The sequence below is a fragment of the Emydura macquarii genome, unplaced genomic scaffold, assembly GCF_026122565.2.
Source record: "Emydura macquarii macquarii isolate MOO-44397 ecotype Brisbane River unplaced genomic scaffold, CSIRO-AGI_Emac_v2 contig_3603, whole genome shotgun sequence".
In the NCBI taxonomy this organism is placed as follows: Eukaryota; Metazoa; Chordata; order Testudines; family Chelidae; genus Emydura; species Emydura macquarii.
In genome coordinates, this window is record NW_027133740.1 from 10925731 (window position 1) to 10997819 (window position 72089).

Genomic DNA, 72089 nt, shown 5'->3' on the forward strand with positions numbered 1-72089 from the left:
CTGAGTTCATAAAAAAAATATGGGTGAAGAATACCACATTACATAAAGAAATAATCATCTCTTTCTAGCCCTTAGAAGAAATGGCTGTGGTCCCTGGCTAGAGGGTTTAAATAATACATATATAAATAATAATAAAATCCAGTTTATTTCTATTATTGTGGTAAGGCTAGAGGCCACACCTGAGATTGAATCAGGAATTGTCGCTATGTGTTTGTTCAGAACGTGTTACCAAAGAGAGTACACATTGAATATAACCATTAGAGCCATCATCAGCATACAAGTGGGAAGATTAGTGGGAGAAATGGGGAAAAAAAGTTTTGGAAAATTTATTTTCTTACTAGTGCTTTTACATGTGGTGAGTCCAGCTTTATAAGATGCACTGTCAACTCTGATTTCAGCCATTAACATTGTTTTTATTTTATGTCTGTGACACAGCATATTGTAGAAGCAGTTTTTATTTTTTCCCCTAATGGCAGAAGGCTAATTGATCTAATTGTCTAAATTTGATTATTCCTAGAAACCATCATGATCTGTGGGGAATATATAAACTGATTCAAATAGTTTAAAAAAAAAAACGTTTTCATCCTGTGAGGATGGAAGTTCCTCTCAGGATATATTGGCTGGATATAATTGTTTGTTTGTTTTCTACCTCTCTCTGCAAGTGTCAGAGAAAAATTACAAAACAATTACCATAAGCCCTGTAGTAATTTTGTTTTAATTCTGAAAAACCAAGCAGCAGAGGAGGCAAAGACTGATGAAGGCAGCAAACAAGGCACAGCTATGATTGGACTTTATAGAACAAACACTTTCTACCTCACAACAGGAAATGTTGAGGATCTGCACTTTTGCAATATGTTTGTTTCCTCTCCTGCCCTCTGTATGATGTCTGACATGCTCAAGTATGCATGTGTGATCATGTTTTCTCCTAGTTAGAGATGAGCCTGAGAAGTTTGGTTTGGAACTTCCTCAATAATTGGAGGAAACTCCATAGCTGGGATTTTGGTTCAGGACCTTCTGGCCTCCAGAATAACTCTTGCCACAAACTACTCACATCTGTACAATGTGAAGGTCAGATCCTGAGGTCCTGACATCAATGAGAGTCAGATGCAGTAAGCACTAATTAAAGCTGTGCAATTACCTCAAAACTTGGCCTTTTGTGATCATTTCACCCTCTACTGGTGGCAGCCTAAATAAGCTATAAGTCCTAAAAATTCTATGCAGGCAAGAATGTTTTATAGTTTACTAGCAGTATTGTACCTCAATAGCTGACAAATTGAAGGAAAAAAATCTCATGAAAATAATATTTTCAAGCTTCTAAGAGGGTTTTAAAATGAAAGCAGATTAACTACAGTAAATAGCACTTGGCAGTGTCCATTCCATCTGTTTTTGCTATATGCCTGAATGTTTTACAGCCTCAATCTTACTTTGTATGTATGGGTTTGTTTTTAATGTATTTAGCAAATGTGCACCAATAAAAAGATATATTTTCATTACACAAACTTCAGAGATGACAAATTTTCAAGAAGCCTTAATGTCATCACCTTTCCTGGCAAGGCAGAGAGAAACACGTGTTTTTAAACCCTTGTGATTCATACTGTATAAATCAGTGCCAGAGAGAAAAACAGTGACAGCTCCTGCAGAATGCACCGCTTCTCCTTCCTTGCTAATGAGACTGACTGATAACTTCTCTATGTTCTAAGTAACTAAACCACACTAATCTGAGCCTGGGTCTTTCAGTTATATTTTTGGATGTAGCTGACTGGCAAATAAATTTGATTTCAAATATTTTAGATCAGATTATTTGATAGCAAAGTAGAGCATGAATGTTAATGATCTGTGCCTTTATGTACACAGAGGATGAAAACTCATTCAATCCCAAGGAAAAGTGTCAGCTTTAATAAAGTAATGTCATGCTATATCTCCCCCATAGCTGACCTATCCTGACATGAAAAATTATAATAGTAGAAATAAAGAACTTTGCAGTTATTTATAACTTGAGACTGTGCTATTAGATTTCCAACTGGGTGGGGAGGAGGGACAGACTATTAAAATATATAAAGCAGCTGTAGGGAAGAATCTATTGATGGGGGAATCTTTTCAAATAATATAACCTAATTGCTATTATTGACTTGAAATTTCTTCCTAGTAGCTGTGTACCAAACTATTCAAATTACATTTGTGTGGTGAGAAATACTGGCATTTCTAATAGCATAAGCATCGGGAATTAACGAACATGACCTTATTTGAAAAAACAAAACAAAACAATAAAATAAATAAATAAAAGGCCAAACCCTGTGGCCTAGCAGTAATTCAACACACTGTCAAACAGGGACTGTGAGCTTATGTCTCACTCAGCCCTCTACCCTGTAGGCCAGAGGGGGTTGGCAATGTCACAGAGTCTCTGCAAATACTTGGTAAAGTGAAGCAGGGATGAGAAAGGGAGAATCAGGGTTACAGTAATGTCTTGTGGTTACTGAGGATTGCTGTCCAAACATATTATTGTTTCCGATGTATAGACATGCTGTAACTAGTCATTTTCTTGAGTTAACCTGTGTATTCAGTTTATTTCTGTGATGCTTCCTGAGGTTACCCAGGTTTGCGAGGCACCTTACAACCCAGGGTAAGGAGTGAAGAAGCCTTTTCTGTGCTTGGCGGGTATCAGTTCCCTAACGCTTCTGACTACAGGCAACACAAACACTCCCCTCCCAGCCTGCACAGGCTCTGCCTCCCCTCTGCAGGTTAGTGACAGGCACCCTGCAACTTCCTAGCCCACTGAGTATCCCCATAAATGTCCCCCTGTTCCACTGGAGATGCACACTGTTTGCAGATACACTGTTCCCAAAGGGACAATAAGTCGTAGCTTACCAGTTTCACCTTAGGATCACCACTCCACGTAAAATCACAGCACTTAGATAAGTTTATTTGACAAAGATTCGAGTAATAGCAAGTAAGTAGGAATATTAGAAATTAATTGGTTGCACCTACAATAAAATCATAATGTGCCTTCTTGAGCCTAGACCTAACTAACAAGACACTGTCCTGTATCATTAAGATTAGCTCACCCAAAAGTCTTTCTCCTAGTGCTTAATGGCCAGGCTGGCTGTGACCCTCCATTCATATGACAGGCATGCTGGCAGCTTGTCCCCTACGCGAAGGATACTTTTTGTCTCCTTCCATTCTTTGATCTTAGATCATAAATAGAATATGCCCTGCTGTGTGTTCCTTCCTGTAGAGTCTGTGATCTCTTGTTGACTTTGCAATCTTGATTAGCTGGTTGCTCTGTATGCCAGTGGACTTGCATTGTAAGACATACAATAGACAATAATCAGCCAGGGAGATAAGTCTCTAATACCTCTTGCCTCATCAGAACCTGTTTATCTCCTTCTGGTGATGTCTCTTTACCTTAAGAACATAGTTTTCAGTACAGATACATCACTTTTTAAATAATATTTTTACATATATTTTGCAATGCTTATGACCACTAATGGACTACAGGCTCTCAATAAAGACCTTACTTATCATCCTTTGGCTAACTATGACATAGATATCAGACCCAGGAGATCCCTGTAAACTCCGATGCATCCCTTATGTCCTCCACCAGTTAGCACCAAGGGGTTTCTGAGTCACAATTTCCCCTTTCTTACAGTGTAGGCATAGCCTAACAGGCTGGTATTTTTTAACACTATAGCCTTCTTTCTTGACTTCAGGATTATGGCTTTTTGGGCATATAGTAAAATGTTCTTAAACAGTTACCAATTATCCATCATATTTTTGCTGTTTAAACTCTTTCTCCCATCTGATTTGGTTCATAATTGGTTTCAGCTTTGTAAAATTGACTCTTTTAAAAAGCACCACGTATATATATATATTGCTGAATGGGACTTTATCCTGTTTTTGTGTAAAAAATGTACTTAAGTCATGGTCACTTACACCTAAGGAATCATTCATTTTTAGTTCTCCGATCAATTACCTCTTTATCTGTCAATATAAAAAGATCTAATATAGAATTCACCCATGTTGGCTGCAACACTTTTTGGGTTATGAAATTGTCATTTATAATATTTTGATATTCCAAGGACCTTTTGATACTGGCAGCATGGGACTTCCAGCATATGTCACTCAGATTCAAGTTTCCCATGGCAACAGGTTTTTTTCTCTCCTATGCATTATAGGCAGGTATATAAGGAGCTGGTTTTCCAATGTGATTTGGTGGTCTGAAGCAGACACCAAGTGGTACCCCATTTTGTGGTCTTTTGGAAGATCATTTGCTTCCAAATTGTCAGCGACCTAAACACACAGTGCCATTTTAACAGAGTTTTATTCCCTCTCCCATTTTGCCCTCTCAGTCCTTCCTAAATAGATTACAACTAGTGATTCTAACATTCTAGTGATGTAAATCTTCCCATCAAGTTTCAGTAATACCATCTAGGTTGAATTTATTCTAATAAATGAGTAATTCCAATTTCAATTCCTATTATTATTATTAAGACTCCTAGCACTGGTGTATTGGCTATTAAAAACATTCTTCTCTTCACTTCTATTGGTGCCTGGATTAATTTTGTTCATGGCATCTTGATTTTTGTGCTGAATGAGTGCTCATTTGTTCCCTTTTTTCACCATCCCCTTTTGTTAGTGGTTTAATATGTTCCTATCTCGTTTTGCTAGCCTGTACTATAGAAGATTGGATAAACTCCAGCTCAGACCCAACTGTACAGATCACTCTCCCCTTAGGTGCTGGCCCACTGTTCCACAAAAATAAAGCTCTGTAACATGTGCAGACCTTACAACTTAATTTCTCCTGTGCCACTGACATATTGGGTAGTCCAGTTCCTCCACTGATTACAGTAGCTCATTAGTTGCAGTATTTCTTCTCAGTGTTGCCAAACACATTCAATATCGTCCATCTTTGTCATGTGCCATTTCTTCCTTCTCTTGAATACCCATTTATATTCCTGCTTAGCATCTTTCCCATCTTCTATATAGTGTACATGTCCCAAACACCTGAACCTTCTTTCTTTGAGGGTATTTTCTAACCTGTCCTGCTCTGTCAGCTCCCTTGCTCTCGCATTTGTTATTTTGTTTTTCCATTAAATGTGTAGTATCTTCATCAGTCATCTGTGATGTGAGCTTCCAAATCTCTATTTATTATCAACTCATCAGCCAAGTATCTGTACAGCAACACACTTAGTACAACCACAGAGCATAATCTGACCTTTAGTTTGGTATAGAGACCTATGTTTGACCAGATGCTGCTCATCCTTGCAAAAGTGGTGTTTGTTTTTCCTAACCTCATATGAATATTTTTTTTTAATCACAGCCACTTTCAAATGTCATCACACTTTCCCGATAGCAGAACTCTTCTACTTGATTTCTTTTTCATTCAGGTCCACCTTTGCATCTGTTGTCCAGTTTCCTACTTTCATAATCTTGGTTTTCTCTGCATTTCCTTTCAATCCAATTTTTGCTGCTTCCTGTTCTACCTCTGATGTAAGGGCAATCATTCCATTCCATATCAGGCAGATGGTAAAGCAATGTCATCAGCAAAGTCAAGGTCATGCATCTCACCTCCACTCCATTGTTTTTACACCATTCATGATGCCTTTTGTTGCCTACTTCATTACCCAGCCTATTACTAATACAAAGAGGACTGGCGATAAACACACCCTTGTCTAATGCCAGTCACAATATCTAACTACACACCCAGGCCTGTATCTGATCTTACAGTGCATCTACTTCCATTATATAACCTCCTTATTATGTTGGATCAGCTTCTCTGGTAGCCCATAGCTTCTGGCAATATTCCACAGGGTTTCTCTATGGACACTATTGAACACTCTCTTAAAGTCAATAAAGTTGATTGAAGTGATTATCTGTTCACAACAAACCCAGCCTGTTTTTCTCTTTGTATTTCATCCACTGCCTTCTTCATTCTATTCAGCCCAACAGTAGTCATTTCTTTGCCGGGGATTGACAGCAATACAATACCTCTCCAGTTTGTGCACTGAGTAAGATCACTTTTTTTAGGCAATGCCATGATGATGCCATCTTTCTAGTTTTGTGGCTCTTGTTATTTCACCCATATTTTGTTAGAAAGTTTTGTTAGCTGCTCAGTCAGAATTCTCCCTCCCACTTGTAGTACCTCTGCTTGAATTCTGTCAACCCCAGGAGCCTTCTACCCTGGTTGAGGCCTTTAATGGCTGCTTTAATTCAATTGGTGTTATTGGTCCCACTTCTATTTCTAACTTAGCATTGACATGTCTCTCAAACTTGTGTGTGAACAGCAGCTCAGGACAGTTTAATATGGTATGGACATGTCCTTTCCATCATTTGGCTTGATCTTCATGCATATTCAACATCTCTTCATCAGAGTCCCTGACTGGCATCACCTGTTATGGTCTGGTTGTTCCTGAGAGGTCTTTCACTATTCTATAGAGCTTCTTAACGTATCCCCTTTGTGCTGCTGTTTTTCTGCTTCTGCAGCCTTCTCCCGAACCCAGGCATTTCTATATAGCCTCAATCTCTATTTGTCTTTTTCTCTGTATATTGCTACCACCTCTAAGAGTTTTGCCTTGTCTTGCACTATTCCTTTTTTTAAACTTCAGAGCTTTCTGCTTATCAGTGCTTTCTATATTACAAATATAATCTCTGCACCTTTCTTCTGCACTTTTTGGAGGTTTACTACTCCCTTTGTTGTGTCGACTACGTCTTCTTCCAGTTTGACTGTTTTCCAGACTTTCACCAGCCTGGTCCTGTAAAACACGGAAGTGGTTGCAATCTGATCTGTGTGTCTGTCTTTGGCTCCTTTATTACTATTACTCTTTTTGTCCATCTGCATGATCTTAAGTTGAATGTGGCCACTAAAATATAATGATCTGAGCAAACATCTGCTCCTCTGCTGACTCTGACATCTTAGTGAAGATGGCCATCTCTTAGATACACATACATGGTTTCTTTGGTTGACAGTCACATTGTCTGGTGATCTCCATGTGAACTTGAGAATCCTCTTGTGCTGGAAGAGAGTGCCTCCTATCTTTAGGCTGATTTGAACCCCTGGGGCACAGAGCCATTCACCATTATTGGTTTGGATGCTTTAACAGTAGCAGGGTTGTACCATGTGTAGAGAAAGTTCAAAGCTTCAAACTCCTCCCACTACTAGCTAGAAAGTACCTAAGATTCCAAGATAGCTCCTTAGCTAGATTCATTGTGTGGACAAATCTCCTGAAAAAAAGAGTCCAATATTTCACCTCTGCTTAGTGGGGGAGGTACAAATAGGGAAAACAACCACAAATTTATAAATACTTTGGGTTTGTTATATAAAGTCAAATCGAACTGTTCCAGCCCACCCCACTTTGCGCAGAAATTTTCTTTTCAAATAGTACAAGTTTGCTACTGTCCCTATAATCACTTTATATACTGTTTTGGCTGTTTGTACTTTAGAAATTTAAGCCATAAACCATTATATTGCTAGCTTCAAGTGTGTAAATACATGGTCTAAAAAAATAACTTCACTGACATCAAGCTTCAAGGTCATAAAACAACAATAAAAAACCTGTGTTGATTTCACATGAGCTACAAGCTTCATGAAGAGAAAAAAATGATCCTGTACCATAGAGAATTATTTGAATGTACAATAACTGCTTCCAAGAACATTAGTTCTAAATACTTCTACAGTTGTGCCTACTGACTGCTTCTGACTCAATACTTCAATTATAGAAACAATGTAAGAATAATGTCTTGGGTATGTTCTGATGTACGCTATTATGCTCTAATGGGTGCCATTAATGTTAGCTTATGTGGAGAGATGAATAATCATGGAAACAGATGAATATCCTTAACCCACACTAAACCGGTTACAAAGCAATTGTTGTTTGAGTCTAGCAAGGAGAATAGATTAGTTCATATACCTTTGCACCTTTCCTGATTTGGTTCAAACCAAGTTCAAAGAAATGCAATTGGAGTTGCATCTGGTTCTGTAGCTAGAGCGATATAAGCTTCAAAGCACTAATGGCTTTAATCCACTGCAAAGAATGTTTCTGTTCTATTTCTAAAGTGCTATAGATGTTCAGCAGCTTATTGTGTACAAGAATCTGAAAATGTGCTGTGCACTCTACAAAACCAATATCATATATACAAATGACAGCTATAAGAGTCATGGGTACATATCCCCATGGATTCTAGGCCACTGGGATCACGGGGCATTCAGCATTGGCAATGGTCGTTATGTTGCAAGATTAAAACCACTGTCAGCTCCACATACCCCCTCCCAAATTGACACTGGTGCTGATGATGTAAAATAAAATGATGCTTCATTAGATTTGGTTACTGAGGTTAAAAAAGGGTTGGTATTTGAGGTGCATGCAGATTCAATACATGCAAACTCAGGGACAAGAATCCAGCCCTAAATCTATATTGTCTTAGTTTCTTCCCATTAACACTCAAATTTACTTTATCCTCCTCCTAATTGATGCCGTACAAATGTATTTTCTTTGGATAAGCTCACTATGTCATTTTCTATGACAATTGAAGAGAGAACGTGAGTGAGATGATGTATCTTTTATTGGACCATCTTCTACTGGCGAAAGCACTCTTCTGAAGGGCTCTCTGTAACTTGAAAGCTTGTTTCTTTCACCAATAAAAGTTGGTCTAATAAAAGATATTACCTCATTCACCTTGTCTCTCTAATATCCTGGGACCAACATGACTAAAACATTGCAAACAACCATGTATGATAACTGAAGTCCAGTGTCCAATAAACAGCCACCACAAAATTATGGGTTCTGAAATCTGGAGAGTTAGATTAGAAAACTAATTTTAAGCCATTTCTTCATTCATTTTCAATATTTAAACAGTGTAACAACCAAACAAGGGGTATTCATATGTTTTACAGAAAAGAAACTCTCTCAGGTTTTAGTATTGATGCCTACTTTACTTAAAATCCAATGACCTAAAGGTTTTAGACAGGGAAATTACTGGAGCAAATATGTACCCACATGAGGCTGTGTTAAATCCTGAGTTCAGCGGATCCAAAATTATCATAAGTATATTTACTTTTCACTAGGACTGCATGAACCCATTAGGATTTGGTTTGCAGGGCTTGGAAACAAATCATCCCTTACTGATTCAATTTGGAGGCTCAAATTTCTGAACTCATAAAGGAAGCTGAAGGGGGCACCTAGACTTCTGGAAGTTTAGAATTGAGGCCAGACACCTTTGTGGGGCACATCTGTATGAAAGTTCAGGGGGTGTTGAGAATGCAGCCAAGTTTAAGAAGTGATCAAGAATAAAATAAGAAGTCGTAGCGGTTGTTATATGTCCCCCTAATCTTTCCGCATTGACTATGCCCCTTAGAGGCATTGTGACCTAGTTGATTGAGTATTTAAAACTCTGGCTCCAATCCTGGCTCTGCTACTGATTCACTTTGTGAACTTGGCTGTTTTTGTTTCCCCAGCTGTTAAATAGGAATAGTAGTTCTTCCTGTATCTACTTACCCCCTCAGGATTGTTGAGAGGATTGATTATTGTTTATGGAGCCCTCAGGAAATATCAAGCTGTTGTTAGGTATTATAATGTGTTAAGCAAGGCTTCAGTTTTAGAGAATAACTTGGTTATGGTTCTTTTTTAAAGTATTGTAATAATATAGGGTGTTGTAATATAATTTGAATTTCTTTTTGGAAAATTCAAATGTTCACTGACAAATTAATAGCCAGTGTAGGCAGCGAAGGAGATGAAGTGGGATCAGGTTGCTCCATCTATCAGATTTACCTGGAAAGCATGAAGAATTTTGACATGGCTGTAGTCTGCATTTCTCAGCATGAAATAACAGCTGTTAGGGGGTTGGTTGAACAGCTGAACAAGAAGTAACCCTCTAATATATGGGGGAAGGAGGGCAGAAAGAGGGTTTCTATGCAGTAGGAGTGAATCTTTGCAACAGTCCTTTGCAGCATTCTGAATTTCTGCGTTTCAGTCATTTGAAGTGCAACATAAATCAACATTTAACTGGTTGCAGGGGACCTTTTATGTTGACAGTATTGTACTTCTGTGCAGAAAGTGAGCAAGTGAAAATACATAAATGTTATTCCTTTCTTAAAAACAAACACACACACACACACAGAGTCATTTACAGTGCAGAAAACAGTTTTCTTTTTACTCAAATCTCTTGCACTGTGAATGGTATTTAATTTAAACTCACTCCAGCACTCTTGCTATTTAACCTTTCTCAGAGTAGATTCCCACTTCATTCATGCTCCCCAAAAGTGGTTCAAATTTCAAGATGAGAGTGGTGAGGTTGGGTGAGAGCATGTCCTGCTGATTTTAAAGGCTAATTTCACCAACAAAATGTAAGATTTAGGGCCACATAGCATCATCAGCCTCAAAACAAAATTTTGCATTATTCTGCACATGGGTGGAAATGACACTGTGTGCAAGTGTAAATGTATCTCACACATGTACCTGACTGGAGGACTGGGACCACATTTCAGAATTAGAAACAGCATATTCCAATGTACATTCAGTTCTATTGTGTCCTATAGTAGCCTTATTCCATTGTGATAGACAGTCTGTCAACATTTCAGTTGTAAATCTCTGTTTACAAGGGTGTATAATTTAGCTTTAAAAGGTCTCACTGGACAGAAGTGAGGCATACAAGGAATAAGCCAAGGATAAATGGAATTTATTTTTTATTTGTTTTGGGGAAAATGTTATTTTTTTACAATGGTATCTGAGTTAAAAAGAGTGCAGAGAGAAGTAGAAATGATTCGTCATCAGTAAGACAATGTCTATGCCTCTAGAGCTCAAAAGCCAGGAATTTTCTTCAAAATTTTCAAAATTAGAAGCCTAACTGCTGCTAAATTCTAATGTAGGCCTCAGTTTAAGAGGATAATTAAAGTCAATGGGATTTAAGCATATGCTTTCCAGAAATGAGACCCTGAACTATAAGGTCAATTTTCAAATGAGCTAAGCAGAAAGCACTCTTACTGAGTTCATTGAAAGCTGCTGGAGTGCTTCTGTGCAAAAATCAAAAACAAAAATACACAATCCACTATTTAGGAACTGAAATTAGCATTTTCAGCCTAATTTCATTTGCCTATTTTTAAAAATATTTGTCTTGTTTTTAAAGAGAATTTTAAGATGATCTTTCCCCACTTACTATACTCACTGCAGTGAGTCAGACACATTTCTAGACACTCAGAAATTACCCACATTCCCCCATTTTATTGGATTGTGCTCCACACAGTTATTTCTCTTTTTCCCCAGATACTGTCAACATTAATTCAACTTTGCAGTTCCTTTCCACAGCTGTATCAGAGAATACAAAACATTTATTTACTTTTAAGAATTTATACTGCACCAGGACATCTAGGCTCATCCTGAATAGAACTAGACAAACAAGGTAAGACAAGAATGTTTTAGATTAGGCCACGAGTTATCTGAAAGAATGAGACTATTTAGACTTATTGGGACAGATCTTCCTCTCACATGCATCATCCTGCATAATTCCTCTTAATTCAATGGTGGGTAAAAGCAATGTAAGGATAATTACATTATCTCTTAGACACTTATTCGCTTGCACAAATACGGATCATTCATGCAAAAAAAGGTACATGCAAAGTATGTGTATACACAAAATGGAAACCTACTCAAAATTTAACTCAGAATTTTTTTTAAAAGTGATATTGGCATATAACCACTACAGATTTAATTATTTTAAAAAAGAGTCAGAAGAGTTTATTCTGACTGTTCTTTATACAGATTTTTAAATATCCATGATCTCATATTTTAATTATTTGGATTCTTATTAAAGGTCCACATTTCCTATAAAATCTTGAGCTATTTCAAAAATATATTCTAACGTTTATCTTGCTGCTGGAAGTAACAGAATGCGTGCAACTAAAAAATTATAACAGTTTAAAAAAAACCTTAAATTTATCCCCGATAGAGATCTGAAGGAAACCTGCTGTCACCTACAGAACAGCCTGTTTTGTAATGAAAAAGGCAAAGAAAACAATTTAAAACAATTTTAAAAAGTCTCTACTAAGGACTTGTTTCTTTTTCAACATCTTCACATTGTGTTAATCTCCCTACAATATCAGCAAAAGACAGAGATTTAAATGCATAGACATTGATACTATAGAGGTGAGGTGAACAAAAATAATATAATTGACAAAGTTAACCTCTTTTTCTCCTCACACAATGTCCACCAACAGATCTTTATTTTTATCATTCTTCTAATTATCGTCTGTGGATTGTCTGTGAATGGTGCTTTGAGAGTATTTGATATGTGGTATTCAAGCTCTGCTGGTTGGCTGATTCTATAAATTGCTTCTTATTGGAGGCTTGATCCTACCATGTGCTGAGCACTTTCGCCCAATCCAATAAAAAACTTAAGTATATGCTTATACAGTGCTTCTCTAAGGCCATGTCTACACTACACATTAAGGTTATGATTCCTGTGTTCATGTACACATTTACGCTAGCTTCCATTGAGCTAGCATGACTATAAATAGCAGTGCAGCCACGGTACCATTGACAGCAGCAGCAAAGGCATGGTAAACCATGCCAAGTACCTACGAACTGAAATTGCTGGGTATGCTCTGTGTAGCTCAAAAGCTTGTCTTAGTTGACTAACTATTGTTGGTGAAAGAAAGATATTACCTCAGCTACCTTGTCTCTCTAAAGTCTCAAGGTCACTTTATTATTTACCTTGCAACAAAGATGCTAGTCCATGTAGTGGGCCTCTTTGAACAGAAGGAAACAGATAACATTAATAATAATTAGCTTAAAATCCATCTCTAATGTATGTTTGCAAGGACTCAGCTAAAGAGACAAATGGGTAACTCTTAGGTTATGCACATTCACAGCCTACATTATTTGTATTGCATGCACAGTTGCGTCTGTATTGACCTGTAAAGTATTAAAAAATTTACATGGAAAGCATGCTAAATCTGAGTATCATAACCTAAGAGATTAGTGAACAAGTGTGTGTTTATACACCTACTTATTGTGTCTCATGGTGGGCAAGCAAAAGGAGGGTAGTTGGGGGGTCTGACATCACTGCAAAAATGATTTGCACAGCATTCACTGAAGGAGAAAGATACTAATTTTCAATGTTCTTTCTGCTATTTAACATTTTAATTTTGTTTGGTACTGATTTAATGTTTTCATTAAAGGACTACAGTGATTTTATTATTTGTTCACAGAGGGTTGTAAATTGGAAAAAAATATTTGTCTAGAGCATGTATATGTATTTTACCTAGGATAAAATTTTCTTTGTTAAATATATCACTTAACTCCATTTTCACATGCATACCTGAAAACTTATCTCAAATGAGCACAGCAGGTGTACTTATTCCAAAAGGATAAAACATTATATAGAGAGCTGGTTGAGAATGTCTAGACAAAGTTTTTTTGTGGTGGTGTTAGAAAATGCCTATTCATGGAAGCCAACTATTCCTGGAAAAGGGTTGGTTTTGATCTATGTCCCATTTTAAAAAATTTGTTTTTTTTTAATTTTGAATTTGTGGAAATCACTCATGTCAACAATTTGGAAATGAAAAAAGTTCCATTTTTCATTCCAATATGTGATAGCAAAACAAAATGTTTCAAAATTATCTAAAGGAAATATTTTGATCAAATTTATAAAAAACTTTTCCAATTCTTCATTTGTGAACACTTTTGAGATTTAGACTTTTTGTCTCAATTCATGATGGGAAAAATTAATAATCTTTGAATCTTTGAATTCTCAAGGGATGAGAAAACCAATTTTCCACCCAGTTTTACATACAGTGGCAGACATTAAAACATCAACTTGTACCCAAAGTAAACACATCATGGGGTCAGAAACTGCAGTCTTTTTCTCTGTTTAGGATGGGTGTCTGAGGTCCACATAGTAAATTAGTAAGTGGTGACCACCCTACAATGGCGGTTAAAACATTTACACTGGAAAAAATACAATTTTTTAAAATTGTATATTAAAAGTATTTTTCCCTGTGAAAATCCTGAGATCTGCATGCAGACAATTCCATTTACACATGGCTTACCTTAAAGCTGGCTCCTGAAATGAGAATGTTAGGGCCTTCACCCTCAGTTCTTGGTTCTCTTGGTTCCAGAGTCCAGCAGCAGGCAATACTATGGCTTTATTGGGGTAATCACGCAAGAATCCCAATTCTTCACACCAGTAATTTTTCTTCTTCCCACCTTACTTCCTATTTGACCTCAGTTTCTATCGTGCATCTTAACCAATCATTTTCTTAAAAATATTACAAGATAATTCCTTAACCAATCCTAACATAACTCTCTAACCAATCATACCCCAATTACTTAACTGATTACAATTAGCTATGGGAAAGACAGAAACAATCAAAAGAATTAGACAAATTATCAGAACAGCAAAACAATATGAAGTGTAGATTCTAGAAGTGTTTAAAAACCAGACAGATTGCTATCAAACAAAGTTTTCTTTAAACATTCTAGGATCCTTCCTTTGTCTGGAGATGTTAGACTGGATTGCATTCTTAACAATCTGGTATTGCTTTATTTTAATGTAATTTGTTTGGAATGTGTGGATATGACCACACGCTTCCCAGTTTATGGCTGCCTCTGCTGCTTAGTCGAAGAACATGGCCTCAGACTGTCACAGTAAGAGAAGGCCCATAGACAGATGGCCTATAATTTTGATTCTTTGTTTCTATACCCCTATAACTTGCTAAGTGATAAGAATATTCTTAAACAATCATAGGTCTTTACAGGCAGGTCTAAATATCTATGCTACAGAACTCAAGTTGTTTTTGCTATATTCTAACAGAGAACTGGGGGGGGGGGGGGGGGGGGGGGTGTGTGGAATTCCCACATCAGAGTCCTGCTGACCTTAACAGGTCTTCAAGAAACTGTTTTTGGTTAGAAATCCAATATTAAGTCTGAATGGATAATATACTGCGTCTAGTGTATGCACAGAACATTTTAGCAAAAAAAGTCTTGGGTGGGCATATTTTAAGTGAAAAAGTGTTTTTTCCTTGTAGCTTCATCCAAAGCCCATTGAAGTGGAAGGTCATCTTTCCACTGGCTTTCATGGACTTCAGATTATGCCTTTAATGCTTAACTTCTCATTATTTTGAATTTAATTGGCATATTTCAGATTCAAAATCCCACTCTCTCAAAACATGGGGATGTTTAGATTCAGAAAGGAATGTGGAGTACTAAAAAATGCAAGCCAATTTAAATCCAAAAGGTGTAAAAGGGCAATATACTAAGCAGAATAGCTCACTCAAATCTGAGATGCAATATCTGTGTGAGTTAAAAAAAATTAGCTGAGCCCTACTTGTTCAACTGGAGACTATGATGGTCAACAAAACAAAGTAAATGGGGAAGTAACTGCAAAGTTCAGGTAGCAGTGTACGTTGCAAATAATTTACTTTGCTAATGGCTATAAACTGCTACAGATCCTTTATAAGTAGCATTCCACAACTGATAATAACAGGTGCTGAAGGTAACACTGACAGTTCATTTGTCTGTAATCAGGAAAGAAATACTGCTCCATATGTTGCCATTATTTAATATTAAATGTTTATGGCTTTAAAATGTCATATTTTAAAGTATAAAAATAAAATTTTAGTGCACACTTTTAATAGTGTTAAAATATAATTATCTTCATTCTCCAGGGCTCAGTATCCTCTAATAATGTACTGCAGCCATTCTACAATTACCATAACCTGACTTTACATATGACTGTTTGCAGATCAATGGAAAATAAGAGATATACAGAACTGCTCAAGTGATGAATTATCCATAGTGGATTCAAGATAATAGCAACTATGAATTATTCATGTTAGTCCTGTGCAGCTGACTCCCACTAAATATCCATTCAAAACATAGACTGGGTAATAGTAACTAATTATTCAACACAACAGGATTGCCAAAATGGCTTAACAAAAGATACTGACTATTTAACCCTAGCAAGATAACTAAACTGAATCTGGGTTTGAGTTTACTAGATGTAGCATCGCAGCACTATCACATTTAGACTATCTTAGAAATACACAATGTGTACTCCAGGTATTCATTCTTGGAGCTTAGATGATAGGAAAGGTCTGTTCTCATGTGCAAGCAACTCAAGAACTCTGCACTCCAGAAGTTCGTTCCCAGAACAGTAGTTAGAAGGTATCATCTGCTGCTCCCGACAGCCATTGCTCTCCCACTACCCTCACTCCAGGATCTGTGCACTGCACTGGAATGATGCGGTAATGTTGTGAAACTTAGGTCATGCTGTTGAGATGATCTTGTGTTTTGCATTTCAGTTTTCTGAATTTTGTAGCTAAAACAAACCCCACATTTCTTCATTTTCATCTGTTCCTGGTTAATATACTTCTTAAACATTACATTGTGTATGGCCTTCACACTGTATATTTTCAACTCATGACAGGATATATTGCGAGCTTTAATACAGTGCCCAAAGGACTGGACTGCTCCATGTGGGTCCCTCTGTTTCCCTGAACACAGTAGGTTTCAGGATCAAGATTGGCAGGGGAGTGGGGAAGCATCAACTGTCCAAGTATTTCAGCACTGAGACTACAGTTTTAGCTATGGGGCAGCTTGCACTTTTGTTTCATTGCCTGGAGGAAGTGAGAGAATTTCTTCCCCTTAGATCATAGTACATCTCCTTACTCATACAAATAGAATTTGTAGGCTCAAGACTTAGTGCCCCCATTTAGATCCCTTGTAAATTCACTACATTTTGTAAGAAGTCAATTTATCATTTTTTGTATGTTATCCTTTTATAATTCACATCATTTCCTACTTATTAGTGAAACAAAGGACTCCCAAATCCTGAAAGAAAAGAGCTTCTCTGTTTTACTTTTATGTTGATTGCATTTTAGCTATAGTTGGAAGTGGATAAGATATCATCAGTTTCCAAATATAAGTGGAATCTAGATGGGCATTGCCCTTCTCCCCCAAACATCTAGATGTAAAGTTAGCATGGTTAGTAATTAAAGAACAAATAAGTAAAAAAGGCTGCCGCTCTCCTCACCACCTGAGTTGCTGGGCTGGTACAAAGCCAAGATTCAGGTTGGTTGGCAATGAACCATAATGGATGGTTTTAGTTCCTCTCTCTCTTTTATTGCCTGTGGACAGACTTAATATAACCACCTGAATTCAAAAGTTTACTACCAATGAAGGTGAAACAAATGTTTCTGCCCAGCATTCTTAGTCCACAGACTACATTTATACATTGAAGTAGTCTTGTCAGTCCTACTGACCTCAAGGGATCTACTCACATTCATAAAATGACCTATATGCAGAAATGATTGCAGGCTCAGACCATAGTGAAGATTGGACCCCTGCCTTAAAACAAGCCTTGTAGCTTTATATTTTTCATTTTTGGAGGAATAGATAGGAGTCACAGAAGTCAAAATTGTGTTTGTACAGAGCCCAGAACAAGCAGGCCTTAATCCTGATTGGGACCTATTGGCTTTACTGCAATAATAATAGTTAATATAGTAATAATTCATGTTATGGCTCATTTTAATACATAGTACTCTGTATCATCCCTTGGTACCCTCTTTAACTCCCAGTTATATGAGTGGTATTCTTATTAGCGTTCTTACCAAATAGGAAAGACTAGAATGGGGTCATAAGTATTTAAAACCCTTGAGACTGGTTAGGCTCCAAGGTTTAGAGGAAATGCTGGGAAGGAGAAAATTTTTCTGGCTAGATCAGGACTCTTAAGAACCCAATTTCATCGCATTATGTCTCCACACTGCATGACACTCCCCCCTGCTCTTTCCCCCCCCACACACACCATGGCTTGCCTACCCCATATGCTGGATCCCAGTCTATTCCTCTGACTAAGAACCGATAGTAGAGAGGTGGAGCACAGCCAGAATGGAAAATGGGTGGGGAAGAACAAGTGTGCATCAAGAATGTCTGTGCAGGGAGGTGGGTCTGGCAGTAAAGGAAAGTTAGTCAGGGAACACTGTTGACTGATGGAGAAGACGTTATCTCTTTGGTACTCAGAGCTAGAATAGAGAAGTGGAAGGGCACTGAGTTCTCAGGAGGTAGGCTTGTGCTGGAGAGGGGCTCGGGATAGAGTGCTGAAGTTGCATACTATTGTGCAAACCCGCAAGGCTGTAGAACTTTACAGAGCTGCAATCCACTGGGCTCAGAAATATGCTTTTTGCCTTTTTTTTTTTTTTTTTTTTTTTTTGTGAAATGGTCAGTGCTGTTCTGATCTCAGAAAGTATTAGAATTTTAACGATGTACCTTTATCTGAACAAGATCCAGAATTTCAACAAATTGAAAGATTTTTTGCTAAAAAAAAAAAAGGGGGGGGGGAGGGACTGTTTTTCAGATGGAACAAAGTCACAAAATTTTGGTTTATTTTCATGAAATCTTCACTCCTTTTAAAACAAAATTTGAAAATCTTATTATGTGACAATTGAATTTCATTGCAAATATTTCACCTTTCTAAGTGATGTAAGGACTAAGCAAACTGAGTGAGTTATGGACTCTTTAGGTCTGTGATGGATAATGACAATTCAAGTTATTTTAAGTGGGTGAGGTACTCTTTCTTTGTGGACAAGGGTGACTGAACCATAGTTAGTTCATTCTGTACGTGTGAATGATTCTTTCCATAAAATCTCAGCTGTGAGCACATTCTTGTTTATAATACTACTAATACAATAATAAAACTAACAACAGTAGGACAAATTTCAAGCCTGACAGCTGCAAAAGTGTGGAAAGTGAAAAAAATCCATCTTGGAATTTGCCCTGCAACAGTGAATCTCTACATTACCACAAGATAAGCCAATGTCTGCAAAGCATAATTGTGCCAAATTAATCCTTTGTGAAATATGTTACCCAAAGAATACTCTTCCACATAAAGGGAATATGACGATCTTGATCTCTGCTGTATAATCCTAATTAAAATGTCAATCCTGAAGTTATCTGGGTAGTTGTTACTTTCTTACACAAACCAGTAAGTCTAGGGTAAGATACTGAAATGCCTAAATTAAAAGTGTAACACAAAACTAAAAATGACCTGATCCTTCTGCATCTCTTGCTTCCCTAGCTTTACAGAATATTATTATTGATACAAATCAATTCTAGTAGCCCAAAATTACATAATCATTTTGTAAAACAAAACTATGGCAATTTATTCATCGTAATTGAATGCCTCAGAACCAAAGGCACATTTTGTAGACTTGTCCTACAGAATAGTAAATTACTTTCCTGGAAACACTACAAAGACCTGAATTAATTACCATTGAGATGCACATTAGTGGATTAGTATGAACTTTCATTCTGCTTTCTCAGTTAATTGACTTTCAAACTGACTATGACCTTATTTTAATTTGCATGTTAGAAACCTGTGCATTGTTAAAATGTAAATCTACCACTTTAATATCATATTGAGATCAATGACATCATAGCAATATGGATAATGATGGTGTGTATGATCTATATATATCAAGCAATGATTCACAAAGCTACTGATAACTTATACAACACAAACAATCCCTAATAAATATTTTCAATGTATATACTAATTATTATTTATTAATGGAAGCATTTATAGGCCCAATACAGTATGGCTCCCCCCCCCCCCATTATGCTAAGCACTATACAAACAGATGCTGAGACAGTCCCTGCCCTGATGACCTTACAAGTCTGATCTGAGAAAAGATGCAACAAAAGCGAGAATGAAAAAGTCAGAAGTAAGGCAAGGCAGGAGGACACAGGCAACATCAAAAAGTCACATTGTGACAGAGGTGTCTACAGGATCTTCATTTGTCAATAGTGAACTACAATGCTTTTGTAAATGAGTGACAAAGGGCTGCTTAAAAATCTCAAATTCACTGAGGAATACACAGGTAGACATTAGAATTTTTAAATGAATGATTGGAAAACGGTCCTCTTTTCAATTTTTGGACTCAGCTGACTTCCAGATTCTATGCTACTGCTGCACCAGGTACTATAAACAAACACAATAAACTGTGCAGTGTTTGTTCAAACATGAAGAAATTTTAGTAGAATAGAGTTACTGCACTGGAAATATAAAAGAAAGAATTAATTGGATGAACAGGGAAAATTCAGGGTAGGGATCAATCAATAAATACTTTTAAAGACCCATCATTTTTAATATTACAATGCATCAATAAAACTGATGGCTCATGCTTTATGATTTTTAAGAAAAAAATAAATCAACTGAAAAATGTAGTGCATAATCTGTGAGGTACTGAGCACCCACAGCTTCAATCATTGGAGGCACTCAGATCTGTGGAGGAGATGTTCAATACTTTGCACATCAGTCTCCTCAATCTATGCTTGTTCTTGAAGTCAGTCCTGCATCTGTTTGCCAGCATGGGAATGGGTGCAGAGGAGGATTGCACACTACACCAAGGGCACAAGAAGGTACTGAATGCTTAGAAACACACAACTTCCATACAATGCACACACCTGTTCTGAATCCTAATCACACCACACATGTATCATGGTGAATAAGGGGAAGGGGAAAGCTGAGGGTGGCTGTGGTTCAGAAAAAGGCTTCTGCCTAGAGTATAGCCTCTACATTTATGAACTTCCTAGACCCACACCATCTGCAATCTTTTCTTCTCTAGTGCTCAGAAAAAAATGTAATGATGATAAACGGAGTAAATAAAGAAAATGTGCTTCATTTAAGACTATTCTGTACAGTTAGAGATAAATTGGAATAACAGATGAAATCCTGCCATAGTCATATTAAACAATCATGCAGCATCTGCCCTCTGTTTTCTAGATTCATTATAATGAAAGAAAAAGCTCAGATTGTAAAACTCATGCACTTATAAAGGTGTCCTCGTCTCTCCACAGAAGTTACAGTAAAGAAAATACCTACTAGATCATCTACTCCAACTTGCTGACAATGCACTCTCCGCAGTCTGAATACATGGTGGAGGTGAGGGTGGAGGTTATGTCTGTTCAGCAGGAGGAAGACGGGGGGAGTGTCATAGCAGCTTTAAAGTCCCCCACTTTTTTCAGGTGATGAGGGGAGGGAAAAGTTGGCAATTACCTCAGCCTAAGGGGGACTGGAAGCATCTCTGGAGGGACACAGATCCATCATGCACACCAGAGAAGGGAAAGAGATTTATACCCTTCCAGAATCTTCCTTCCAGCCAGAACCTTCTCTCGCCAGACACATGATTATGCCTCTTTCTGAAGACTAGGTACTTCAGTACATGGTGTCACTGGTACGCTACAGGCTGTCACTATTCACCATCTCTGGTCACTTATCAGGATGATTAGTAGGATGAAAAGTTATCCAGATCCGTTTGGCAAGTTTTTAGTAAGGACATTGGTAGAGAGGTGGTCATGAGACGAAGGACTTAGGGAAGATCCCTGACATCCCATCCCATTGTTATTCAAAGGCTAAGAGATTTAGCACAGATTCTTCACCATATATACAAAAGCATTCAAGACTGCATTCCTGGTAGCATTTTTTGGACCATTCTTTACGGTTTTGCCCTGTTAAAGCTATCTCAGCATGGCTCCCCCAGAGGCTAATGTCACACAAGGTCACAAGATACAGGCCTAGGTTGCATGTTTCAGGGTCCTTGGGCTGGAACCCAGTGTAGAGGGTGGGCCTGGGTTCTCCTACCAGCCACTGGGTAGTGGCTCAGCACCACGCCCGCTGGACAGCTGGTCCGAAAAGACTGATTTCCCCATTAGGGGGGAACTTAGTGACCTGGCAGAAGTGCCAAGCCATGGACCACAAGAAGCAGCACCAAGAGCAAGAAATGCCACATACAGAGAGAAGACGACGGATGGAGAGAACGCTGAAATGGGCACAGTACCTGGCAGAGCTAATCCCCAGAGTGACCAGCAGGAGGCGCCATGAGCAGAGAGGGAACCTAGTCACATCATCATATAGTTTTTTTTTTAAATGCATTCTCTTTACTGCTCGTTTCTTGATGGCACATGGAAACGTGAGCTCAGAATCATAAACTGATGATGGATTTTAAAACAGAAGTTTCTGATACTGTGCAGAATCAGAGGCTTTCTGGAGGACTCCTCCTCCCCCCATCCTCACCCTTCCCAGTATTTAAGTCGTAGTTTGGTCTGACAGCAAAAAAAAAAATCTCTATAATTTTTAATATTGACACTTACTGGTTTTTAGGACCACATTTAGTAGCGGTAGAAACAGAAGCAGGAATGTGAATTTTATTATGATGTATCTGTCCAAAAATATTGTAATTCTTCATTCTGGTCAGTTCTCTCCATCTCTCTCCTCCTTAAGGTTCCCATCCTGCAGACACTTTAAAGGTATAAATATATGTTAGATACTTAACTCCCAATGAAAGTTGGTGAGAACTGGCCATTCAAGTGTCCTTTATGCCATTGAAAATCCTTGCTTGTTTGTTTATTATTTTTAGTTGAAGATAAACATCTGTTTGATGGATCAGAGACTATGCCAATGCTTCAAATAATGATCCTTATTTTTTTCTGCATCTCTGTATATTGTGCATATCGTAAAGGAGATGATATGAGATATTTTGGAACATCTGTTTTTGTTTGGACATTATTTTGAGATTTACTAGTGTAGGGCTTTGGAGCCTTGGGGTGTTTCTAAGCTTAGCGTGATTGGTTTTGTGACGATTACTTGGTGCTACTTGCTGTGATTTTGGCATATTATAATAACAGACTTTGTGTTTTAAATAGAATACATCTTAACAGATGTAATGGTTCCACCTTCCCCACCCCCAGCATTATGGCCACCTCATTTAGGCTACTTTGATATAGATATGCAAAAATAAAATAGGTTTTTGCCACTGAAATTTCTCCCTTGTTCTTTAAAATTCCTAAATTTCCCTATAGATTTCTCTCCTTGCTCAAAGCACTCCCATGAAACAGTATTTTATATAAAACACCAAAGACTATAGACAGCCACACTTTTCTCAAATAAAAAACACTACTACCTTATATTAAAGATTTTCAAAGCACAAAAATAGAATTGAAACTCACATAATGTGAAATATCATTCTTAGGAGGTTACTGAATAACAGCAGTCTAATTGTTGAGATGTAAGTGTCTGTGTATATAAACAAACCAAAGTATTAGATACACTAAGCAGAACATTAAGTTTGAATATTAAATATTTAAATTGTTTTACATATTGCATGATATTATTTCTATGATATTTCATATTTTCCTCCTTCACTGGCCTCTTTTCATCATGTTTCTGTACACTAAGGTTTTCAGTTGTACAAGCCAATCCAAAGAAATAGACCTTTGAAACTACTCCCAATAGCTTCCCTCCACTCCACCATAGTTTTCAGCAGGAGAGGGAATGAACCATTTAAAAAAATATCATATTTTGTGTGTATATATAAAATGATATTTAAAAAAACTCAAGCCCAAGCTAGCTTCCGCTAAAGATGTTAAGTGGTTTATGTTTTTGTCTGTCATTGATGCCCTGTGGTTGAAAACCTAATCAGCATAATTACCATATATGAAACATGAAAACTAGTGAAATTGTTTTCAGAATTCTTTTCCTTCTAAAGTGTTAGATTTTCATTTCTCAGATTATTCCCATTATCAGGCAGCAGGGTGGCACAGTGTAGAGTAGAGATTTGTTGAACTTTTTTTTTTGGGGGGGGTGGCGGGAGGAGGTGCAGGGGGGGAAATAAAAAGAACTGAAATAAGGAGGTGACTTTTTGTCACTGATCTCTAAAAAAAAATACCCAAATAAATTAGAATCACTGCCATCTATATAAACGGGTTAAATCTAGACAAGTTATATATCTCTCCCCCTAAATCTCTCTAGAATTAACCCACTAATTATATTAGAGACCAAACAGACATTTTGTCACTGATCTCACACTACATCCATCATTTTTCTAGAAATTACTCACTAATATTCAATTTTAACTGAATTGTTCATTCTTTTTTTCCCCACCTGAGCTCCTGGCTCAATGTGCTGTAATCTCATTACATAGAATCAGTTTGCCAAATCTAAGGAGAAAGATACTGTACTAGGACATTACAATGAAACATGCTTAAGCAAGTCAAAGGCATATGCGTAAGGAGGTATTAAGCTATCTTAAAGAACAATTTTCACATAAAAAGTATGTTGGGATCAGGTGCCTTTCCCAAACTCCTCTACAAGCAAGGTGCACGCAATAATAAAGCCCACACTCACCCTGCCTTTCTGGAGTTTACCTTTATTAACATATCTAGGGTGAACTCCTGGCCCACTTAAATAGCTTGCTGCACTACATTTACTAGCACCACTAGAATATCTTTTGTTTGTTTGTTTTTAAAAGATACCTTTCATCCCAAATTACTTTTACATTTCTAAAGCCCTTGTTTTCTCTCATTTTAGGAAGCTCTCCCATAACCCAAATTACATGTAAAATTACTCCCCATTTTCCTCGTCCTCTTGGTCTCAGCTCCTTTAGTATACCATGTACCTATTTCCCCCTAACATCCACATGCCCAGTTATTTCTTAGGATACCCTCTAACCTATCTTTCATTTCCACTCCACTCAAATGGAACAATTCTTGCTAAGGCTACTAACTGCATCCTGCATGCAAATGTATGGGCTTGATCCAAAACCAATTTAAGTTAATGGGAATTTTTCCACAGTCTCCAATGAGATTTGGATTAAATCCTAATTGTTGACCTCCTCAATCTACTTGCTACTGAAAAAAATTAGCAACTCCCTCTTCAGCCTCTTCTTTCATGTTTCTCCATTTTGGATTCCTCTTCTCTCAAACCACCCACTTCTTTGATATCTGCATACTGGCTGATCATGTGGCTAAGAGCTGAATTTGCCCTTTGACCTTCAGTTCAACAGCTTTTGTAAGTGTTTTTGTTAAGCACCAATCTGTTTACCTGTGTGTGTGTGGTGGGGGGGGGGGGCCCGCGGAGGGACACCAAAAAAAAAATCAAAGATGCTTTTCATCTCTTCATAATATTGTCACTGTTCCAAATGTAGAAGTACCATTCCCTTTAATAAACCTCCACTGAAATAAACATGACTCAGTGTGAATGCAACCTATAGCTACAGAGTTCAGTGACTGTAAGAGCTCCCAGCAGCAGCAGCTTCTCTAATTACACTCTACCCAGCCAGTGATCAGTACCTTTAATGGACTCTGCAAGACATAGAACAATAGAAAGGCAGGAGTCTAGAATGTTTCCTTCTAAATCATACAATATCCCCAGCGGATACTTGAATTCTCAACATTCTCTAATCATCTTAAATTCATAAAGCTTTGAGGATTCTGGAATACAGAAAGCAAGCTAGGGGTTTGCACAAAGACTGACTTTAGAGATGAATGATTCACTCTGTAGCAGATCCTGAAGCATAGATCAAATTTTAATAAGTCTTTGACTCTTTTCTAAATGTCATCCCCTAATGACAGTATTGGAAAGATGCTGTTTCCCCTGTCATTCTCTCTTGCAAACATTCAAATGCTAAACACATAGGATTTGATAAACCATCAAACAAGTCTTCCTTGCTAGAGATTAAAATGCAAGACAAAAGCATTTTGCTGATTTGTTTTGTTGTGTGGATTTGCAGTAGCTACTACTGCTTTCAACTATTATTAAATGAAGTACTTTTCTGAGTTTCAAGATAAGCTTAATTGACTATTGAGCTAGACCAACATTTTCAAAAGTGCTTACGGTAAATTCATACGGCAGCACCCCTACATGAACGAACATAGGACACAGTTCCCCACCTCTCTGCTCCTCCCAACCACAACCCTACTTTTTCTTATCCTCCCCCACAGCCATTAACATCCCTCCTGGCCCACCCTCATCCCCTCCCACCCGCCGTGCCCCCAAATCCCAATTCAATCCTCCCCCTTATCTCTGCTACATGGGTGCGCCTCCCTTCACTTCCCACATACTACTGCCTGATGCCATGGGGAAAACAGCAAGCCACATATTGGTGAAGCAGGGGAATGATTACAAGTGCTTGGAGCCTAGAGTGGGGTGAGTGGACTTCTGAAGGGAAGACCAGGCCCCCTGATACATTGGCACTTGGTGAATTCCACCAATGGATCTGCCTCTGTTCCTCAGCGCATTGAGGCAGCAAGCCCTTAATGGGCTGATGCCTTGGCACAGGTACCCTTGGGACTCCCCTAGTGCTTTTGTCTAGGGCTCTGGAGAGCTGATGCAGCAACCCTAGGGCAGCCCTCAGTGTCTCTGAGAGAGGCATTGGTGCATCTAGGTCTTCTCATGAAACTGCTGTCTTGGTATGCTGGGGAGCAGAGGCAGCAGCTCCAAAAGAACCCTTCAATCTCCAATGCCTCAGAGGAAGTTCATGAGCCATTTGGAGATAGCACAGAGTCACTGAAGCTCCAGTCTTGACAACTGATATAAGAAAATATTCTCTGTGCCCTCTGCATATCCCTGGTAACCCTCCCTCCTCCGCTCACAAACTCTAACACCCTGAACAAACCTTCAAGTCTTTTACAAACTCTCTGGTTGCCCATCATATCCCTGTTCAACCTAAGCCACATCGCTTCCAGAGAGTCAAACCCCATATCTCCCACCCTGCCTTTCTTTCTCACAAGGGACATGTGCAGAACTCAGCTAGTGAGTCAGGCAAAGTGGCTTGGAAGACTTGGACAAAGACATTTTGATGCAAAATGGAAATTTGCATTTAATCATTTTAGTTTTGTTGAAATTGCATCTCTACTCAGGGAGCCAGGCTGAGAGCAGCAGGTAATGGAAGTAGCTGAGAGATTTGAGGAATTCTATCAGCTAGAATTGTGAAACTCAATTACCTTATCCTGAGTAAGGGAATTAACTTTGTGAGTGTTTAATTTTTAAAAAGTTCAAAAGTCACCTGTGTCTGATACATTATCAGGATGTGTGTGAGTGTGTGTGTTTGGGGGTTGTTTATTGAGCTAGAGAACTCCCAGCCACCTCAAAATATGAAGAAGTAGGATAAATTTTCAGAAACGGAACATTTTAAAATATTCCCACTACAAAAAACATTCAAAATTCAATGGGAGATTTTTAGATCCCTGACAGCCATTTGTACCTTTCAAAATCTACATGTTCTATGAAAAGTTATTGTAACAAGATGGATACTAATTCAATCTTTAAAACGTGAAACACAAGGATATTGCTTCAAATGTAAATCCTAACAGTTAACTGTGGGACTGCTATCCATGCCTCAATAATATAGAAAGCAAAAGGAAAATATGCTAGAAATTGGTGTTTTTAGTAATTATTTTTGTTTTAGTGCTTAAAATATAGCAGATTTCACTTCTCTTGATGTTTTATTTTAGCACTCTGCTTAACACTGTTTTTTTTTTTATATTAAGTTATAATAGAAATAGTAGTCTGAGTATTATAGACATCACAGTAATACAAAAGTAGCACTGCTGTTCTGTGGGAATACATAACAGCATCTTTTCTCACATAACATATATCTTCCTCCCCACCCACCAAAAATCAAAAGGTTTATAAATTATGGACTGACGATTTTGAAAGTTAAAAATTTATCGGGAATCAAAAACCAAAGCAAGCAAAGAAAGAAGGACTCCGTGTAATGCTCTTTTGAGGATCACCTCTTATTTAAAAAAGAAATGGCTTAAATCAATATTATATTTTGTAAATGGCAACAGCAACAAAAACACTCTCTGGCTGGCAATCTGAATAGCAGGTTCACCCAGAAGTCAATATTAAGAGCTGCAGGGTTTATTATGAATACTAGCTGTAGTGTTGCTACTGGCAGAGATATATATGTAACTGGTATATACATTTGGCAGGAAATCACAAAGATCCAGGGCTTCTATGACAAGACTATACAGTTCTTGCCAAATTACTGCCCAGGGGTACTCTTGCCACGTGATATAGCTATTGCTGCAGGCAACAGTGAATAAGAAGATAGATAAGTCAAGAGAACCCAGTGTGCGCGGGCAAACCACCAAACATTTGATTCAGAGAATACAATTTTTCAAAATGCAAGGATATCTTTTTCCCCCACAGTCCCCAGCTTTAGCAGTTGAAGATGCCTCAATCTTTCTCTTCTGCCCTACTAGTATGCAGAGACCTTGATTTAAGCAGCATTTACTGAGACAGTCTTAACTCACCTAGAAAGCTTCATCTCCAAGATGTTGCCATGAAAACATAAGAACAGTTATACTGGTCAGACCAATAGTCCATATAGCCCAGTGTCCTGTCTTCCAACAGTGGCCAATGCCAGGTACTTCAGAGGGAGTGAACAGAACAAGTAATCATTGAGTTATCTATCCGCTGTCGTCCACCTCTAGCTTCTGGCAATCAGAGGCTTAGGACACCCAGAGCATAGGGTTGCATCCCTGACCATGTTGGCTAATAGCCATTGATGGACCTATCCACCATGAACTTACTTAGTTCTTTTTTGAACCCTGTTATAATTTTGTCCTTCACAATAGGTTGACTATGCATTGTGCGAAGAAGTACTTTCTTTTGTTTTAAACCTGCAGCCTATTGATTTCATTGGGTGACCTCTGGTTATTGTTCTATGTGAAGGGGAAAATAATACTTCCTTATTCACTTTCTCTTCACTAATCACAATTTTATAGACTTCTATCTTATCCCGTTTTAGTGATCTCTATTCCAAGATGAAAAGTCCCAGTCATTTTAATCTCTCCTCATACAGAAGCTGTTTCATACCCCTAACAATTTTTGTTGCCCGTCTGTACTTTTTTCAATTCTACTATCTCTTTTTTGAGATGGAGTGGCCAGAGCTACACACAGTATTCAAGATGTGGGTACCATGGATTTATATAGTTGCATTGAAATTTACTGTTTTATTATCTATATCTTTCCTAATGATTCCTAACATTGTTAGCTTTTTTGCCTGTCACTGCACATTGAGCAGATGTTTTCAGCGAATTATCCACAGTGACTCCAAGATATCTTTCTTGAGCGGTAACAGTTAATTTAGACTATCATTTTGTATTTATAGTTGGGATTATATTTTCCAATGTGCATTTTTTGCATGTATCAACATTGCATTTTTCTTCTGCCATTTTGTTGCCTAGACACCCAATTTAGTGAGATCCCTCTGTAACTCTTTTCAGTCTGCTTTACTATCTTGAATAATCTTGTAACATCTGCAAATTTTGTCACCTCACTGTTTACCCCTTTTTCCAGATCATTTATGAAAAAGATATACATCCAAGTGGATGATACTATGATCTTAATAGCAGGAGGTTTTGCAATCTTCATGTGAATTAAACCCTTGCATTTTCCAGGATTTTTGTCAATTTTTTGTGCTGGCTTCTATTCTTCAGGTTGTTGGTGGAAAAAATCTCCTTACTCAAAGGTTCATCTTCTCCTCGCCTCTTCTAATCCATACAGATTCTGCTCAGCGATCCTTCAACAGGAGATGGCAAACAAGAAAAAAAACCTGAACTCTGCTACTGAGTGTATTCTTCTTTCTATCTTAGTTTTATTTTAAGCCACTGATTGTATGCCCTTTCACACACACACTTACATTATAGTATATTACCCCAGTGTGCCAATTTCACCACAACTATAATGTTACTGCTGAACCAATTTTTAGTAAATTATAAAGAATAGTATAAATATCATTGTAACATTACAATGGCTTTTACAAGTAATTGAAGTTTTGAATAGCAACCACTGTGTGTATGTATTTTAAAATTAGTATGTGTGTGCTTTATGTCTCTATCTCTATTACTGCTCTTTTCAGGCCTGTTTGAATAAAATGGCTTCTAATTTTATAGACTCAGTTTTTGAAATAATCATACACCACCTCATGACCTCATTACTCACTCCAAATGATCCCGCTCACATTAACAGCATTATTTGGGATTTAAGATACTATTCAATATGAGTAACGGTGTCACAGTCTGCTCCAAGATTTCCAAATCAGGTAGTTTGATGCCTAAATGCTAGACAATGAGTTTACAATGTTGCATCCACCATTAATGTGGATATATAATTGCGCCTGCAGAACTGGAAACTAAATGTACATACTTCTAAACATTCAGTCTTTCAAGTTTTGCACAGCAGTTTAACAACCTCTTTTACAGAACTTTTCAACTTAAAGCACTTTACAAACTTAGATTGTGCTGTCTCCTACAACTTGAGTTCTTCTTACTTTTCTCAATCTGTACAATTTTAAACTTTAAACATATAGAATTCAATCAATGGAATAAGGATAGTGTATTTCCATGAAAAATTGTGCTTTTAATACCTTCCTGACCATACAGATAATACCTTCGACATGATTTCTATAATTTTTTGCATAATGTGTTAATAGGCAGTTAATAGTATTTTAGAAAGGTAAAACTAACATAAAAACAAAGATATAAAGGCTAATTAAAAATCAAAATAGATAATATAATCATACAAGAGCTAGGTGGTTAGTTGTACTAAACTACCCTATAAAAAAGCTAACTGAAAAATTGAATGTCTAAAAATAGTTTTTTCCAATAGTACTTAATTGTATTCCAGTAGTGTACAGTAGATAATGAATTCACTAGATTCTGCCCTAAAGGATTTACCAGAAAAATCAGAAAATATAGTTAGAAATGTGAGTAAAAGTATAAACATGTCAGCAAGAGTTTTCAAATACAAATCTAAAATTGAATTAACACGAGACAAATTAAAAGAATACCATTTGCCTGAGTAGATGACACCACTACATTACTTATAATGAATGCCACACTAAAAGTAGCATTAGAAAAGATAGTGATTTATATCAAAAGTTACCCAATTGGTCTTATAGTTAACATGGCCTGCCATTATCAAATATGTATAATATGATATGTTAAGCACTGCTACTGTACAGACACAAATAACAAATCTCTCTCTATCCAGATTATTTTTAATACCAACCAGTTGGGCTTAGTTTACAAAACTTTGCATGTCAGATGGGTATAAAAATACTACAGAATGGGCAAGCTTTAATATGCCTGTTTGTTTGTTGGTTTGGGGGAGGTTGTTAAATATTTATGCATGAATATGGCTCATTTGTAATTTTCAGTAGACAGTTACCTTTAAAGCTAGGCAAGTGTAAACAGAATAGAGGCCTTACTCATTATTGACAATGTGTGTCTAAATTAAGTGGCATGATGTTCTTTCAATGCATGTACATAGCTCTGGGAGTTAAGTCAGAGCAGTAAGAGGAGAATATACCCCTCTGGTAATAATAATCATTTATCTTAAAGTTGTTAAAATGTTTGGAGTAGGGAAAAGGGGAGATTCATAAGGATGAGATGTAATTATCCCAGAAGGTACAAATATATTGGAATATCAATGCCTTTTCAGACTAAAAGGAAAAAGAATTAGAAAAAATTTGCTTTGCTTTCACTGGTTAAACAAAACAGATAAACAGTGGGGTATAATATTGTCCCCACAAATACTTGAACTCAGAATTTGCCCCAGCCTTTAAACATTTAAAGGTATGCATTACACTGTTTTAACATGATAATTACCCTACTTAAATGGCCATCAAACTGTGTCCTTTTTACCAATAATTGACAATAATGGACGTTCCAGAGGATGATTAGAATTCCATAATGCACCTAGGCAATTCTTCAGCTCTTCCTTTTGACCCCAGCCAATGATCAGCTCATACCCCAAAGCATGAGGATTGATAACCTTTTCACAATATTTTTTTTTTCCTCCTAGCTATTGAGAACTAATCATTAGGTCTGGCTGTCAAAACTACAGCTTGTGATCTTTTTAAGTGTTTCCTGAGGAAGCATTTCTTGTCAAATGCAAGCTGACGGAAACATCAACAGTTTTTCTAATGCAGACATTCCCTCATTCATGTGTACACCAAAGGCAAAAACGGTAGGGCAGTGGAAAAGCAGAAACATTAAGAAGAAATGAAGAGAGGAAGGAACAAAAAAAAAATACACTACTAGAGTGAAGAGGAACAAGACAGACATAAAGAACAGAGAAAATAATATATACAAAATTTGGAAGAAACATTTTTTTGCCAATACATACATATCTTTATACACACACAGGTCAACTGAAACAAATCAGCAAAAAACAATATCTAATAAAAATATCCTAATTGTTAGTACATGTAAAAGCTCATAGGTAAGTGAGAAATGGGAGTTACAATGTCAAGAAGGTTATAGTGACTCTCACCCATGATCAGGAGAGAACGCAAATTAATGTATTTCTCTGTTTTTTAGATATAGAAGAATGTTACCAGCTTGGGCTGGTGGTACATATCCCTTGACTGTTGGAGGGGTGATTGGCCCTGGTTCTCACTGCAATGGTAGTCTTGGGCATCCCCATCTCTTGTTATTTGAGAGATGGCTCCTCAGAGTCATAGCATTTAGGGCCAGATCATCTAGTCTGACCTCTTGTATATCACAGACCAGCAACACCAGCTAGCAGCCACACTAAATCCAACAACTCACTTCATCCTTTCCTCCACACATCCCTCTTTACAACTGGCCAATGGTCATCTCCTTCTGGATAAATTACATCGTGATGCAGATTGGTCCAAAGACACAGGGCCAAGCCCCCGATGAAATGATAGAAGAGAAGAGAAAATTCATTGAAGGTCAGGTCTGAACACAAATCCCCATCTTTGAGCTAGGCTTCTATTGCAGGGGTTCTGGGAAAGAACTCGGCAAATTTTTCAGGTGAACATTCCTCTCAAGCAGATTTACAACCAGTAAGCTCAATAATATCAAAACTAAAATGCTGACCAAATAAGTAGGTCCTGTGTTTTCTCCAGAATTCTCCACACCAACTTCTGGTCAGCACAAAGCCTTCTATAAAAACCTTATACTGCTTAAAAATAAAATATTAAAAAAGTTCTTACCAACTGTTTCCTATTCATGTAATTTCTAAGTGAAACACATATGCTCATCTAATCAATTAGGAATTTTGCTATCATATCTATAATCTAACATATCAAATGATATATCAATTGCCTAATTAGGCTTAGAATGTAAACCACACCTTTAATTCCATCACAAGCAGCTACTCATGTGTGTTCTCATTGATATCAGTGGCTTGCTTTTCAGAAGTGTCGAGCTACCCACAAATCCCAGGAAATCGACTGGAGCTGCAATTGCTTATCTTTGAAACTAAGGTGACTTCCATTTAGGTGCTAAAATATAAATCTATGGATTATGTCCTGGACTCACTGTAATCAATGGGAGATTTTTATTTGAGTTCAATGAAAGCAGGTTTCAGCATGTGTCTAAATTTATGAACTCATATTGAAGATGTTTGCCTATGTCTTCATTCACAACACGTTCATGACTGAGCTTTTTTGTTTTTGTATTTTTTCAGAAAAGTTAACCTTCAAAAATGACATCTTGTCCTTTCCCCTTTTATTCTGAACCCAATATTAATCACATCACTCATTAGCCGTTTTTCCCCACACTGGTACATTTAGATGTATCAGACCAGCTCAATTTTATTCTCCCTCTGAACTGGATGGTTATTGTTATGCATCATTTCAGCAATTAATTGCTTATTAAATTCTTGGTTTGGTGTGGAAATAATATAGAAGCTTTCTGCAAAGGTTGATGTTTGTGATATTAGCTAACTGCAAACTGTTAGAAAATGGAGACTATATGATTTTGAATTAGAATCCACTGTGCCAATTCTTGCACATCCTAATTTGCTGCAAGTAATTGATCTTGAAGCTGAATACTGCCATGAAACAGATTTAACCATAGCTGTATATTGCATATCAGTATACAGAGTATTCACACAAGCTTCCATTAGTTACCTACCCGGAGCCAAAGAAACTTATTCTCAGGACAAGGAGTACCTTTTTTGTTTGTTTAAAATAAATTAGTTGTTCATTGGAATTAACCCTGCAAGGGAATAATTTCCACAAAGGATAGATGAAATTTTAGGCTTAGTGCTGTAAGCACCTATTTATTGATGACAGAAGAACTTTGAATTAGAAAGTACAGGTGTAAGTGAGGGTATAATTTGGCCCCACGTGTACATCCTTGGGGAATTCATTTAAACTTTTTGATCTTAAGAGAACTGGCTAGTGAGTCTCAGGGAAGACGAGAGATTAGAAATGAAAAGACAGATCTGTACCTAGAATATAAATCTGAAACCCTCCTTTTCATTGGTATTTCTAAAAGATGCATTAAAATCTGTTTTCTGGTCATTTTTTTTATTTGAACCAAATCACTGTTGAAGCTGAGCACTGAATTATCACAGAATCAGAGAAGGTACTAATGGAGGAAAAGCTACTAGATCAAAGAGCATATATGCCTGCCAACGTAGATGTATTCTCTACCAAATATTTTCTAGTGGATTGCCCTGCCCAATTTTGAAAGAAACAAGAAATTGGCATTAGATATACCAGTCTTGTACATCTCACTTTCAAGGAGATTTTCCCCAATATTCAGCTAAATATTAATTTTCTTCTATTCATTCTGTAGCATTTAGTTATAATTGCATGTATCATACTGACTAATTCCTTTGTATCTGTATGGTTTACACCTTTCAGTTATTTGCAGACAGCTAGCATCTCCATCTTTGCCACATCCAAGCCACAGTACATAATGCTTCTCTCTTCTAATCTAGCTACCTAACTCAATCCCTAACCCTAGACAACTGATTGTTCAGAGAAGGCTAACAAAAAAAATCTGTTTGTCAGTATATTTCTGATTATATGGTAGTGAAGTGAATGCAATATTCCATGTGGTCATGAGAGAGCCATATAGAGAATGACTATTATTGTGTGACGTGGTACATTTTCTTATTTACCCCAGTGTTGTGTAATCCCCCTCCACATCACTGACTGTGTTCCAGTTATCTGTTCATATGCTCTTTGGACTTTTTGCAGCCAGGTGGAATTGCAAATTCAGATTAGTTTGCTGTCCACTGTCACATGTCTTGGTGTCTGCTAACACTATTACTCCTCAAGTTTCTCTTCACCATTTTGAAACACATATAAACAAGGTTTTTCTCCAGCTGTATCAGCTTCCATTTTTCTAAACATTATTTTTTGAGGCCCATGTTCTTCTGTATTATTGCTTTGCCTTGATTGAGATTTGATTTTCTCCTGATTTAAAGTTCCATGCAAATTTCATTAATTTGCTGATTTACTCACTTTCCCAAAACGTTGAAGGGTCACAGTGTGAGTAATCCTTCTTGGGGCTTACAAGGGAATTGTGGAAGAAACCTCCCACAATAGCACTGCTAACAGGACTGTCCAATCTTACTGCTCTCACTCCCCAAAAGCAAGATGATGAAATGGGTAGGGAGAAAATGCAGTCATGACTTGTCTGTCTTCTACACTGGTACATAGAGAAAGGCCAGCACACCAGAGATCAATCTGTTCCATCCTAACAGATGGAGAAGATGGTGCATCGTCCATTTGCACGGAGAAGACACTGGACACATTGTACTTGCCTGATGCAAAATGTCTTCAGTGCTCTTCCTAGGGCAATAGAACTTTGCACCTTGCCATACTTAGGCCTTCCACAGTCTAGCCCTAAGGAAGATGTTAAATTAAAAATCAGACATCCCACCAATCACTGCACTAATCCAGTAAGGGGAAGATTTTTAGAGGCACATATGGAAATTATGTTTCCAAACTCTCATTAATTCTCTGCCTTTGAATCTGTGCCCCTCAATGAATAATCTTATTGCCCTGTGTTTATGCTCTTTTAGGTAGATTTAATTCCACGTTACAGTTGCCATTATAGCGAAAAGAAGCAAATGATCATTGCAAGTCATTTATTTAGATCAGTTTCCTCAAATGTACTCATTTGAATTTTTATGAATAATTAATTTACTCTTTTTTGCTCTACTGGTTGTAAATGATTGCTAATTCATCTGTGTTATTTAGTTATGATTGATCAGATACGTACATCAAATGCCTTTCTTAAATCTAAGTGTGTGTCAGTCATTCATAAATTTACTTTTGGTAAATATGCTATAAAATATATTACATTTCTTATTCCCTTTATCCAGTAATTTTATACCAGGAAAGCAATAATAATCAAGTGTGTTTGTCTAAGGTCCCTCCTACCCTCTCCTCCAAGGTTTCTTTACCCTCTAGATGCGTAATTATTTTCTCTTAACACTTGTTCCATTATTTTACTAGAAATAGAGTTAGACTTTGCTTTAAGCAAGCATCAGAATCACTCTCTTTTTGAAAGCTGGTATTACATCTTTTTCTCTCAAATCTTTTGGTGCCTTCCTAGTTGCTCATTTTTCAATATTGTCAGTAGTAAATTGATTTAATTAACTCTTGTGATCCTATGCTGTGTATCATCTGGACTGGCTGACTTGCAGAATGTCAATTACTTAATTTGTACATGTATGTCTGCTTTGTATTAGTGATTATTTTAACAGAATCTTGCTTACTTAGTAATGGGTCAGACTTCCTTCCCATAGATTTCTTGATGAAGGCAGATTTAAAAAAAACCAAGCTTAGTATGTCAGTCATTTTTGAATAATTTATTCACCTTCATCATTTATCAATGGACCTACTTTCTTCCTAATACTTCTTTACTCCTCTGATATTTGTAATAAAAAGACTTCATCTCCCTTTATTCCCGTATTATAAATAATAATATAGCTAACATTTATTATTTGATATATTTCCATGTGTGTTCATAATATTGTTTTGAAGATGTAAGAGAAGTTTAGGGGTTTGGGAGATATATTAGTATCTTACCCAAAGTGGCTGACTCAGATAACTGAAATCTCAAAGTAATTAATAAACTCCAGTGATGGGTAATGAGTATTGTTGTCAACCAATGCGTTCTGCTACAGGTAATTTCCTCCCCTTTCTCCTTTTTTGAAGAAATCCCAAAACCAGCTGTGAAAAGAATAGCAATCATCCTTGAAGCTCTACAACTTGGATTCATTTCTGTCTGGTAAGTGCATCTGTATGTTGAAATAAATTCTTTTCTGGAATTACGCTGCAATGTGAGTGGTTTCCTGGTCATTTACTAGATATCATTTTCAGGGACAACTCCCCACTAGAGATGCATCAAAGTGGACACAGATGCACACACACATTTGAAAATATCAGAAATATTTTGTTCTCCACTAGTGAAAACAGGAAGTTGTCCAGAACTGACTTTCCTCCTGAAACTAACACTGAAGAATAAGAACCCACACTAGATATGGAAATGCTAGTAAAGATGTGTTTACTCTTACGAATGTCTGACATTTTTCCTATACTAAGAATGTGAACAATTAAAGTAAGTTGCTGGTTTCATGGATGCTTTGGGTAACCTCTTGTCCGGTCATCTTGTTTCTAAGTTAAGTCTTTTGGACATTTAGGTTGAACAAAGCATCAATTCTGGACTTAAATTGCCCAGTTAGTGTAGCACATTAAATTGAACATTTTTTTCTGAACTTAGTGTAGACTAAACAACTGAGATATCTGATTCAAATTAACTTCATCATTGTTGTGTTAACTAGTGAACTTTGTCTCAGGGATCTAGTTTGGAAAGCATGAGTGATGTGACATACAGTGCTGAGGGTGCTGATAACTAACGAATATAGCCTCATAAAAAACACATCTATGTCTTTGGAAGCTGGGCCACAGAATTTGGATTTTTTGTTTTGTTTTTTAAATTGGAACAACCTTACCATAACCCTTATTTAGCAATGATTGTCTTCTGCACAATGTACTTCAGGGAGTTGAGAGAACAAGTACCAACAGGAACTCTGCAGTCTCATTTAAAGCCAAACTCTAAATCTATGTATGGTCTAATGCTTGTTCAAACTTACAGAACTAGACAGACAGCCAAGCAAAGTGATTTTCCAAATTTTAATACTTAATAAATACTGCATTATTACATCCATAGCCTCTTCCTGCCTCCATAATGTGGATATTATGCCATTTATATTCTGAATTGTACCCAAAACAATTGGTTTATTTGGAAAAGTAGCTGCCACAGAATTAATAGATATAGATTGCACAATCCCTTAGAAAGAGGAGTGAGGCCAGTGCAGGATTAAACAATTGTGGTGCACTGTGCACTGTGGCAATTGGGACCACCCCCTCCCACTTTTCCTGCCCTCAGGATGTGGAAAAATGAACTCACCCCTCACTCATCCTGCAGTGACTCCTGTTGCACAGGGCTGACCCAGCTCCCTGCTCTGACCGGTTGACTCAAGCCCCAGACTGAGGCGGGCCCTCACCCCAAGACACCCACTCTAACCTTCTCTCTTCTTGGTCCTGGGTTGTTTTTCTGTGCTGTTGTGGTTCCACATCTGCCCCCTTTCCCTGATGTCAGGGGACCCCTGAGATGTGGGCTCTGTGCAAATGCACCGAAGGCTCATTGTTTAATCTGGGCCTGCATAGGATGGCTCCCTATTTTCCACGATGAATATTCGTCAGATTTAGACATGTAGGACCAGATCCTCAGCTGGTGTACATTGGCATAGTTCCATTAACTTAAATTGAGCTATGTCAATTTAAATCAGATGAGGATCAGTCTTTTTTTTTTTTTTTTTTTAAAACCGTCCCCTAATAATTCACAGATTACTGAACTTTTCATCCTGAAGGATCCCAAAAGTGCTATGCAAGTACACATCCATGGGCACCAGGAGGGTTTGTGCTCAGCCTAGATAGTTCATGCCACTGATGCCCATACAACAATGGCTACAATACTATTTATAGTGCATTAGGTCAATGAAAGCTAGCATGGGTATGTCTGCAGCAGCTGGAAATCACACTCATAGCTTCCAGTGTAGACATATCCTTACTATATTAGATCTAATTCAGATAGTAAACTTTTCAGGGCAGGGGTTGTTTCATTTATTTTTTGTCTGTACACTTCTGACATCATGGAAAAGGGAAGAGAGCTAAGCAGGGAGATGGGGCTCTCAGGCATCAGGCAACAGAGACCACACCAACTATGATTTATTGTCTAACCTCTGCTTTGCTAAGCAAGCAAATTGAAAAGTGCGGGGCAGGGGAGAAGAGTCACCGGCATCACACATCCCCTGACAGTCTCCTAGACCCTTTTTCAGTCAGGTCCAGACTAGGCATGGCAGTGACAAAGCTCTTGCTCTGATGGGTGACCACCTGACCATAAACAAGAAAAATGTATCCATATGCATCATGTTGAATCTCTCAGATGTTTAATAATAGCTGATGATTAAATACTTCTGTCCTGTTTCAAGCAACTGCAAGTTAGTAAATGGAAATGCTCTGAAATGGCTCTGGTTCTTCCCCTCACACTGAACCCAGTGGGTTATGGGCTAATGCTCATCCACCTCCAGGACTGCCAGGTGCTGTGTCTCTCAGGCTCCATCTTTGTCTCCATATTATTCAGCATTTGCCTTGAGCAGTTAGGATAACTAGTGAGACAACTCAGGCCCAGTAGCATGCAGACCACATCTAACCCTGTAGCTACTTTACACGAAACGTAAGCAGCACCACCTCTCAACTGTCTCAGTGCTTAGCCAAAAATCTACACCTGAATAAAGAGCAGCTGTGTAGCGCTGAACCCAGACAAGACTGAGATGAAGCTGATAAGAAGAGGGACTAAAAGGGTATGGTCTACACTCATCTGGGAGAGAATCTCGCAACCCAGGTTGACAGACTCAAGCTTGCAGGCCTTGGGCCAGCATGCTAAAAATAGCTGTGTAGGCTTAGATTTGATGTTTGGACTTGCGCTGGAGCATGGGCTCTGACGCTCACCCCTCTTCCCTAGGCTTCAGAGCCTGAGCGCTGGACTGAGCCGTACATCCACATTCCCATTTTTAGCGCACTAACACAAGGCTGCCAGACTCGCTCCTAGCACTTGTGTTGGCATATCCTCGGAAGTCAGGATGTGCTCTAGGACATCACCACCATCAATGGCATCTGCACTCAGATAGTTATGTTGGTGCACAGCCTTGAGCCTCCTCAGAGTATGGCTACGCTGCAATAAAACATTGCAACAGGCCTGGGTTTGTGACTTCGGCTCACATGGCCCAGGCTGCAGGGCTATAACATTGTAGTATAAACATTTGGGCTTGGGCTGCAGCCTGGGCCCAGGGAGTGGGTCTCAGATGTTTGGGCCGATAACCCCACAGCTTGAGTCCACGAGCCTGAGTTAGCTGACCCAGTCCAGCTGCAGGTGTTTTGTTGCAGTTTAGACATGAACTTACCACTCCTCAGAACTACCTGATATCCAAATATCTAGAGTGGCATAAAATTCTCATTCCGTATGTCAGTGGCCAGAGGATACCCCTGTCCCACTAGACACAGATCTGTTCACAGTGATCCAGGCATTTGTGACCTCTTCGATTGTTGTGCAACTCATATCTAGCTTATATACCTGGAAAATATCCACTGCTACTAAATGATATTCAGCTGAGTTACTTAGCAACTTGGATCACTGAACACATCAATCCAGTGCAATGCTCTCTGCACTGACTTGAGTCCCCATCGAATAAAGTCTTGTTCCAGATCTCAGTCCTGGTACCCAAAGCCCTGCAGAAAAAAATGACCCATACTGGGATAAATGAAAAATATCAGTTCTTTCATAATCATGAGTGGCCAGGGGTGTTTTTCCTCTCATTGAAAAGATTAGTAGAATTCTGTGATGAAACTCCTGTTGGTCAAATCATGAGTGTCATATATAAGCACCATGAGAAGGGTAATACATAATATCAGATCCAAAATACAGTAGACACCATTAAATGACAATATTCACCAAATTGTTGCTACACAGTTACCACAAGTATATTCCTCTTGGTGATTGCCTCAGATACCAGCATGAGGTAATTGTTGTCAAGGGCTAAGTTTCAACGGAAGCCACTACTACCACCAAATGTAGTGGTCATCTTATTCTGAATACAACCTGTACATAAACAAATATAAAAATAAAGGTAATATCCCCAGCACAGAGCAGAAGAATGACAGGTACAAACTGCACAGATTCTTTCCACCCCCCCACCAACTGCCTTTTGTTTATTATACAATGTTTCCTTAAAAGCTACGTATGCATTGCTCGATAGAATCAGAGCCTGACATAGCATAAACAGCAGCTAAATGTAAAAGCACAGTTTTCTAAAAAACTGGTATTCAGTTTTGGAATGGAAGGTAATAGATTGTAATGTGCAGTGAGACACTAAAAAAACCCAGCAGTTTGAAAGAAAAAAAAAAAAAAAAAACACAGAGTACCCACACACAATCACCTAGATTTACAAACACACATAAAATTTAATAAGAAGTTATGTAGCTGGCTAGAACAATGGTTCATAAAATAAATAAATAAATAAACCACTTACAAAATATCCTTTGTAAAAGTGTCAGGATTAGTTTTCTCTTCATCTATTTAAACATGAAACTTCCAAAAATGGTTTTGTGCTTTTTCTGAGGCAAGAATGCAGAAACTACCATGTAGTCATTAGAGCTCTCCAGATGACAACAGTTCTGTTTTTCGATGACTTTAAAGATTTCAAAATTTGTTTTTATTTTCATACTGGAATAAAAGGAAACCTTTCAAACATTTTTGCAAACACATAATTGTGTCAAAACTCCTGTTTTAGAGATACTGTCATACGGTATAGTCTCGTGATTATGGCACTGTCCTACCATATGGAAGATGTAGGTTCAAGTCCCTGCTCTCCCTGATTCAGAGCAGAGTTTTTGCACCAGATCACTATGATTCAGGCACAACTGCGACTCTAACCTGGATATTCCACATTCTAGGTCACCACCCTAACCACCAGCCTATGGATACATGTTAGCTTTGATAAAAAAACATTCCGGACAGCACTAGTAGTTAGCTTGTTGAGGAACCTTAGAAGTTACCTAGTAATTGCACTGTCTTTGCCGTGCATAATAGTACCATAGTACCTCACATTTTCATAATAATTTCCATCTGAGAATTCCAAAGTGCTTTACATATATTAAATAATTAAGCCTCACAACTTGTTTCTGAGTAGGTAAGTATTATCCCCATTTCACACCTGGTGAAACTGAGGCTTAGAGAGGTTAAAGGACATACTATTAAAGGTATTGCTGTGCTCAGCATTGCAAAGCTTTACTGATTTAAGCGCCTAAATCTCACATTCAAGAGGGGTTTAAGCACTTAGCCAAAATCTTGTCATTTGATGGGATTTAGGTTCTTGTGTATCAAAAATTTCTTTTGAAAATGAGATTTAGGATCATAAATTAATTAGGTGTTGCAATATTGAGTGCAGTAACATCTAATAACTTTGAAAATCTGGGCCTAACTGCATTCCTAAATGTCCCACACTAAGAGGCAAAGCTAAGAATACAATTCCGATTTTCCATCTTCAAAATCATGCTCTAGCCACTGCTCTACAAACTCTCCTTTCCGCAGTCAGTCCTGTCCTTTGGCTTATTCTATCCTTTTTCCTCTTTTAAAAATGCTATCATCATGGAAACGACTATCATGAAGAAAGCCTATATTTAAGCACTGTTAAATGTTTGACAAATTCCGAAAACCAAGGAAATTCAGATTTAAAGGTTGCAAATCCAGGCTGACACCCCAACCTTACTGATACTGCTGTAAACCTCATTGCTTTTGTGCATTGAAGTCAAAACCTTTACTTTACTAAATGCTATTTTTTGTAGTTAAATTATAGTAAAAGTGCTCCAATTTTAGTAAAATCCACTACCCACAAGATTTGGATTACTAAAATATAACTTAAATCCTTTCTGCTGGTGATGTGTGCATTTGAAGATAAGTGGCAGGGTGAGTAGGTTAATAATGTACTAGAATCCCCTATGGATAGTTCAGGATAGCTCTAATTTTTTTGCAACTTTTTTTTTTTTCCTGGTTCCATTTAGATTAATGGAAGGAAATGCATTTATATCTATTCTGCTGTTTAAGTTTAAGGTGTGATGAGAACTCTAAATATGTACAAGTTGGAAACCCTGGACCCAATTCATGCTTGTAGTAATCATTGATTCAAATGGGTTAATGCTAGGGATGAATTTTGCCCCTCATGTTTAAAAAACACAGTGGCACAGGAATTAGAACTGGAAATGACCTAAACAGGTCATCTAGTGCCTGTCAGTGTGAGCACAAGACTATTCTCTATAGCACATTTATGCTTTGTTCAATATACTTTTAATGAGATTTCTATCACACAAGAAAAAACAAGAAAGCAAATAAATACCTTGTTATACTTATTAGAATTAGCACCTTAATTTTATAAAAGTTAAACATCAGGAAACTGAGCTCCTCTCATCAAATGGAGGAGCCCCACACCTTTAGCAACGAATGTCAAGTATGCTAATTCCAATTTATGCACATTTATAGAAGGATTTTTTTAAAACAATGTTAGCAAATGCATGTTGCAGGGAAAAATACCCTGGGTCAGACATTTCTTGGTATTTTTATTTATATTTTCCTTTAAAAAAAGAAAAACAAACCACATTTGTTGTTCAGCTGCTAAAGGCTAATCAAAACTGGGCGGACTGTGGCCCCAGTCCTTTCTCCTCACAATCAGACAATTGGTCATATGAAAATAAAGAGTATCCACCTTTGAAACTGGGAAATTGTGAATCACAAGGGATCTATTGTACTCCCTTTCACACCCAGGAAGTAGGAGGAGAAACAGCAAAGGACTTGTTATGCTCTACTCTACTTCATGGGGAGCAGTTGGTTTGTGCATGAAGACAGAAGAATCTAAGCAGCAATCAGAAAGGCAGGAAGAGAAATGCCAGTTTCTTACGGGTGACGCACATGAATTGTGCATAATATTTATGGTTGCATATTATGTTATGCATATATACTATAATATCATATGGCATTATTTATGTCCATCTTTTCAAGAAAAACAACTATAGGTAGGAGAACAGTCTTGTAGGCCAGGAATTAGGAGGCCTTGGGTGATTTCATTTCTGTTTATTTTACTAACGCTTTCTGTGACCATGGGCAAGTCACTTAGTGCCAGATTTTTAAAAGGGCATTGAGGCTTCTAGTGGAATTTTCAGAAGCATCTAGGCACTTAATTTAAAGTTGTTCCCCCCACCCCCTGAAAAATCATAATAGGTGCCTAAATACTTCTGAAAATCTAGCCTCTAGTCTTCATGTGCTACAGTTCTCTGTCACTCATCTGTGTTGATTATAAGCTTCTTGGATCAAGACTATCTTCAACTATGTATGTTACAGGGCGCTGCACTTTCAGACCCTCATTTCATCAGGCATTAATAAGGACTACTTAAGATAAATACTATACTACTAATGGAAAAATATTTTTACCAGAGTTTGACAAAGTCTGCCAGAGTAGAAGGGACCATTGGCACTCATTTCACAGTAGTAGCTAGACAATCAAACTGGGACTGGCACAGATATATAGTAATGGACATTACCTGCCTCAAGAGCTCAGAATATAAATTCTGAATATGATTTTCCCTGCCTTAAAACTGGTCCTTCAACCAATTTGAATTGACATTTTCTAGAAAAAATTATTTTGGGGATAAAATATGGCCAAAAAAGGTGTTAGAATACATTTTATCACATGCTTAACGCCTCCTTAAAATATGTCCATCACCTGAAATAGGGACAAAACAATCTCAGCTGGCAAAATTATAAATGGAAATGATCCATTTGAGGATTTTAGGGATGTGTGTGTTAAAATGGATCTTAATGGAAAGAAAATCTCAGCCTAAACTGGTTTGGAGAAACAAACACACACTTAATAATGCTGGAAACCCAATCTTGTTCTCAGTTACAACAGTTAAAAATAAAAAATAACTCCACTTTCCCTAATGCTATTCCATCAGATTTATATCATTCAGGGAGGAATTGGAAATGAATACTAAATATAATCCACTTCCTCAATCAGATTAAACTGGGATAACTCCATTAACTTCAGTGGGACTGCACTGATTTACATTCACTGTGGATGTGGTCTGGAGTGTGTAATTTGTATGCCAAATTAGAATGCAGTGCATCCAAGTAACCCATCTGGAGTGAAAAACATCTTGTGTAAGAGGTAGAGAACTCAAAGTCCCTTCTTTTAACTGACTTTTAAAAAGTGTTTGCTTTTATTTTTTGTAACTGAAAGGAAGATAATGCTTTGGACCAGAATCCATCTCTTTTATGGCCAATGGAAACCAGCATGGTTTGTTTTCAAAGAGAAAACAAAGCCTACCACAAGGGAGTATACTTGATCTTTCAATTTGGTTCCATATGACTTTCACATATTGTGGACCAAGAAAAGTTTGTATCAGTAATGCTTCTCATTACCCACTAATGCTTTCTTCACTATTTTTCATCTTAAAGATGTCGATCACTTTTTTTTTTTAAATATACCATGAGGCAATGGGCCCCAATCCTAATGAGGGCAGGACTACTTTCTAAAAGCTTTTTTAAATATACAGATTACAAAGATGTTTGGTTTTCTACAAGGAAATGACAGCTGTGTCAAAGACCAAACTGAAGTGGCTGGTGCTTTTTAAAAAAAGCATTGGCATTAATTTTCTTGCTGTTATGCCTTGTTGCACCAGCAGATGCTTGTAGATACTGACTCTTCTAATTTTGCCCAGGCTTCTTGTTTGACAATTTAGCCCTTGCTTAGTGACCTTGTTGAATCCTTAGCATGAAATGTAGTCACTTCAACCTTAGTATTCAGAAAATACACCTACCAATATTTATCTGTCATATAAGTGCCTGTTTCATAAGTTAGACTTGAATTTACCTTCGCTATTTAACTGTTCACAAGTCTGTCTACATTTCCATACATGGATATATTGAACAATATGATCATTTGCCTAGAGCCAATACATTTACTATATAGAGTCTGCCCCCATTTCTCATCTATTTTTTCTGTACTGCTATCACACATTAGAAATAGCATTCTACACAGAAAACCCTATTTTGAGGAATACTAGTATTGACTAAAGCTATGCAAGAAGTGTATTGTACAATTAAAAACAATGAGCCATATATCTTTATCTAGGTTATTGCCCATTAGCTGGATAAACTACATAATTACAATGATCCAAATCTAGCAGCCCTTACTCAGGCAAAATTGCTAAAAATTTTAATAACCATTTTCTTTTGATATGTCTGGAGTAAGGACTTCAAGATTTTGTCAGTATTCATCCATATACCAACTCCATTTATGGACTGATACACTGTTGCACATTAACTACTAACACCCACACACACCCCTGGATTAGGTCTGATAGAATAAATCAGGCCACAATCTTAAAATAAGTAAAAATGTATGGAAGATAAGTCCTACTTTACTACTCTTCCTTCCTGCCAAAAAAACCCTAGCAAATAATATACAGTAATATACGTATAATGTTTGTGTATCCTATCAATATCCTTTACATTAGTTTTAAAATGTAAGACTGCTTAGAGACCTGAGAAAGTCAGAACTGAAGACACAGTAAAGAGATCATCAACATCAACAAATCACAGACCAGTGGATGTTACATTTTTGAGCCTAACGAGAGTTATGATGTCCCATAGGCAGCATTTTATTGTTTATTTGAGCTGATGGAAACGGGAATCAGTAGGTACTGAACATGAGAACATGGGAACCATTTGCTTTAAGGGTTCACTGAAGCAGATAAAATTCTGGTTGCCTATATAATATTTTTCCTATTTTTTTTTAAAATGGTATACCTTGAGAGAGTCACTTTACGTAACCATCAAACATCCTCTCTTTTAAAAGCCTGCCTGCCACTACCTGACTGTGTTGCTCTAGGAGAAAGTACAGATCTCCTGATCGCCATATCCCCCCCTCCTCCATGTACGTGGTAACTATATATTTCCTGAGTGCAAGGGTTGCTAATGCTAGTGCCAGCACTGCATAGTTCAGACTGAGTGGGGTGGGGCAGAGCTTGATAGCAGATAGTGCATGTTCAGCTTTCCATACAGGTATAGCAAGTGTGTAACTCTGTGCTTTCCCCCAGCACTACTGGATACCTTAGGAGGCATAATACGTCTCTTCACTACCACTCAGGTACTTTCATGCATATACACGTTGCTTTATCCAGGAGCTATATTTTGGCCTTTCTGCATTTTCTTCCCACATAAATCTATTTAAAATATCCCTTATTTTGAGCCTGTGTGTAGTTTAAGAATGCAAAAATGTTTGGAATGCTTCCCCAGTTGATGATTCCAGACAGTTTAACATCCTTTATAACAGAAATTCTGTTTATAAGCCTTGTTGGAAATATAACATTAATGAAAATATGACCTTAAAATTTAATGAACTGTAGGACAACTGTAAACGGAGGATGACAAGTTCAATTTGCAACTGATACTTAAGCACAGTGATATGATTTTTCCTTCAAGCATCTTTACTGAAAGCTAAAATATTTCTGAAATTATATGACCTTTAGATTCTATTTGAAAAGGTCTCTTTTTTCATTTGGAAACTGCCTCCATTGAATCAATTCCAAGCCTCCAGGCAACTTTCAATATCAAATATACAGTTGTTATATAATTATCTGAGAAATAGTTGTAAGTGAATGACTAGAGAAAATTAGCCTTCATGTCAGAAAAGAGTCAATGTAGTGTAAATGGTAAAACTGTTGGAACTCCATTGTACCACATATACCTGCATGCAGATATAACCCATTGATAGAAGTTTCCCAAATGCATCATGATATGTTTTGTTCTGCAAACTAAATTAGTTCAAGAGGAAAGTCTTCCAAGAGTTGTAAACCTAACTATAGAGTCATGGATCAGCAAGCAGATTAAAAGTGTTTTCATTACAGTTGCTTTTCAGCTAAGGCAGCCTTTGAATTACTTCTTCAAATCACCTTAATAATAATTACCATAATAGCTAAACTACAACTGCTCATAAGAGATCACCACTACCAATTGGTATTAAGTCTGCAATTTACTACCACAACAAAGTGACATTCTCCTTGATATTATTAGTCAAAATGGGCATCCATGGCCACATGTTAAATTGCCATTAAAACTAACAACATTTCTATAAACATGGAGCAACTGCAGAAATAAACCCTAAATGGGAGGGTTGGAAGGTGACTAGGGCAGATCGGCTAGTCTGCTAACAATGAAATGTGCAGCCCTTCAGCTCTTTGTGTAAAATGTCATCCTATTTTATATGGATCTGGACTAACCCTTTGAACCTTGTGGTTTGTGGCATAATACTTAGTGGAAATTGATCTGAGACATTGATCATTGTGATGGCTTGGAACTGGCAGACATCTGGACTAATTCCTAAGTTACAGAGGGTCATAAAAATATTTGCCTGTACAAAAGCATGTCGGTGTCTCTCTCACTCACACACACACACACACACACACACACCCCTTCTGTCTTATATCTGCATGTCAAAAATCTCAAACACTCAGAGTTCATTTTATCATACTATTCATTCCCCCATTCTTGTCTAACTGGGAAAGGTTTGATACCCAAAGTTTATTCTCCATCACAGGACTATTGTCAGCCATTTAACAGTATACAACCCAGTGCTAGAAACACTATATCTATTGATTGCTGAGCACCATTCGATCCCAATAAATTCAACCCACAAGGAAAAATGAGAAAATAAACGAAAGATCAAAAGTGCTGAAGAGAAAAAGAGGGAAATGATGGCAGAACATTAAGGACACCCATACTTCTCTAACACTCTCCTTCTTTTAAGCAGGATCATAAACAGATTTTAATCAGACATCAGTCTAAGCATTAAGGCTGGGGCAATGTATCATAGTGAATACTGAAAGTGCCAACCTGCACCAAAGCTGATTCTCCTGCTATAAATTAAGTAATGATTAGACTGGTATATGCAAAAATTTATCCAATGTTTTTAGAGCCAACACACTATGCTTGCCTGTGGTGGTCTATTCCTGGTCTTTGTATTCATTTGTCATTATAAGAGGAGGAGAAGAGAAAGGGACGTAAAATGCACACAAAACCACCACCTAGGTGTCAAAAAACAAACAAATGGCCCAGTTTTGCCCTCCTGATTTAAGCAAAACTCTGTGCAGGACAGTCCCTAACTGGAGTCAATAAGACTTTGGCCTGAGTAAGGATTCCAGGCCGAAGTCCATAATAGTCAGATCATTGAGCAAATCATGCTTGACTTACTCTTATGAGTAGGCAACTCTCTCCTGACACCAGAGGGATAACCGCTGTGATTGAAGGTCAGGAAATTTAGCCCTTAGATTTATTATGAGTGACCAAATACATTGGTCCACTGGCGATTGCCCTAGTAAAGGCTGAATAAAATTTGAGGAAAGGACCTCACCATTTGACTGTGCATTACCTTGTATCACACATTTTTACATGTAATGACTCCAGACACTCATTCGTTTGGAATGTTTCTCTTTTCAAAACCATTTGGACCAAAAGATGAGTTTTGGATATTGCTCTTCCATGTTTATCCATTTTTTGAGTATTAGGGTCTTATTCTGCTCTCACTTTCATTGGTGAAAAATCAGGATGGACGGACACACGGACACACACAATCTCTCTCTCCCCTCCCGCTGCCCCTCACCCCCCAATAGAATGGCCTCTGTATCAAGGGAGGCTAAATATTACAGACTACCCTGCAGATGTTGGGCTGGGTAGTTTAACACCAAAAATTATTGTCTGTGATGCATCCTCACACTGTGGGAGGAAGCCAGGCCAAATCAGTGTTAGGTTGTGGCAACTCTGGTTGAGCCAGAAAGTATCTTGTTGAGCCTGGTCCAGGGTCTACAATCAAGTGGGCAAGAAGGCAGGTGCCATGATGGACTCCTGAATTCACTGGTGAAAATCAGGAGTAACCCCAATGAATGATTAAATTAACACCACTGTAAATGAGAGAAGCTCTCTTCGTTTTCAGACTCTCTCCATAATATTTTTGTGACAATTCCAAATCTAAATATTCTGGAATAAATAATTATTAAGGATCTTTCCCTGTTTTACATGTAATCCCCACTCGGAGTTTGCCAGCTCCTGGAACTCTGGACTGAGCCTCTTGGGGGTCATAGGACCCCATAGACTACAACAATGGCCACTCTAGCAGAGCTTTCTGACACCTTTTCTTAGCATGACTGGCGTCACAGGTGGGCTAGAAATTTCTGCTGAGGCCAATAAGGAGAGTTGTATGTGGTGACATGGACAGAAAGTGATGAGCTAGGGCTGCACAGGTGCCTCAATGGAAAGGGACAGCCTGGGTCAGAGATAAAGAGATTAGTTTTAGTTTTGGGCACTGAGTTGGGGAGCTGAAAGAGAAGCCACACAGTTAAGGTAGTCTCTGCTTATCTCCCCTCCCTACAAAGGGAGTCTTTGAACTGCTGTGGGATCTATGCTGTGAGTCAGGCAGTCCCAGCCCCACAGAGACCAGCATCCAGAGAGGCAGAGATCTGACCTGGCACCAGCTACCAAGATCTAGCCAAGACTTCCACATGACCATAGACCAGGGAGCAAGGAAGGGACCCTACATCACACAGGAGCAAATACATCAAAGGAGAGACTTCTTTAGTTGTTGTTTAAGCTGGCCAATATTCACAGAGCTGCAGCAGATCTCTGGACACATCCCCTGCATGAGATATGTCAGGGAAAATGTCAGAAAAGGGGAGGAGGATTGGGAAATTTGTTCATGTGTTACTACTTATTAGATAACCCTAACCTTTTCCTTCCCCAGATCTTAGTTTCCTGTTTCCAATACAGACCTGTCATGGGGTTCACTCACCACTGGGGTACCTCCTTCTTGTGGCTGCATCTGGAGAATCAGCTATCATCCAGTATGACACCCCTTTCTCACATCATGGCCCCTACTCAGTCTCCAGGATTCTCGGTGCTTCCTCTTTGTGACTCAGCACTCCAGCTGGGTCACTATATAGTCTTCCCCTTCTAGGGCACCAATGTCCTACCAGATCAGCTGTCCTCATGAGGATTCAGACAGACAGTCTTCCTGTCCAGGTCCTGTTCCACTTTCCCAGCAGCTGGTAGGGGAACCTGGGTTAACCCACTGCTCCAGATTCCAGCCCAGGGATCCTACACTTATCAGCTATGGTCCGTTCCCATTTTCCTGGACACCTTCTTACTTCCCTGTTCTATTTTCTAACCCACCCCAGCCCAAATTCCCACCTCTTAGGAAGTAACTATAGGCCACTTCCCTCTTTGACTTCTTGCCAGACTCCATAGCCTCAACAACCCTTCGCTTCATCCAAGGAGTGACTTCAGACCACTTTGCTCACAGCCCCCTTTGGTTGTCAGCTTACTCCCTTTACATAGACCCAACCTGTTTCTTCCCAGATGGGATCCATCTTCACTTAATGCTTTTTCTTCAAGCCTAAATCTCCTCTCTGAAGCAGCCTACCAGCTTAATTTATCCAATTTAACCTACTCTGCCTTGTGTGGCATTGACATCTTTGTGATATTGCAATTTGGGATTTGTGTTCATGTCCTTCTTTGTGTTTAGGATTTTACAGCAGCAGCACTAGCATTATTCATTTTCCTGAGGGATAGCACCTGTTGTGTCTTGGAAGCACCTTGCGTGATGCAACCAGGCATTCCTTTCCCACACCAAAAAAAAAAAAGGGTTCAGTCCTCAAGTCTCTTATCTGAGGAGAGGCGAGACGCCACTCCAAGTAGCCAGCATGCCAGAGAGGGGCCTTGATCCAAATCTTAGAAATACTTTTCTAGCCCCTCCCCTGTCAATAAATCTAGACTCGTTATAATTTGTGAGATGTAAAATGAGGAAGCAAAACAGGAAGAATTGACCTAAGAACGAACAATGACATACTTGGTCAGCTTGAAGGGGAGGACAACAAGCTTGTGAGGAACTCTGAGTTAGTCCAATGCCTGGTGCATCCACTTGTCTTACAGCTAGTTGTAGTGAGGAAAGTCACACCCATGCGGAAAGATTAAAGTTCTTATTTTCTTCAAGACAGAGTGACACATCCTGGACTCTGCTAAAGTCAATGGGAGCTTTGCCATTGACTTCGGCTATGCTATGGATTTCACCGAAAGCTATTGGGTGAAACTTAAGTTTGGGCCAGAACATACAATCCTTACACAAATTAGCAAGCACTTCATACACTTGAGTAGATGCACTGCAACTAGAGGGACTATTCAAGAAATGGGAGTACAGGTTGTACCATGTATAATACCAGAAGAGATTTTTTTTTTTAAACAAAGGGCCTGATCCAAAGTCCATTATAGTCAGTGGAAAGACTTATTGATTTTATGGGGACTTTGGATAAAATTTCATACAAGAGAGGGATTTGTCTTTACATTCCTATAATTTAAAAAAAAAAAAAATCACACAAGTTGAAATACAAACAAATTGTGCTCTCATATTGAGATCTTGTATGCTAAATTTTAGCTGTGAGTGATCTCAATGTCTGATACATGTTAACCCCCTAAAAATATGAGACTAATACAAATGCAAGTTTTAGAAATCATTAAAGAGAAGCTGAAACATTAATGACATAGCAACATGCAGGACAGATGGGTTGAAAAATGAAGACAAATTAAAGTTAGATTATGTCAAGGGCAGTTTAGCACATTAAATATTTTATAGACAGTAATTAGTTCTGAATGTGTAGGAAATATAGGGCTAATAATATCAAGCAAGTCTGAAAAAGTTGTGTGTGTACTGGAACTTCCAAGAGAGCCTGATTTATAGTGTCCCTCTGATGCATTTAAGTGTCAAAAATGCATAATTTATGAATTCAGCTGTTTAGAGTTTTATTCTTTTCCAGATTGGGTATACTAAATGACCACACTCTTTGTAAATTATATTCAATTTGTAGTAAATTACTCATTTGAAAAGAAGTGAGAAAGTGAGTATTTGCGATTCGCTTCACACATCACAAAACAGATGTCTTCAATGTGCTTTTACACTCAACATGAGGATTTGGATTAGTCATCAGTCATTGATCATCTCGATTTCACACTCCACATGTTCCTTATTACTTAAATGTTTTGGTCCTCACGTACAAGATGACTTGCATTGAACTATAAGGAAGGATGTTGGATTTTACCAATGGCCCTGGAAGTTTTAAACACTTAGCAGCTGGGCACTGCTTATGATGAGATGACTGACTCACCCACACACACTGGATGAAGGATGACAGCTATAGTTACAGTATGATAATAGCATTGTTTAATAGAACTTGATCACTAAAGAATATTAATCTCAAGGCAGGCTACTCCCAGATATGGAACATGAAGCTATGAATTTGCACTTGTGGAGTTGCTAGTACATTATTCTTTCTGGGAGGCAGGTTTTAAAAAGGTCTAGGGTTAGCCCCTACAAACCAGCTCCTCCTCCAAGATCCGTTCTGCATTGCATCCTTATACCTCCATACTGGCTACTGGCCCCTTGACAGTATGGATACTGCCAGATTATGTGTTAGCAATTTGGTGCTCACAATAGTGCTATACAATTAGACTGGTGGAGTACCAGATTGCAGCTATTTCTCCAGCCCCTTCCTCCACCCACTGCAGCTTCCCCTCCACTCCCCCCATGCAGACACTTCTGCAGGTTCAGATGGAAGAGGGTGTACAATGTCCCTGATGTGTCACTCCCCTTTCATACTGGCTCCAGTCTGATTTTTGCCCTTTCAGAGCACAAGAGGATATTACTTTGTCATCTAAAGAGATACATGGTAATGCCTAGGGACCAGCCAGAGACTGACGAGATTTATTGAAGAGGCATAAACTGAAAACATTACAGCCAATGTGATACTTCAATACAGTTTAAAATGAGAGTTTTAAACATAATTAAAACAATTAATTGGCAGGCTACTTTCCACAGCAAATACAGGTGACTACTGTACCTTTAAAGTTCTGGTCTTCATTGGTTTGGGGGCAGATCTGCTCCAATTGAGCATAAGTTCCAGCATGCACTACTGCTCAGGGAGGCAAAATGGCCGATCATGGTCCCCAGCACACAAGGAGAATGCAGCTCTTGCTGTGCTCCCTAGGAGTCTCCCAGAGGTGCCAGTCGTGAGCCCAACCGCCCCCATGGCATTTCACTTTGGAGAGACTGGCACTGCTGTGGTACTGGACTCACTTCTGAAGGGAGCTCATGGATTAAAGTTGGGACTTAGTTTCCGCCTGGCATGTGAGAGGCGGCTGAAGCTTCCTTGCGCAGCATTGCCACCCCAACCATGCAAAAGTTACAAATCAAGCCCCCAGAAAACAAGAGATTGGCATAAAAGTCATTATTTAAAGAACAATTTCAGGGTTCTTTTCATTTGACTGCTAGTTTAAGCCATTAGGATCTGTGTTTTAACACAAATGCTCTTCATTCTGGAAAGTAAAGTAGAGATCTGATTCCCATGTCATTTAAAAACTTATCTAACTTCAGAGAGTTTAGTGGAGTTAATCCCAATTTACACAGTAGGAAACAGGACTCAGGCACTAGCAGTTCAAATGTTGGCTGCCAAAGCCATGAAAGTATATTATGATTTATTAGGGCTTCTGAAGGATTTCTTGCTAGAAAGACTGTACTGACCTTTATTAGGGGCTCTCTGATACTTCAAAAAAAACAAAAAAAAAAAAAACAGATTGCACCCCCATAAGCCACCTTCAGTCAACTATCTTAGAACAAATGCCTACTTCAATTTTCATTATCTTCTTGCTGAGAAAGAGCACACAGCACATGTAAATGTTTTGCTTTTTAAAAAAGCATTACGAAAGCATAGCAGTCTGGCAAGACACTTTTCAGATACATATAGCGCAATCCCACTCTTCACTTCTGGTGCTGTACATGTTATGTAAGTCTTCAAGGAATCCAAGTTTTAAAAGCATCTAGTTGTGCCAGCACAATTTTTAAAGGATTTTTAGTATATGTTTACAGATCCCTAGAACTATACCATTGTAAATCACTATTCCCAGTAGGAAGCATAATAGCTTCTTTATGCTCTAAAAATATATTAAAATACACAACCTCAGCTGAATCTTAAATGGTCAGTCAATATGATATTGGGCTTGTGATGATATTTCCCAGAGCACATAATCCTGGCTTTTAATTTTTTTTTCTTGAAAGCAAGTTGTATGCAAACAACATTTAGAGTTTAACATAAAGCCAACACCCCTTCCCTTGAAAGCAGATTTTTTTCCTCTTGCGTTCAATTAAAACCTACTCTGTTGTGCCTACATGCCATTTGGAGGATCTAAAGCAACTGTATTTATTAGCCAACATGTTGCACAGCTTCAGGAGGGGGATCATTCCCACAGGATCCAGCACAGTGAGGAGTAAGATGTGTACTTGGTATGTCTCCCTTCATGGATTCACCTGGGGAATCTCCACCTGAGTGTTTAGGATACCCATATGTAGAGAGATCTTGTAGACTGAGTAGAGGGTTGGAGGTCCAAGCACTAAAGGAGGCAGAGGAGTTCTGTACAAATGGGTTCTGGCAGCTGAACTGCTGCCCATTGTATAAGGAAGGAGCAAGCCACATTCTCATAGGAAGAATGTGGGAAAACTTGACACTGGTATCCTCTCCTCACAGTTTTCCCACCACCATTTATCTCCCCCACCACACACACACTATGTGGCAGTAGGGTGAATAATTCACTAGAATTGACTAATGGATTAAATATGGAGTTTCAACCTTCTATTTTAGATATGTATATTCACCCCTTTAACCTTAGTATCTAAGATCCACACCCCAGCTTTCATGTATTTATACTCAATGATCCTGTGAGGTAGGGAAATGTCATTATCCCCATTTTACAGCTTGAGAACCAAAGCACAGAGAAGTCAGAGGCAGAGCAGATAGCCTGGACTTTGAGAGACCCAGCTTCAGTTATCGCCTTAACCTATAGGTCAATCTTGCTCTTCATTCTATAGAGAAATCTTGCATTCTGAAAAGTGTAAATAAGAACTAAATGAATGACGTATAGCTTTTCTGGTAGCATGATAATATATATTGTATTTAACAAAACCCATAAGTAATTTAGAAATGCCTAAAGGTCACAGGTTTGTCTTTTCTCCTTCTTTAAAGAACATTACATATTTGCAATGCTCCCTTGTGTAGTTTAGGCTGATTCTGCTAAACTAAAGTACTATCCCTTACAAATGAATAATTTTTAAATAACAAGAGCACTGCACTGCCATCTGGATACTTTACATACACTACATATGATGAGGGCACACTTACCCTTAGAGCACCGCACTGCGTCATCATTATCCTCAGCTCTGGAGCCTCCTGCAGGCCATCTGCCTCTCACAGGATCTTCCTGGGCTCAGCCTTCCAGCCAAGTTACATAAAAGTTCAATCCCTCTCTGGGGAAGAGGTGCAAATAGGAACATTCAAAAGAAATCTCTAGACTAATAACTTCTGATTTGCCTTTTGGGCTACATAAGTCTTCTGCTTCTGGACCCCTTCTTTCAGCCCCTGCAGAGCTTCTTTTACACTATTTCCTCCCCAGTAGGATTCACCCCCACTGCTTCCCTTCCCCAGGGACTGTGGCAATTTACCTCTGGGATCTATCTATCTCCACCTATAAGCCATTATCTCAGGACTTCACCTGCAGGAATCTAACCTCCATGTTTCTTATATCCATTGCTGGCCTAAACTCAGGGATCCCCCAATTGTAGCCCACTTTACTCCCTGAGCTTTGCCCAGGCCCTTCCCAGAGAGAAAGAACCTTCTTTGAGTCTTTCGCCTACATCTCTTTTTCTCAAAATGTTCTTCCCTTCTCCGGAGCCAGTCTAACTATAGGACCCTAATCTGGAAGCTTATACTAGCTGTCATCCCAGAGCCTAATAAGAAGGCCCCACTGTCTCTCTTCCCAGCTAGTTCTCTTCAGGGCTCTTACTGATGAACCCAAGCCTCATTCAGGGCTTGACCCTCAAGACCTACTCTATCCTCTATCGGTTCCTTCCAATTCATAGCAGCTGCAAGTCTTCTCCAACAAAAACTCCCCTATACAGGCACTTTGCTGGCTAACCAACTCTTTATACTTTTTCTAGCAGCTTCTTTCTATCTTAGTTGATTCATTACAGATTAGCTAAAGGGACAACACCTGGAACACCTGACTGCTCCCAGGTGTAGCCCATAGGGTCACCATGGGCTAATTACACCCTGATACTTCCTGAAGGATCACTAGCCCCATGAGACAAGACACTGAATTTTGCACAGACAGTGAAATATCTGGAGAAACATTAATCTGCTTGTACTTTCTCTGGATCACTTCATCCAGGTAATTTAACATAGTTAATTCAAAGTCATTCTTAACTAAGCAACAAACAAGGTATAGTTGATTGATCTTCAGACAGAAATAGGAAGATCAGATGGAGTATATTCAAGGTCTGCATGGAAGACAAGAAATTCCTTACTGGAAGAATGTCAGGTTCATTTTTTGAGTGAGAAGCTGTTTTGCAAAGATTTAAAGTCAATTTTCACAAGTACAAAGCTGACATTTCACAGTAGGAAAAAAAAAATCTTCAAAAAAAAAAAAAAAAGGTAATATGTCAGGGAAAGTTTGCCTCAGATCAACTTAAAAATAAATAAAAATGCACCATTAGTTCCATGGCAAAAGCTTACTGTTGATCGGTGGCTATGCTATGGTTTTGACCAGGATGAAATTAATGAGTGCTCATAAAAACTTGTGTCATAAATATTAATGACAGAAAAGCTGGCAGTTTTTCTCAGGTTTAAAATTTTTCTGGCATAACAGAAGAGGAGGATAAAAAGGGTAAAGATGAATGTAGTTTTTAAGTATGCTACTTTTAAAGTTGTTTGTTCTTATTATTTAGGTACAAAATAGACTGTCTTAAATTAATGTACGATACAGGTGTCAGTGATCACAGGTTAAAAAAAAAAAGTCTTACAGACTTGCACAATAGCCTTCTAGCCCTGGGGGTTCCAGATTGGCCCTTCGTCTCTGGTACTATGCAAAATTCATCATTGTCATAATTGGTTTAAGACCATTTATGTTTGAAGAAAGCTCCTGCAAGATCTGGATCTGAACATGTGGAATTCCAAGAGATACATACATTGAACTAATTCCTGGACCCCTGGCAAAACCCTATAAAAAAAGCCTTGTACAGGAGATACTTCAGAGGTTTAGGAGACAATATCTTCTATCCCAAAGTGTAGAACAACAACCTAACTGGTACTCGGCAGCTGTAGCATTATGGGGCACTGGATCCATAGCTTGGTTTGTTCCCCCCCCCCCCAACCGCATCTCTGTGATTCTGCAGAAAAACTGCTGATTGAGGACTACTTCATGGCATGTATAGGTTGCAGAATCCCCATGCACAGAATCACTGTAGTTCTGTTGCAGTGAGGGCTTTCCATCCCCATGTAGTGATTAGGATTTGACATTTGTCATAATACAGCTTCCAAAACATTCATAAAAATGAAGCATTGTGCATAGCTGGTAAAAATCAGTTTCAGACACGTGTTATAACTTTTTTATTGTGAACTCTCCTCCCCTCCCTCCCCACCCCCCAAACCTGTCACATCCATTTGCCTTCAGGCGGAAATTGGTCTAAATCTAGTTTCATATTTTAAAAAAAAATCCATTATTGAGATAGTCAAACCCCTAAAATAACATTTGTTTTAATAAAAGGAGGGCATTTTTCCACAGAATCATCATAATTCAAAAATGGCTCAGCCAATTTTGTTCAACCTTCCCCCAAAGGTTCACCTCTGAACTGAGATTAAGTATGAGAAATTTCAGACCGAAAGGAATTGCTTTTTGTATAAAGTTACCTAGGAATGAAAAAGGTGATTTAGAATATAATGACATTTATATTTAGAATGTAGTGACTTTCTCAACCTACATTTAGGGAATCCATAATGACATTCCCTTTGACAGAAGAGCCAGGAAGTTTGCAGCTCTGACTATTTAGGAAGCCAATTTACATCCCAGATTATTTTAAAATACAGTATCAATGGCATTTCTAAATTGCTATATGATTCCAACTTGCCTCCCTGTTTGGGATATTATAAACAAGCGTTTTCATTTCAGTAGAATCTTTGTAGTTCACTTTTAATAAAGAGTGTATTGCACCTGAGAGCAAAATTTTAATACAGGATTTGAAAACTCTAAATTGTCTCCATGGTTTCCCCAGGAAAATATTATAAACCTAATCTCCCTGGGCAAGCATATTAGAGAGGCATGTCATGCCAATGCTTTAGTACTGGGACGGATGAGGACTTGTCCACAGAAATTGTCATTTGAAAGAGATTGCATAACTGGGAGAGTTAGGAAGGACCTCCTGGGTCCTCTAATAACAGAGATAGCAGAAGCAGAAAACGGTATTTTTTTTAAAGCATTGCATGGACTATATGCATATATAGCCACTGAAATACCAGCTGGTGCACGGTACCCTGAACCTTAGCAGAGGACTCAAGGAATGCACTAGTATAGTCTGTTTAATGGCCTGGATGAGGAACCTGGAATGCAGAACACGGCATAATGGACAGAATGAGGAAACCCTTACACTTTCAAAAGTGCCATCAGATCTTTCATATTCATAAAGAACAGAAAGTCTCATCTGACCCTAACCCTTTTTACTATCAAGGGTGTCAAGGTATTCTGTATCTGATGCATAGGCCTCCATGGTCTGTACAATCATTGTCTTAATTCCATGCTCTAGCTATCTAGTTCCTCCAAGACTGTAAGATTCTCCTCTGTGCTAAATCCTAAAGGAATTTATTTCTCTTCTTCCTATAAAAGAAGCTCATTTATTCATGTGAATGGGAACACTGCATGCAGAGCAAAGGATAATAGACTCCCCTCCCCTCAAGGGATTAAACTGGTGTACTCTCAAACACAAAATTGTTGGGATGTCTCCAATCATGCCCTTGATGTTGTGTTTGCTAATCAAATTACAATAATACTGAGACATTTTTAATACCGGGAGATAAGTGTTAATCTTTTCTCTAAAGATAAAGCTTTTTATCTGGTTATTATGACTTTTGAAAACAGCACAGGCAGATGTTAGATAGTGACACTTGAGATGAGAAATAAGAGAATTGTCTCTTGTTTTTTTAAATTAAGTGCAGTTTAATGAAACCTTCCTTATGCAATCACTGATGCTTCATGCAAATACAATACAACATAAAGGACACATTCATTGTTCCCTGGGTCATCCACCAATCACTGTAGTACCAGTCTGATCACAATCTGACCCCCTGCAGCCAGCTCCACTCTCATTTTGTGACCTCCTATCCATCGATGCCCAGGACTTCTAACCAGCACTCAGTCTCTTTTTACATGCTGTTCTCTCTCATTTTTCCCTCTCTCTTCATTTTGACTTCATCAACTTTGTGCTATCTACGATCCTTAATAGCTTTGCTACATTATCCCACTACAGAGTCCCTCTCATTACACCCCAGCCCAGGCTTATTGCCAGCTCAGCGTCCTCCAATCCTGCTGCCATGCAGCCAGGAACTTTCTGGAAAAAGTCCCATGATCATAACAGACTCCCTCAAAGATAGGTAGGGCTGGTTGCTATTGTCTTACTTCTCATATCTATTTCCACTCCCAAATTTTCATAAAAAACGGAGACCTTAAAACTGAAATTTTTCAACCGGAAGGAAAGAAGGATCAGTTTTTCATTGAAAATTTTGGGTGTTCAGTTTTTCATTTTTCTGACTGTCAGGGGACTAAGTCATAGGCAGTCAAGCCTAGTGGCCAGAGTCCAAATGCGAGAGCGCCTAAGGTCAAAGCAGAGTTAGAACCAGGGATCAGAGCTGAAGGTGAAAAGCAAAGCCAGAGTTCAAATGCCAGAGCCAAGGGTCAAGACAGAATTGGAGCCAGCAATCAGAGCTGAGGGTCAGCACCAGATTACCTAGAGTCAGGGAACGCAGGAGCAGGGCAGAATCTAGGCTAGAGCAACAGAGCTTGGAGTGAGGCAGAAAATCCACAGGCATGTATATTGTTTAGCCAGCAAGCTAATGCATCCTCAGCCAATCGGGCATGATGGGTCACTCAGGCAGCCTATCTGACTTGTTAGGTTGCCAGGACACTGAGCGGGCACAGCTGCAGGACCTTACTCCTGACACTGACATGTTCAAGGAAAGCAGACACTTGCCATGAAAACGTTCATGGTGTCAAAAGCCCCTAACGCAGACAGGAAATTGTCTCCCATCCTCACTGTAAGTTTGTTCTTTCCTCCTTCAAGCTGTTTCCTGGCTGAGCAGCACTACTCCACTGTAGATGATCCCCACATCGAGATTTCACAGGATTCTATGCTTGCCTCCACCACCATCCCTCCATATGCTTTCCCCAAGAGATGGTATCCATTTGCATGGCTTCAGCTATCTTCTTTATTCTCATTATTCACAAAACTAACTCTCTTCTCTTGCTCTGTTTTTTTTTGTTCAATCCTGCATCTCAACTTGTCTTTCTGACATTTCTTCAAGAATGTCTCACTGTTACCTTCAATTGGCCAAAAGTGAGCTCTTCATCTTCCTTCTTCACTTTTCCCTTCTCTCTCCTTTCCTTGTAACTCTTGACAATACCACAGTTCTTCAAGTTACTCAGGCCCACAACCAGGAAGTCGTCTTTGACCCCAACCTCTCTTTATCCTGACTCATCTAGCCATAATGAAAATATACCAGAGCTGAATCTACTCCAGAGAACGTCCTGGCTTTCTATGTGTGTTGGAACAAAGGATTCAAATATTAAATGTCTTCACAGAAGGCCAATTTCCTGTTAGATCTTTGATTGTTGATGTTGCTGCAACAACCTGACAATTGCCATGTTCCTTTGTAGATGCAATTACTATTGCCAAAGCAGGTAAGAGCATTCTTGTTGGTATTGTGTGTTGCATTGTCAAATGGAGCTTATCAAGTTGCATCCTACATTTTCTTCTTACATTTAGGTGTTGTCAAACTTCTAGTGCTAGATTTGCAATCAGTCTTTCTGTATTATTAAAAGTATATTAGGCTGAGAATGCATTTTGCATTATTTGAAAGGGGATTTTTTCCATTCATAACCTGTCAGTTGACACTCTATGAAACCCAAGTAACTTCTGTATTTGCATAATGTGGCTGTGTAAACATCTGGGGATCTCTCTCTTCTGAATTGAATACCAATTTATAGTATTCATTCTGAAACCCGTGAGAATTCATGCAGAGTCTATGTAACCTTCCCATTATTTGGACTACAGAGGCAGTTTTATTTTTGGTCTTCAAAATCTGGAGTTGAATTTGGTGAATGTTGGCATGAATGTGTGAATGCAAGAACTGCAAAAGTAGGTAGGAACTATTAGCAAAGCGTCAGACCTAAAATCCCTACTTTACAGAACACCACTTAATAGATATGACCACAGTAAAGGCAGGATTTAACTGGACCTGCCTGGTACGTGAAAAAAATCAGGGTAACTTATTTACAAGCTTAGAGTGATTCATTATCTAACAATAATTGCTTAGGGCTGGTTCAATTTTTTTTTTCATAATTCATCATCACTCATAACATAAAAGGAGAGAAAAACAGAACTGTGAAAAAGGAATATGGTAAAGAAGATCAATGAAAAGACAATATTGTTTCTTAATTGAGTAAAAAGAGTGTTTAGGACAAGGACTTTAGTTCTTTGCTTATGAAAGTATCTAAGCTGAGGCTAACTATCATTCTCTGTGACACATTGCTGCTCCATATTTTTGATACTTCCATTTGATTGATTCTGAAAATTTGTTCCATGTAAGTGCTCTAAATTATTTGTTTTATCCCAATAAGAATCTTTCCAGAGGGCTGGGGAAGGTGAGAAATATGTTATGTAGGATTCTTAGAGTGCTTCTTAACAGCACACACACCACGATACCTCCCTTTTATTGATGTTTTTCAAATATGTGCCAAATAGTCGCACATAACATAATGGCATTTTTATGGATTTATGGAGTCTGTCCACAATATTGTTCCCAGCACAATGCAATATCCTCTTCTACAAGTAGCACTTGTCAGCATATTGTTATGATAGTGGCATTGCTGGCTTTTTCTCTCATTAAGGCTTGCTAAAGCAGATACTATCTTAGCATTGCAAACAGCAGAATATCAAATATAGCATCCAGTTTGTGTGCAGGGTGTGTAAGTAATCAATTTGCATTCATATTTACTTTTTTTTTTAAACACAAACATTAAATTCCCTTAAACAGTTTTACTTATAGTAAAAAAAATTCATTTAATACATATTTGAAGTGAGATTTTTTTTGCTGTTGTACATTAAGAACATTATTCAAACAATTGTACAGCAAGTCAAATACTGCATGATGCATTCCACCATACTTCTGTAGGCAGTTCATAAATTTATGTAGATCAAATCATGTTCTCATTTGGAAGCAACACAAGATTTGGTTGCAAAAAAGAGCTTGAGAGCCTGCAAGGTAGATAATTTTGTCATAAAAACTGTAATGAAAACTATCGCAATTAAATATCCCTTTAACTGTAATGGGAACTCACAATGGTCTGAGGATGATGTCAATACAAATCCAGGAAGATATTAAGTTAATCTGTCACTAACAGAAGAAATAAAATGAATCAGTGCCCTTTTCTCTGTTAATAATCTTTCTCTCTCGTTTCTGATATTCTGTGCATTCTTCCTCTTCTCTCCAGTTCTCATAAAGCTTCTCTCCAGTTCTCATCACTGGTTTTATTTTACAGAAGTGACATTTTATAAATATTGATTTATCCTATTCTGCCTATGTGCTAATTTCTTTATTAAGGATCTGATCCAACACTCCTTACTCAGACAAATAAATTTTGCCCAAAAGGAGTGCAGGACTGGAGAAATAGTCACTGAAGTTGTCATTGAACTGCAATGCTAGATATAGAACTGCCAAATACACAAACACGAATCATGCAAACTAGCTGAGGACTCTTTTATTGTGAATGATTCTGTCCTATGTCACAGTTACTGGACCTCTGATTTGTCTCTTCAAGCACAAGCCCTTTAGGTCTCAGGCCTCAAACTGTCACCTCTATTTTGAGGTGGAATCCTGGGATTCTCCCACTCTCAGAACGTTCCTTAGATGAAGCCCCCTGTGTATAAATTGTGATTATCTCAATCAGTCTGCCCAAGGTTATGTCCACATTGCTCTGCAATGTGAACTACAGGGATTTGCATTACAGAGTGTACCAAAATGTTGCACTTTGACTGCCCCATGTGGATGCTGCTGGCATAAACTAAAAGATGCACAGCTTTTATTAGCACCGACTTCCAGCTATGTTAATGTGACCTAGGTAACTGTTAATTCACACCAGCAATTTCCACCCCAGGCAGCTATAGTGTAACACTTTGGTGTGTTCCAATTTATACCCCCATAGTCCATGCTATGGTGTGTAGATAAGCCTTTAGGCTCTGAAATTATACTTCTGTTTTCTTTGGAGCAATGACAGTAGTTTAATATGGTGACTAGACATTTTTCCTAATCTAAAGGTAGAACAAAAGCCATTCAGAGCAATATATCTTAAAAACAATAATAGACTATAGGCATGTCCAGCTTATGACGTATTTAAACATCCACCTGGGGATGCTGGCAGGTCTAACGTCCTATAGACACCTCTTCAAAAATAATCTCTATCTCAGCTTGGCTCCCTGTCAGAGCTCATTGACAACTCCCTGGAGAGCCCCTGGTGACTCACTCCCCTTTTTCTCCTCAAAAAGCTTTTTAATTCTTTGTCGTTTGTGGTCCTTTGATCTAGTAACTCCCAACTCTAGCAAAACAGCTTCAAATAAAATTGCAAGCCTTAATAGCTTGCTCCATTATCTTTCAAATATGTTGGGGTGTCCTTATCTGGATCTATTGTGTTGTTGTCCTGTTTGCTCTTCCCACAGTCCTCTATTAAGTTAGATCAATACAGTCACACAGGAAATTCGAATAACCCATCATACTTACACAGTAACTTTACTTCACTGACCAGATAACTTTGTAATATTTGTACAGTTATTACATATTATTAATAAATCACCTTGCAATTCCACCACGGTCATACTATTTCTCATAATTCAAGTTGTATTAAAGTGCTTCCTAGAAAAAAAAAAGTTGTTCAATGCAATTAAGATTTCCATCACATATGAAATTTAAGTGTGTACTGCATTTCAAGAATATCTGTGTTAAAAACAGACAATCAGAAAATGTAATCAAGAAATTAAGACTGTCCTTCTCAAAGCTACTTATTCTCATTTTAATAACAACCTTAACTGTGCTCCAGTAGATTAACCACAAGGTATCTTAATGGAAAAGAAAGTATGCCAATAGGTTGGTTTTATGAACTATGCCTTACTGTAGAGATATTTATGGTAAAGTTTACAGGAGATAAGGAAATGTATGGAAATGTAGTGAAACCTGTCACTGATGACAAGATTTAGAATTCCATGGGAGAAACCTCCTTAATGAATCTCTTCAAAAGTTTTTTTATTAACTTAGGGCATAAAGGAGTGCAAAGAAATTAGTAAACATCAAGTACACAAATGTATTGTCCATTATTTATTGGCTAATTAATGTACAACATAACTAAGTTTGTAAGTGCACAAAACGTGTGTAACAAACTGGGGAAATGTCTGTATTATCTTTTATGAATATAATGTGTTACTCTTTTTCTTTGTTTCATTTGGTATTGTCACCTGCCTGACTGCATATAGTTAAATAAAAAAAGAGGCTATGAAGAGGAGTAGTTAAGGAGCCCATGAATGGCAAAACAATGATACAGAAAAGACAGCCTCTCAGGTCCAAAGAAGTCAAGATGATCATTGCTGGGTCATCAACTGGGGAAAGAGAAATGACCAAGCTGGCTCCATCCAGGATAGAAAGTTAAACTCTTGCCAAGGCCAAACCTGAGCTCAAATAGCCCTGACCAGTTAAAAAGGTGCCTTAAATTATGCTTTATTTTGCAGATGCTGTTTCTGTATCACTGCAAACATGCACTGGCACAGGGCCTTGAAGAGAAACTCTGAGGGATCCAACCGCACTTGGACCTGCTGAATTAGTTGCAGTTGGTATCAAAGGGGCTGTTACTCAGACTCTAGTCAAAGAGGGAGCAAATAGCAGAATTCTGCCTCAGGAGAGGTAAAGGCCCAAGGCTTGACATCTGAGGGGGTACATTCAGAGACTCCTGAGATGGGACAGTGGTGCAACTAGCCTTGTAATTGTGACACCCTGTGTGATGAAAATGGATATAAGAATTAATTATACTTTCAAAAATTTTGGTTTTTGCATTAGTTTTAACATGTATAGGTTTAATGAGATTATACAATATCTGTTCACTTGTGTTGTCCCTAAACTAGACAGAGTTAAGATTGTGGTGTTGTCAGAGAGAGAATTGTTCGAGAAAGGCACCTTAATACTTAATTTCCTGATCTTTTAACTTTATTTTAAACTCATATGTCCCTTAAAAGTTAAATCACAGGTATGCACCAGCAATATTAACTGCAGTTTAAGAAAAGTTTAGATTGAGACCAGAGTCTTCCTTCTTTAAACTGAGAGTTTAGGTCACGCTGCTATTAACACCCTAATACTACACTTATCAGAGGCAATAGTATATTGCAATAGTCCTATTTAAAGTATTAATAATTTTCAGCTAGGGAAGTTAAGCTCTCTCTCTTTTGTGTTTTTGTATTTTTTGCTTCCCCCAAAATTTTGGCCCTATGATGAATACTTCTATTACTAAGAGGTTTTAGTTCAAGAACTGCTTGTCCAAGTCTCTGCAAATTTGGCAGGAAAAAAATCTACAGTATGTCAGACCATAAGAATTAACTGGTTAATTTTAAGGCTGATATGAGTAGGGGTAAATTTTAGAAGGGGATCAGAATCAGGGTTATAATGGAAACTCATCTGCTAATGATGGAGCTATTTCTACTGCACCATAATACTTAGTAAACTTAAGTAATGATGATCACATATGTCTGGATCACTTTCTCTGCTGCTCATGGACTTGACAACCCACACATTAACCATTTTTAGTATACAGCTTTATACATTAACAAATTTTACAAAATGCCTATCCTTCAGAGTGTGTGTGTGGGTACTTTATGTATATATAAAGGTAAGAATCTAATCATGAGGAATGTATCCACCCCTTTTCTCAGTAGTCTTGAGTTTAAGACAGTTCCCCTGTCTTGGATGTTTATGTGCCCTTCAGGCAATCACTCCCTTGATATCAACGCTAACAGACCTCTTTGGTCAACAACAAAAACTGTCAGATTTGTTAGTGAGATCTTGGTGATTAGTGTGAAAGACTTTGCAAAGAATAGACATGTCTTTCATCTGTTGAGATTCATCATCCATGAAAGAAAAATATTATACTTATTTTAGAATTTGAAACATTTGTTCAGATCAAAGAGATGCTTTCCATTTGATTTTCTAAAAGGATAAAACTATGTATTTTTTCTTGGTATACAGGGCCATAAACATTTGTATCAGATCCCTCCTTCCCAGTGTAAAAAGCCTTTAGAAATGAATAACAAGCAGATGGCATATCATTATCTCAACTGGGGATTTTTGGATACTATTCGTCAGTCACTGAATACTGGCAGAGAGTGCTTTTTTGTGTCAAAGTGAATAACCTGCGTGATTTTGCTGTCTGCTTTGATATTTGTTTAATGGTTATTGATAAACATACTATTATCTTAAATCACGTGGATATCACAATTATAATTATGAGTTGCAAATGTCATTAAAAAGAATCATTGGTTTGTTCATGCTAGCTCAGTCTTGCATTCTGCATTTTTGCTGCAGTGTGCACTATCAGGCCACCATTCTTGGTTGACTGTTGTACAAGTGTATCTGATTATTGTCAGTGTTTCTTACCCAACACCATATGCCAACATATGCTACCCTATTATCTTGCTTTTGCTTTTTTACTGTGCTATTATATTCACTTGTTGCAATTATTGCCAATAAACTGCTGTTAGACAAGCCCATTTTCCTGAATTATGCTACTAACTACTAGAAATGCTACATTGATCCTAAGTGTATTTGGATCAATGTCTTCAATTTTCTCTGTGAGGATTGCTCATCTGTCTGTCATGCAAAAGACTTAATAGTAAAGTAACTAATGTCCAGTGATAGTGAGAATTACATTTCCAATGAGTGTCTCTGAGTTGAGAAATTTGGAAACACTATTCCTAGAAATTAGTGGAAACCAGAAGTATTAACTTGAAGCATACACATTATGATACCATTCTCCCTCTGCAGTGGATGTTTTATGCCTTTGTGATTCTGTTAAACAATAGCACAAAAAATCCACTGAAGAGAGAAAATATTACAGAAGAAACCAACAGCTGTCATATAACACATTTTGTGTTTTTTGCATGGATTATCCTGTTTCCAGATAGTTCTGCTATCTATCAGGTACCAAAACAAAATAGTTGGTTCATTGTAAGAATAACTCTCATCTAATCAAAAGCTTTCTCAATCCTTGATACACTATTAAATCACTTATCGAGGGCATTGTTTCTATCTGAGCAGATGTCTAAAGCACAAACTCCATGCGACAAGTCCGCAGAAGTTTGTATTGTTCCTTTAGCCTGAGGAATGGATATTTAAATTTTCTTAATACCATGCCTACTCAATTCTTATCACAGTTGCATAAAATTTCCACATAATTCAATAGATGTAAATTGTCTGAATCTAATTAATCCCATAAAATGATCAATTATTTTTTTTAAAAATCCATACTTAGATAGCCAAATGTCTATAAACTATATTAAGCCGAATGAATCAGATGCCATCTGTGATAGAAAGCATACAGAATAATACAGATTAGATACAAAGCATATTGAGCTGAACAAAACATATCATATAATAGATTTACAGTCTATAATATACACTGAAAACCTGCTAAGATAGATAAATTCTGTCACATAACAGATTTTTCATCCAGAGTCCAGGAGTGCGGAACCATTTTGACTCATTTAGCAGATCAGTTGCATGCTCCTCCTGATTTCATGCAGTGATGATTAAGGATAAAAAAATATCAGAGGGAGTTGGCAACTGTAATAAATCAAAAAGCTTTGCTTAACTTTGCTTTAAATGTTTGCACAAGAAAGAATTACATAAAAATAAGACCGTTAAAGTGATGTATAGTAGCTTTTAAGAGAAAAATTTCTGCTCTATTATCTGTTGGTCTTCAGATTTCACACATATATGGAGACAGTAATGTAAGATGAGCTTCCACATGCCATTATGAATCCATTGTTAGGAGACACTTTGTAAATATTACAAAGTGGACTCATCTGAAGTGACATTTTGGGGATTAAAGAGCCAAAATTGTGAGCCATGTAATTTGTCACAATGGATCAGACCATAGGTAAAGCAAGTCAGTTTAGGAGTTTTCTTTAAATTATGTTATACAAATTACAGCCCCATTTCAGCACGTATTAAGTACATTGCTGAATTTGGGACTAAGGCCCAAATTTTCACATTTCTGATGCCTCAGTTTTTGGGTGTCCAACTTGTGACACTTAAGTATCTTAAACTGGGCATCCAAAATCTGGGGTTTTCAAAGTGGCCTCAAAGTTTGAAAAACAAAAATGAATACAATATGTAAGTCTAGTTTAATTAACATTCAGTTTAATATATAGATGCTGAATACAGTAAAATAATAGAGGTGGGCATAGTCAAAATCCACCTTCTGCTTGGCTTGACTTTTGTTTTTCATATGTCACAAACCAACAGAACAGAAGAAATCACAGTTGAAGCTTGTATTCTTCCTGTAACTCACCCCACTGTGCCTTATTGATTGCGTACATGTGTGATGGATGGATGGTGTATAGGCTTTCTGCATATCTAGCTGTCAAGGGCTGTGCTACTGCCATCCAAACCACACTGCAATAAGCACAAATGCTGCTGCCATCACTTCCCCTATTACCAAAGCAGGTGCTTCTACTATAATAGCTTAATAGTAGTAAGGAATAACATTTTGTGGCATTTTCTCAATTATATTAAAAGCTTCCCTCAGGGAAAAATTGCAACATTTACAATAGTTTTCAAATATGGAGCTGTGGAAAACTGTTCTCTCATTATTCAATCTCATCAATTCAGAGACTCCCATATCAGAAGCTCCCAAGGTCTCATGCTCATGTAGTTTCATTTATTTAAAAACTTAATCACTAACTTGAAGAAAGAATTGTACTCCTTTCTCATCAGGGCTGACTTGAATACTGCGGCCTTAGATGTACTTTGCTCTAGTGTCTCTTTTTAATAAATTACTCATAGTGGTTTAAATGTGACTGATGGTGGAAAGAGAGGGGTTTTCATTATGATTTTTTTATTACCAAGGTAAATGTGTTCTGGGACAAAGGTTGACATTCCTAACTAGTTAAAGAGTATGACGTTTTTCTTCGTTTCTGTGTGTTTTTATTTGGGAAGGATAAATGCATTCAAAAGAAAAATGCCCAGCTAACATAATTTTAGTATATTTAATACATAACCCCAAATAACACCACAGCCAATTCATGCTAATAACAAAGCTATGCTGGGATGTAATCATAGTAATTTGCTTGCATGTTACATCCCTGTCCCCAACCCTTCATCTGCTTGTGTTTTTGTATTTATATATAGATATAGATAGATATAGAGCGAGAGCGCACACTCTCTGGAGCTGGGATTTTCTCTTTAATTGTGTTTGTACAACGTCCCTCCCCATGGGACCCAATCTGTTAGGTGCTACCATAATAGAAACGTAAAGGTATAATATACAAAGATATGGTTTCTTTGTTTATTCTAAAGTTAGGCCATCTACTAATTTTCACATGCATGAACCTATGGTGAAACAAAGTGCTTGTTGTCTTAATTCCTACTTAATAAAATTCACTGTAAAAATTTAATGCACAGAAAATTAAATATTTCATAGTTTTCAAAACAGATACTGATCCTGGTTCTGTATAATCTTTGCATTATGTGTTGTCATTGGCACCTATACAAAATAAGTGCCTAGTGAGTGTAAAAATATACTATTCTGACCTGCGTGAGTTTTACATCAACTTTGTTAGGCTAAAGCAAGGCATGGGCACTAGGCGTATGCTTCAGGCCCCTGCTCCTGGAGTCTTGAGATTTTTGTGCTTAAAAAAAAGCTATCTTTGATAGTTATGAAGAACAACTTGAAAACAGGAACTAAACATAACAGATGCAGTGATGAAAGCCTGAGACTATGGCTCTGAGAGGAGTAATATGTCCCATGCATCTCAATGAAGTACTAACATCAAGACCCACCATTTAAGAGGCCCTGCCAACACCACCCTATCAGAGGACAGAGAGTGGCAGGAAGAGGTGTGCACTGGTCTCAGGCCACCTACCCAAACAGATGTGTGTGCTCAGGTCATGTCCAATCACTCCTCGTTGCTCCTTCTGCTTCAGGCGGGGGACATGAGAGAAACCCCTGTTGCCAACCTGTTGCTCCTGAGAGGAGGCATGGACCTCTACTAAAGGGAGAAAATAGATCAGGGCAATGGGGAACCCCATATCATGGTGTACTCGGGGCCCTGAATTGCCTTAATCCAACTCAGCTATGCAAAGCAGTTGAGCATCTGACCCACTGCTTCTTCTGCTTTCCAGATCAGACACATTATTTCTGTCAATCACAATGAACCTGGCAATATTCATGTTTGTTTCTCTATAAATTTCATATTTTTTGTAACAAAAGACATGGTCATGTAAAAATGGTATTTCACAAAATAATAGTTTAGCAACAATACTTGCAAAAATATACAAAAGTTTTCATTTTCCACCTGCAAAATTAGGCATGTTAAGGTTCTTTTGGTGCTGTCTTTCATTGTCAATCAGACAGTCTTCACCAGTTACTCTTTAAATGCGACCACAAATAGCAATCCTTTCTTTTGTTATACGAGATCAATGATCACTAATTGAAAACTGGGAATGCTTTCAAATATTTTTTCCTCTGTTCATTTCTAATCTAATTTTAATTTGTACTAGGGAAGCATGCTGTTATTTCAAATGGGGAGGCTTTCCTGCCAGTGAGACATTTGGACATTATGCTATTTCTTTTAATATTTTATTAAAAAAGAAAAATCCAGTAAAAAGCACTGCAGAGTCTGCTGTTAAAGATGCCGATCCTGCTGTAACTGGGTGCAGGGGTCTGCCGCTTAGTAACAGATTGCAGGATGGAGACCTCACTAGGATTCTCTGTTTAATATTCTTCCCTCTATAGCATTCTTGCATCTTTCAATTTAAGAATTCTTCTTTAGATTCCCTGGTCACCTTTGATTGTTGTTAATTTCAACTGATTCTTATGTAATATTTTGTCAAATGTGTTTAATTGACTTAGGATCACTAGGGTGGA

General features: G+C 38.0%; 1 long non-coding RNA gene across 1 annotated transcript; it reads right to left on the reverse strand.

Moving 5' to 3' along the window:
* Positions 1-22138: 22138 nt before the first annotated feature.
* Positions 22139-56751, reverse strand: LOC137145674 (uncharacterized). Its single transcript, XR_010917715.1, has 4 exons — positions 56699-56751; positions 55994-56118; positions 22989-23055; positions 22139-22281 (listed from the first exon to the last, which is right to left on the reverse strand). It is a non-coding gene; the product is annotated as an uncharacterized lncRNA (long non-coding RNA).
* Positions 56752-72089: the final 15338 nt, after the last annotated feature.